This window comes from Antechinus flavipes, chromosome X (assembly GCF_016432865.1).
Source record: "Antechinus flavipes isolate AdamAnt ecotype Samford, QLD, Australia chromosome X, AdamAnt_v2, whole genome shotgun sequence".
NCBI lineage: Eukaryota > Metazoa > Chordata > Mammalia > Dasyuromorphia > Dasyuridae > Antechinus > Antechinus flavipes.
In genome coordinates, this window is record NC_067404.1 from 54329891 (window position 1) to 54401979 (window position 72089).

Here is a 72089-nt window from a genome sequence, read left to right on the forward strand (position 1 = left end):
TTGTTGGTGGAATTGTGAACTGATTCAACCATTTTGTAGAGCAATTCGGAACTGTGCCCAAAGGGCTATAAAACTCTTTGACCTGATAATAGCACTATTAGACGTGCATCCCCAAAGAGATTTTTTAAAAAGGGAAAAGAACCTATATGCACAAAAATATTTGTAGCCGTTCTTTTCTCAGGGCAAAGATTTGGAAATTGAAGAAATGCCCCTCAAGTGGAGAATGGCTGACTAAACTGTGGTACGTGATCATGATGGACTATTATGTGCTATAAGAATTGATGAGCAGGATGCTCTCAGAAAAACCCGGAAAGACTTCCATGAGCTAATGCAAAGTGAAATGTTCTATGTACAAAATAAAAGCAATGTTGTGGGATAATCAGCTGCGAACGGTTTTGATATTTTTAGCAATGCAATGATCCAAGACAACTTTGAAGGACTTAGGATGAAAAATGCTCTCTGTCCCCAGAGAAAGAACTGATTGTGTTTGAATACAGATTGAAGCATTAAAAAAAGACTGGAAGTCAGCAGAGTAGTTAGGTCTGGAGAAACAAATTGGAGAGAATCATCAGCTTAGAAATAAAAATCGAGTGTATGGGATTTGATGAGAACGCTTAGTGAAACCATATAGAGGGAGAAGAGCAAAGGGTCCTGTGTGACATCCACCATTAGTGGGCTTGAGCTGGACAAAGACACAGCAAAGGAGATTGAGGAGTGGTGAGATGAGGTGAAGGAAAACCAGGAGAAAGAGTTGTCGAGAAAACCTAGAAAGAAGAGAGGATCATGGATAAGAGCATCTTCAACAATATCAAAAGCTGTTGACAGGTCAAGGAAAATGAGGATCATTGGATTGAGCAGCTAAGGGATCAGTGGAACAATGAGGTCAGAAGCTAAAGTAGGGGATTAAGAGGAGAACAAAGAAGAGAAAGTACAGACACTGATTGCAGGGCCTTTTCGAATTTAGTCCTAAAGGGCAGAGGAGATATAGAATGATAATGAGCTTAGATGAATCAAGTGAGAGTTTTTTAAGGATGAGGAAAACTTAGGTAGGTTTGTAGATAGTAGGGAAGGAGCTGGTCCATAAGAAGAGACCGAAGAGAGGGTGATAGAGTAAAGATGACAGAAAGAAGGACACTGTTGGAGATGTGTAAGAGGGACTGCTTGTGCAATGTAGTGGGGTTTACCATACTGAGGAATGAAGCCCCTCTTCATGTTGAAGATGGTGACAGAAGGCATCTGGATAATGTGAGATGAGGAAGAGGGGAAAGGAGGACACTCATAGCGAATGGTCTCATTTTGGGGGGCAAAATATGAGGCAAAGATCTCAGAGAGATGGATAGGGGAGGCCACGGGAAGTTTGAGAAGACATGAAAAGGTTCGGAAGAGCTGCTGTGGAAAGTGTTTTAGTGGGTTGATAAGGGAGGTATAGATGGATTGCCTGGCAGCAGTGAGGGCCCAGCTGAGGTTGTGCAACATAAATTTGTGGTGGTTGTTCCTTTATTCTCATTCAGCAGCCTATGTGTAGGAGCAAAGGTGATGAGTGGTGTTAGTTGATCCAAGGCTGAGGCTTGGCAAGGCTCCACTGGTGATATGTTGGGAGGGCACTTGCCCTGTGTTAGTGGTGGGATTTGTGCCCATGTTTTCTCTTCTTGGTCTTGAGATCAGCTTTCTCTCTATCTACCTTGCCATGTCACGTTAGCTCTCTACTCTCGGAGAGGGTATGGTGGTAGGGTCGAAAGTGGTTCGGCACTTGACGCTATTTTGTGAGAAGATGCAACATCAGAGAAAACTTACCCTTTGTAGTGTCACAGATGCCAAAGTAGGCAGCTCTCTAGATGATAATAGCCAGGCAGGAAATCTTTCTGGAAGGACCCAAGGTGTCTTTCCAAGAGCCAAAGGTGGTGGTAGTGAATATAGGGATGAGTTCCCGAGGTTGCAGAAGGGTGGCACCTGAACCCTGGTGGTGGCAGCCAGTCACTGGCTTCACTTGACTTCCTTTCCCTGCCCCAATCAGGGCCACATCTTGTGTGTGAAAAACCATTGGCAAATTGTTGCTGGTTTCCAATTAAATATCTTTAGGGTATTGCTAAACACATTAAACTCCTTTGAATGATCACCTAAGAAATGTCTAATACTGTTTCCAGGATCTATGGAAATGAAGAAGTATAAAAGAGAGCCTTGCACATAGTAGTGATGAGCCTTACTGTCTCCCCCATAGGAAGAAGATTTTATCAGATAATTCCCAGACTATCCAGGAAGGAACTCTTTAGCAACTCCCATTGTCCATCCCCCAATATGAGTTTCTTCAAACAACCTTTTGAGGTATCGATTAGCATATCTTTAGACATGTCTGGGAGCCGATCTGCCAGCTGCATTCAATCAGCCTCCATTCCCCCACTTTAGAGCTCCCTGGAACTTTCTCTCCTCCATGATCTCCCCCTCCTTTATGAGTTCCAGCCTTTATAACTGAGAAGCCCCCAAGCTATATTTTCCTTATAAAAGATCTGTTTATTATGAAAATCTTTGCTAAGTTCTCTTCAGGACTAAGCCCACTCAGTATGAAGTTTCTCTCTCTCTCTCTCTCTCTCTCTCTCTCTCTCTCTCTCTCTCTCTCTCTCTCTCTCTCTCTCTCTCTCTCTCTCTCTCTCTCTGTCTCTGTCTCTCACATAGTGCCTTCCTTCTAATAGCACCATTTTCCTTACTCTGGTCAGTCTAATCTGCCAGACAAGTTTCTCCCACCTCCTGGAGTATTTCCTTTCTCCTGGTTAATTGTGTTCCGCTGGGGAACTTGTCTTTTTCCTTTATAACTATCTATTCTCCCAACTCTGGTTCATATTTGCCATTCTTCATGTCTATTGTATCCCTTCATTTTGTCTGTAACCCCTTCCCCTAAATAAATCTACCTATTATCCAAGAGAATGGCCATTGTGAATTTATCACGTTATTTTGAGCTAGGTTGTGCTCTCCCAGCCACATCAGTAAGAAGCCTTATGAATATACTGATATGCTTATTCAATGGAATTACACAATAGTAAAGCATCGAATCAATAATTTCTAGAACTAAGGGGGGGAATGCATACAATGCTCATGGCCTAACCCTAAATAAACATTTATCCAACACCTACTATGGACTCACTGGATAGAGCTGGGTCTGCAGTCGGAAAACCCAAGTTCAAATCTAGCTTCAGATTTCTACTAGCCATTGTGCCACTGGACAAGTCACTTCATCCTGCTTGTCTCAGTTTCCTCATCTATAAAATGAGCTGGAGAAAAAATGGCAAACCACTCCAGTATCTTTGCTGAGAAAACCCTAAATGGAGTCACAACTTAACAAGCCTGGCAGTTCACATCTATTGATGTCATTGTAATCTGTGGGCAAATCAAACTACCTCTGGTCCTCAGTTTTCTAATCTGTAAAATAGGAATAGGAACCAGACCTTTGATTTCATTGCTGTAAAGAACACCCAGTGAGGAAACAATCTCTATGAATGCAAGTCTGCAGTTTATAATCTTAGAGAAATCTATGGGGGGCAGAGGCACTGAGAAGTTAAATTACTTACCCGGTTGGTATCTATCAGAGGCAGGACTTGAACCCAGGTCTCCCTGACTTCAAAGACAGTTCTCTATCCACTGTCATTTTTGCCTCTCTAATCTATAAAATGGGCATAAAAATGCTGATGTCACCTATGGTACAGGGTTTCCCCGAGGATCTAATGAGACAAACTAGATAAAGTACTTTGTAAAACTTATAGCCTTAACTAAATTTCAGCTGATGAGCTAATGCCCTGGATGGGTAATAAACAAATAGAGCTGAACATTTTAACTCAAGACCTGAATATGAGCTCATTAATATCTCATCCATACTGAAGGAAGGGTATTACTCATCATTAGAATATGGTACCAGAAGTACAATATGCCACAGGAAAAGATGCAGGGCGGAGGCGGAGGGAGGGGAGCCTTTGGGTGGGGCCAAAAGGACAGAGAAACAAAATATTATTCTTGTGGATATTATGCTATGGACCAGGATGGCAAAGGGTATGGTCAATGTTTTCCTAATACATATAACAGAACTGACATGGAAATAGATATAGTTAAGAGTGTGTGTGTGTGTGTGTGTGTGTGTGTGTGTGTGTGAGAGAGAGAGAGAGAGAGAGAGAGAGAGAGAGAGAGAGAGAGAGAGAGAGAGAGAGGGAGACACACACACACACACACAGAGAGAGAGAGAGAGAGAGAGAGAGAGAGAGAGAGAGAGAGAGAGGGGTGACTTTAGGCATGTTTAGGAGTTCATTTTGCTAAGAGTGGAACATCTGATTAATCCTTGCCTTGCTAACAATTACTTTTTTTTTTCAGAAGGGAACTGCTGTTCTAGACTATATTCTAACCAACAAAATAAAAACTGCGGGTAAAGAGGGAGGATTGGAACTGTGAGAGAAAGTGACTATGTCATCTTAAAACTTTCAACAATAGGTAAAAAACTAACATAGTCTGATTTGTATACTAAGCTTTAGAGCTGATTTAAAGAGTTTAAAGACTTTCCTTTCCTTTCCTTTCCTTTTATAAGGAAAAAGAGGGCTAGGAGGCTCCCCTTCCATCCCTCTAGATTATCACCTGGCAATCATACCACTGGGCACATATGGCAAAGGTATCAAAGAGAGAAAGGGCCTACAGATCTCAGATTATTCCCAGAATCACTTCATGATAGCAATGGCAATGTCCTCGAGGACAGGCTTCTCTTTTGCCTTTCTTTGTATCCCTAGAGCTTAGCGCAGTGCCTGGCACATATATGTTTACTGATGCCGACTGGGGTCAGTTTCTAAAGAAATTTAATAAGGATGCCTCCAATGATTCTAAAGAACTCAATATGAGTTCTCTGATGAATTTGAATTTTTAAAGTACACATGTAAAAGATAGAAGGAAGGGTGGGGCAGCTAGGTGGTGCAGTGGATAGAGAACCAGCCCTGAAGTCAGGAAGACCTGAGTTCAAATCTCATCTCAGACACTTAGTAGCTGTGTGACTCTGGGCAAGTCACTTAACCCCAATTGCCTCAGCAAAAAAAAAGAAAAGAAAAAGATGGAAGGAAAAAACTCCAAGAAGAAATGAAGGAAAGAAGTGTAGACTTGTAAGAAAAGCAAGGTTAAACTCATAATGACGGAGACTTGTAAAAATGCTAAAGACAACAAAAAGAAGATGCTTAGCTATGTTCAAAGCTAGAAAGTCTATGAAAAGAGAAAACTTATTTGCCATTGTTGTCATTTTTCAGTCATGTCTGATTCTTTGTGACCCAATTTGGGTTTTTCTTGGCAGAGACACTGGAGTGGTTCGCCATCTCCTCCAGCTCTTTTTACAAATGAGGAAACTGAGGCAAACTGGGTTAAGTGACTTGCCCAGGGTCTCACAGCTAGGAAGTGTCTGAGGTGAGATTTGAACTGAGAAAGAGGATTCTTCCTGACTTCAGTCCTAGCTCTCTTTTTGCTGCAGCGCCACCTGCTGCCCTCTGTTTGCTGGGGATGATACCATATTAACAGACCTCAGAAAGCTAGGAGAATGAGCCTCCAACTAGACAAGCCAACAGAAACCTGGTTAAGAGGGGATTTAAGGTAAAGAGAGAATACCTTGTCACTTTCAACGAGTTCATGTCTCCAGGCCTTGATGGCTTGAGCTACTTGGAAGAAGTGCTCAAAAAACCTCTGGATGGACAACCTAGCTGCCCCATAGTATTAAACCAGAGGGCTTCCGATGGTGTGCAGCAGGGATCTAACTCTGGTTCCATTTTAAAAAAACACATTTATAAAGGACTTTGATAAAGTCATACATAGAATGCTTACCCCATTTGCTGATGACACAAATCTGGGAGGGAAATACACTATGTTAGGGGCCAGAACTGAGTCCTAAAAAGTTCTCAGCTGGTTGGAAGGATGAGCTGAATCAATTAATTTCATTTAATTTAGAATTTAATAAGAACTCACCTTTATATTATTTTAAGAGCAGTAAAGTCTGTTTCACAATCACCCTCTAAAGTAGGTAATTCAAATTTATTATGCCATTTTACAGAGGAGGAAACTGAGAGTAAAAGAGATGAAACGACTTGGTCATGATTCCAGAGCTTGCTCATTTCTCTCTTTTTTGAGAGGAAATTGGCCTTAAGTCACTTGGCCAGGATCGCTCAGCTACTTAAGTGTTAAATGTCTGAGGCTGGATTTGAACTTAGGTCTTTCTGACTCCAAGACTGGCGCTCCATCTATTGCACCAATAGTTGCCCCACGGGCTCATTTCTGAGGCAGGATTTGAAGTGGTTTTTTGATTCTAAGCACGACACTCTCTCCCTGTCACCCATATCTTAGGAATAAGAATAAAAGATTGCATCTGAATCAAGTGCAAGATGGAGACATGGTGGAAGACTTAAGGGTCTGAAGGTCTGCAAAGTCAGTGAGCCGAGAATCTAACACAGCACCCAAGCAGACTCAGAAGACATCACTTTCTTCCTGATTAAGTCTCATCTTGCTAGTATGTGCTTTTGAATTATGCTCTAGTTATCACACATTTCTCTTTCATTTTGTCACCTAAATTCCAAGTTCCTTAAGGACAGATATCATTTCTCCTACTTTTCTTTAAAAATTCTTTCCATAACTGAGTGACTGCCCATCAGTTGGGGAACGGCTGAGCAAGTTCTGGTATATGAATGTAATGGAATATTATTGTTCCATAAGAAAGGATTTCAGAAAACCCTGGAAAGACTTATTGAACCGATGCTGAGTGAAGTGATTAGAACCAAGAGAATATTGTACAAGGCAACAAGATGATGTGATGATCAACTGTGATGGACGTGGCTCTTTTCAACAATGAGGTGATTCAGGCCAGTTCCAATACACTTGGGATGGGGAAAGCCATCCACATTCAGAGAGAGGACTATGGGAACTGAATATGGATCACAATATTGTATTTTCACCTTTAAAAGAAAAGGAAGAGCTGAGTTTGATCCTGCGTCAGTCAAACTGAGTCTGAGTCTCTCAGACTCAGTTTCCTTATCTGCAAAATGGTAAATAATAAAGGATCCACCAATGGTATCTCTTTGGATACCATTAAATTAAAAATTAAACGCTTTGTAAACTACGAAAAGAATTCTTTCCCTATTGGAAAGTACACCTCTATTAGACACATAAGTGATTCTTGTTGAATAAATATGGTTATCAGGGATAAAGCAGAGAACTGGTGATTCCAGTAAAATAACATTAGTTGAACCCAATTCAAGATCCAAACTCAAGTTTCCATCTCACCTTCTCCAGTTGATTCCCCTTTATGAAATCTTACTCTACTCTCTTGCTCAGCTTTCATCTCTTCCAGTCTATTGGCTAATTTCCCATTTCTATAAGCATGCCCATGTCTTCCTCATTCTCAAAAATCCCTCATCTGATTCATTCATTGCTGCTAGCTATATTTCTCCAAATTTCTTGACTGATACCTCCATTTTCTTTTTTCTCATTCTCTTCTTAGTTGTCTGCAATCTGGTTTCCAACTTCATTCAATACTCTCTCCAGGCCAAATCCTATGACCTTTCTTAATCCTCATCCTTCTTGCCCTTTCTGAAGCCCTTGCCACAGTCGACCACCCTCTTCTCCTTGATACTCCTTTCTCTAGTGTTTTGGAATACCATTCCCTCCTGGCTCCTCTCCTATTTATCTGATTACTCCATCCTGGTCTGGATTTTCAGCCAGGTCACTAACAACTGCTAATGATTAATATCTCTCGGGTCTTGGGACCTCTTCTCTTCTTACTCTATATGATTTCTTTTGTTGTTTGTTTTTTCTTTTTTAAATACATGCAAAGATAGTTTTCAACATTCACCTTTGCAAATTTTTCTCCCTCTTTCCCCTCTTCCCTCTCCCCAAGACAGCACATGTACAATCCTTCTAAACATATTTTCATATTCATCGTGCAGCACAACCACCACAACAAAACAGATTAAAAAGAAGAAAAAAATCTAAAAAAGCAAACAAACAAGCCAAAAAAGTTGAAAACACTATGCTTTGATCCACATGCAGTTTCCATATTTCTCTCTCTGGATGCAGATGGCTCGTGCCATCCCAAGTCCTGAATCATCTCATCACTGAAAAGAGCTAAGTCCATCACAGTTGATCATCACATAATCTTGTTGTTACTATGTACAAGGTTCTCTTAGTTCTACTCACTTCACTTAGCATAAGCTCTTGTAAGTCCCTCCAGGCCTTTCTGAAATCATCTTGCTGATCATTTCTTATAGAACAATAATATTCCATAACCTTTGTATATCATTACTTATTCAGCCATTCCCCAACTACTAGGCATCCCCTCAGTTTCCCAGTTTCTAGCCACTACAAAAAGGGCTGCCACAAACATTTTTGCACATGTGGGTCTTTTTCCCTCTTTCAGGATCTCAGTAATCCCTCTATTACTTGGTGATCTCATGAGCTCCCATAGATACAATTCACATGTTTATGCTGATGATTCTCAGATCTACTTGTCCAGCTGTGAATTCTTTGCTGACTCCCATACTAGTATCTCCAACTGCGTTGCAGACACCTTGAACTGGATGTTCTATGGACATCTTAAATTCAACCTATCCAAAACTGAAGTCATTATCTTTACTCCACCCCTACTCCAAACTCTCCCATCTTGCCAACTTCCCTATTTTTGTCCAGGGTGCCTCCTGCCTCCCTCAGGCTCCCAACTAGGGATACACCTGAGTTCCTCACTCTGATTTCCATACCTAATCAATCTCCAAATCCTGCCCATTCTATCTTTGCAGTACCTCTCATACATACACACTTTTCTCTCTGACAGGGCTCCCACTAGTGCAGACTGTCATCATCTTATGCTTGGACTATTGCCATAGCTGTTGGTAGGTCTGCCTGTCTCTCCCTACTACAGTTCTTCCTCCACTCAGCCACCAGTGATGTTCCTAAAGCACTAGTCTGCCCATGGCAGCCCCCTATCCAATAAACTCCAATAGCTCTCTATTTCTTTCAGAATTAAATATCCAATCCATTGTTTGGCTGATAGATCCTGTCAGAAACCTGCTCCCCTTCCTACCTTTCCAGTCTTGCTATACTTTATTCTGCTCCATGTATTCTGCAGTTCAGTGAACTGGATCTTTTTGATGTTCCTTGCGTAAGACACATCTTCAAAGTCGGCATTTTCACATCTTGTCTCCTGTACGTGGAATTCTCTCTCCTCATCTCTTCCTTCTGGTTTCTCTCAAACCCCAGCTAACCCCCCACCTTCATGGTCGGGCCTTCCCTCTCTTACTTCCAATCTGGCCTGTCTATAGCATCTTTGCATGGAGTTGTCTGCATGTTTTCTCCCCCATTAGACCGTGAGCTCCTTGAGGGCGGGGATTTGGGGGCTTTCTTTGTATTCCTAACATTTAGCAAGGTACTTGGAACATAGTAGAAACTTAATCAGTTTCAATACTCAGAAAACATAAGATCAGTGAGAAGCGGTGTGGTGCTGAATTATGGGACTTGACTTGGGATCCTGGCTCTACAATTTTCTATTTATGTGATCTTGGGCAAGTTAATTCACTTGTCTGGGTCTCTTCTTCCTCATCTGTAAAATGAGGGCACTTGACCAGATGGCCTCTGAGGATCTTCCTAGCTTAAGATCTATAGCCTTTGTGTGACCCTAGATGAGTCCCTTCTCTTCCCTGGATCTGTTTCTTCCTGAGTAAACTGAGAGAGAGGGCTGGACTAGCTGGCCTCTGAGTTCCTTTCCAGTTCTAGATCTAGGAACTTATATTCCTTTTGTCCAGTTCAAGTAGCAGAAAAAGTTCCAACTGCAGCTCAGAAAACCCTCCCTTAGGGTATGATAAGTGAGATGATTCATTCTTGGTTACTAGGAAAATAGAACATGGAGGTAGAAAGTCAAGATGAGTCAAGATGTCGAGCTTGGCAAGGTTTCTCACTGCCACCTTTGAACGTGGCAGCTATGTTTGCCCTGAGAGAGAGGCTGAGAACCTTCTAGACCCTCACCCACCACAATAATCTGGGCCATGGATGAGGCCAGACATTAACAACCACTCTGCAGCCCAAATACAGTGAGGGTCTCAGTAGCTGAGTTAGTCTGGAGCAGATGGCTTTAAGAACTAAGAAAGTACATGGAAAGATAGTGGGCTAAAGAAGAAAGAACACTGGGCTTGAAGTCAGAGAACTGAGCTTTAAATTCTTGCTCTGTCACTTGCTGCCTGTGTGACCTGGACGCTGCTTCTAGCTCTAGTTCTAAGATCCTGTCATTTAATCACATTGGGTCTCAGTTTCCTCTTCTGTAAGTGAAGGGGCTAGACCCAATGGCCTCCGGGGCACATTCCAGCTCTAGATTTAGAATCCGATGTGGGAACTTGCACAAATTACTTCCCCTCCCTGGACCTCGGTTTCCTCTTCTGTAAAATGAGGATATTGGAATCCATGGTCCTTTCGGCTGGAGTCTAGGATCCTCTGGTAATATATAACCTCGGTGCCTTACCCCTTCGCTCGATAACCAATGATCCACGTTGTCTCACACATGAGATCACATAAAGAAACAAACAAAAAATAAATACGAGAAACCTAATGAGAAATTAATTTAATATACATACCTTCGAAATGCTGAAAAAAATAATCCAATCTCAAAGACATGGTTATTAATATGACAATTAGGCATTAGTGATTTTAAAGACTATATAAGTAAGAATTATCTGAAAGGTAAGATTCTATGGCCTTAGTGTAGATCCATGGTATTTTGCTCCTCAAAGGTGATTTCTTCAGCGGCTTGAAGAACCTCAAAGTATTTTTTCTGTTCCGATTTTTGTCTTCCTCCCCAAAGGCTCAAACTTGATGATCTTCTAAGACTAATCTAAGGCACTCTTACTTCCCTTCTTTGCAAGAAGGGCTGTAGTATAAAATGAATGAGGGCTATTGGAATTGCCAACTAATTCTTGGCTTTGCTGGGCAAGAGTAAAATTATTAAGGTCAAAGGCACTGGTGAGTCACTTTTATGAATCTGTCCACAGCAGGACAATTTAGAGGTCACCATAAAAATAGATAGGAACATTTTACCTAACAAACGACTTAGGCTTCCTAAACTTGAAAAGAGAGATTTGGAAATCGATTTTCATCCTTTTTTTTTCTTCAAAGGATTAGGGATGGAGCCATGAATTCTTACATTGAGAATGTCTAGACCAAACGAGTCAAACTGGAGCTGTGTTGGTTTGGGTGAATTTTGCAGTCACTGCTAGTTGCTACAAGCAGAGAATACTGGGAAGCAAGGCGGGGGAGTGTGATCTGGTCTACGAATGTACACGCCAACCTACGTTCCGCCTTTCTTTGAAGAACACAGTAAGCCTGTTTCTTTAGGTCTTTGCATCTCTTTTCGATGGATATGAGTTTTGTTCTTGCTTTGGTAAGCTGATCTTAGAAAGCTCTGAGCTGGGACCGACCGTTCGGTCACATCCTTGGGATGCTAGATATAATTCATGAGATAGTGATGGAGAACTCCAGGCACTTTAATCAAAGTAGACCCCCAACTCTGCAGTGGTGCAGTCATGAATAAGGCCTGAGGTCCACAGATCAGATGGTGAAAGAGTCAAGCTTCTCATTTTTTTTCAGCATGGTGGACAGAGGCAACCTCTTCCGACATCATAAGCTCATAAGGTGGTACATACGTGTGTGTTTTTAACACACCTTTCGGCCTTGTATAGTTTTACAGAGTGGCTTTTCTGGTCTCAAAATTGGCTGTTTTTGAAAAACTTCTGTAATTCCCGTAATTCTTGTGGCCGCAAACTCTGATCTACGCCTGGGGTAAGCTTAGCGCTCAAAGGGGACACGGTATAGCCGTTTTGATAAAGGCAGATTCTCTTGCAAAACTCAAAGGTGCTAAACATTACTCCAAAATATGGAACGATCTGTAAAAAACCAAGCAAATAAAAACATTAAAAATGAGGTTAAAATCCAGTTAAAGAACTAAAGATTGTAAAATAATGCTTTTCACAACCATAGGCTAATTTATATGTGGCAGTGGAGGCAAATGCAGGAGTTACTACAACATAATTAGAATGTCAGTTCCTTGAGAGCAGGGACTGGTTTATGTTTGTTTCTGTATCCCCAGAACCTGGCACACGATAGGTGCTTAAGAAATGTTTGTAGATCGAGTGATAGATTTTGTCTCTTCTCCCCCTACTCCAGGATGTAAGCTCCTTGAGGGCAAGGACTGGTTCATATTTGTCTGTGTATCCCCAGGGCCTAGCATCATGTCCAGTATTTAGTAAGTGCTTAATGAATGCTTATAGATTGGCTGACTTGGGAAAATGACATCATGGGATCTGTCACAGAATGGAAGGGGAGGAGAAAGAAACGATTTGTACTATACCACAGAAAGGAAACCAATGGCAGAAATCCCACGTCCGTTGCTAATCTGTTAGCAGTTGAGTCTCCCCTACAGTGGGTTTTGTTCAATTGACCATTTATTCACCAAGAGACTCTGACTTTAAATTTCTCAAATCTCTTGGAGTGCCATCAGGCCCAATAATGGTTCATGCTTGTACAGCACTCTAGCCTCCAAAGAACTTTCCTCCTAAGAGTCCCGTGGAGGGCAGGGATTTTTAACCCCTTTGTGGGTTAATGAGATGAGAAGATTGAGATCAACTGGTGTTAGGCGACTGTTTTGTTCACGCAACCAGGAAGGGTCAGAGTTGGGACTCAAACCTGGGCCTTCTAATTCCTAAATTCTCCACTACTCCATATTGTCCAAAATACTTGGTGACTGATGTGGGTATTTTTTCCTTCTGCAAGATTATAGTCTTTTCCCATAGTCCTCTTCATGCTTTGGGACCACTGTTCTTACTGGAGAGACTTGAGCACTCAAGGTAAGTGCTTCTATGAAGTCCCATTGTGGGGCCAAAAGTTAGAGGTTTGTTAAAGAGGGTAGGGGAGAGAGCCTCGTGAAAATAAGATGGGGTACCTAATCTTACCTTTAGCAAGTTGGCAGACAGTCCGTTCCAGAGGGCCAGCACACCCTGGGCCTTCACTACCTGGTGAAAGCAGGCCACTGCCCCTGAGAAATTGTTGTTTCCACTAGCACAAAAAGGGAGGCAGTGACTCTGGGCCTGGGAGGGAGAAGAGGGACAGTTAGGAACCATTAAGCAGAGAGGAGAGCTCACCTTAGAACATCTGAATGCTATATTTGTTGCCAAAATTACACGCATGAAAGGACCAACCAACAACGAGGTTTACCTGATACCACAGCATGTAGCAGCAGCATTTGCTGGTCCCCTTGAATTTACCAGGTGATCCATCCCAAAGGTACAAGCAAGATTACTCGCCCCCTTTCCCTTCCCAACACTCCCACACAAGGTAAGGAAGAAAAGCAATGATAAAGTCCTAGAAAGTATGCTTCAGTTTGGAGACCGGGTCAGGAGAGCCGAGAATCCAAACGGAAATTCAGGCCATGGACCCAAAACGGTATCTTTGATTTCCTGCTTCTTTGTTGGCTTGCATTCCCTGAGTCTTTTGCAGCAGATATTCAGGGCACAGGAATCACCCCATTTTATTAAGCATCAGCACGGGAAAGTGAAGTGCAAGCGTCACACAGCTAATCCCAGAAAGAAAGATAAAATAGTTCTTACTCTTCTCAGTCCAATGATTTTAAAGCTCCTAATTTGGCTTGCCATGATTCAGAGCCTGCTTCCTACTTCCTGCTTGGCTCCCAGATCATTAGCTTGGTTTAGGATATGGTAACCCCAATCAAATCATTAGAAGATCACCAATCTAGAGCTAGAAAGGATTTCAAAGAGTCGAACACTTTCATTTTACAAATGAAGAAGTCAAGGTCAGGGAGAAGTTAATTGCCCATGGTCCTCAGGAATTCAATTCAGCAAACATTTATTAAATGCCAACTGTATGCAAAGCACTGTCCTAGGTGCTAGAGAAACAGAACTCCTATGTCTAGTGTATTTCTACTATACCACAATACCCTTCCTCAGCCACAGTTCCTGTCATAACAACTAACAAACCATTCTTTCCTTAAACTGGACAAGCAGAATCTACATAATCAGGCAAGAACCATATCACGATTTTAAGAAACTGGGGTACAATACCAACCATGGCATTTTGTTATCTTTATAACAAAACGTTCCTTGAGTGGGGATGCCATGGAACACGCACAGATTATTAATTCTGTAAGATTAGAGTCCATCTAGGATGCGGTGTTCATCGTATGACTGACATAGAGCAAGTATAACATTGCATCTATGGGGCCATGTGTGCCAAATTACAAAGAGTGAACTTAGACAGAAATTACTGAAGGACGATCCATTCAGAACCTGGAGACAATTATTTGGCTCTTGGTTACGTGGGCCTAAGTTTCAAATATTGCACGGATTTGGGCCATTGTCCTAGGACTTTCTATTTCTATTTGGGTTGTCTCTTCCTAATAGAATGGAAGTCCCTTGAAGACAAGGATTATCTTGATTTTCTATTTTTATTACCAGCCCTTAGTATAGTGCTCAATCTATATCAGAGCTTAATAAGTACTTTTTTTTCCATCCATCCATTCAGATCTTGCTGAATTGTGAAGCAGGGGCTATTGAAAAAAAAATTAGGAACCGAGTTTCAACTTTGGTCTGTGATCTTGGACCAATGACTTCGGTTCTTTAGGTCTCATATCCTGCTCTGAAAAATGGTGAGGGGAAAGAAGGAGCCGCATGGCCCGCACAGTCCCGGAGGTTCCTTCCACTTCTGAGGTTCTGGGATTCTATCACCTAACTCCAGGAAAAATCTGATTCTCTCAGGATATTGCAATGGCATTACAAAGGCAGAAGAACAAGGCTGAGAAGCCAGTCAGTCAGCTATTACTGTGATAAAGCAGGGCAAGGATACCCAAATGGAGACAAATTTGTGGGACTTCATTCTTCCTCATGCAGGTCTCAAGGCAGCAATGACTCAGTCCACTTACTGAGTTTACCACAACAAATATAGACACATAGGGGCAGGGCCTGGACTGGTGATTTCCTTATTATAGGAAACTGTCATCTGGGGAATTTCCTTCTACCAAAGCAGATCGAAATTTTTGAGCAATTTAAGGTCTTAGAGAGTCGTCAGGAACCCTGAGAAGTTAAATGACTTTATCCAGGATCACACAGTTAATACCTTTCATACACAAAAGTTGAATTTAAGTTTTCTTCAGCTCCAAGGCTGGTTTCCTATCTCCTACCCCCCACCACCTCAGGGAAGGAGACATAGTAGGTAAATGTCAGCTCCTTTTAGGTAGGGATGGTTTCATTTTTTTTTGTACTGTATCCTCAACACATAGAACAATGCTTAGCACATAGTGTTTAATCAATGTCTGTTGAGCTTTCTATTTTATTTTTTCCCAATTACATGTAAAGACAATTTTAACACCATTAAAAACATTTTTGAGTTCCAAATTTTTCTCCCTCCCTTTTCTCCCCTCCCTAAAACAGTAAGCAATTTGATATAGATTTTGTATGTACAATGATATAAAATGTATTTCCATATAAAGAAGAAACAGACCAAAAGGAAAAACTCACTAAAAAAAAAACCAAAGTGAAAATAGTATGCTTCGATCTGCATTTAGACTCTATTCAGACTCCCTCTGGATATGGATAGCATTTTCCAACAGGAGTCCTTTGGAATTGTCTTGAATCATCATGTTGCCGAGAAGAACTAAGTCATAGTTGATCATTAAACAATGTTGTTGTCGCTGTATACAATGTTCTCCTGGTTCTGCTCATTTCACTTTGTATCAGTTCATGAAATTTTTCTGTTTCTCTGAAACACCAAAAAAGGGCATTCCCCTCACACACAGAACACAAAAATAGGATTCTTTACAAAACTGTGAATTTGCTTTTTTACAAAGAAATTTATACTAGATTCTACATATTAATTTCAAAACTGTCCTGTTTGTCTGTGCTTCCTGAACGTCTTTCTGTTCCCTTCTGTACATTTTTAGGAATGTTGTATTAGCCTTCTTTTTTCTGGCATCACAACTGGTAGTTCCTTTTTCTCCACCCTGACCATACCCCTCTCCCCATTTAAAAATTAAGAGAAAAAACCAGGAAAAAGACTCAGGAATCTTTCAAATCGTTTCTTTCATAATTTCTTATATTCACTTACATTCATATGCCAACTTTTCCCAGCTCATTCTCCAAACTTTTTTTTTTTTACATATTTGAATGATCATTTTCTCCCGTGCCCCAATTATGAGAAACAGCAAGCTCCACTCCCTTTTTCTTCTTTTCTACTCTAGTGTATTCCTCCTTTCATCCTTCCTGCTGTCTTCAAACTCTCAGAACAGAACAAATCTCTTCCTCCCTTGCCACCCCATCACTAGGACCTCTGTTTTTCTTAACTCCCTCAATACCTATACATGCTTCTTCTAATAAAATAAAATAAAATAAAATAAAAAATTTGGACCCGATTCTCTGTGACCCCATTTGGGGTTTGCTTGGCAAAAATACTGGAGTGATTTGCAATTTCCTTCTTTAGCTCATTTGACAGATGAGGAATTGAGGTAAACAAGGTTAAGTGACTTGCTTAGGGTCACACAGCTAGTAAGTGTCTAAGGCTGGATTTGAACTCAGTAGAATGAGTCTTTCCACTTCTGAGCCCATAGCACCATCTAACTGTCAATAGCACTACATTATCAGACTGCTCCTTCCAATTGCTCTATTCCATCTAAAATAATTTTTTCTCCTGTTAGGATTATACTCAGCTTTTCAGGGTAAGTTATTCTTGATTGTGAGCCTATCTCGTTTGCTTTTTGGAATATTGCATTCCAAGATCCCTTGTTTATAATAGAATCTGCCTTGTCTTGTATGATTCTGGCTGTAGTTCCTCGGTACTTGAATTGCTACTTTCCGGATGTTTGTCACATTTTTGTTTGATGTGGGAATTCTGGATTTGGGCTACAATATTCTGGGACTTTCCCTTTCAGGAGGCAATTGGTGGATTCTTTCTATCTTTGACCTTTGGTTCTAATTGATCTGAGCAGTTTTTATTATTTCTTAAAATATAGTTTAGATCAGTTATTCTTAAATTATCTCCCTCTGACTTGTTTTTGAGGGTAGTTGTTTTTTTTAAGAGATTAGTTGTTTTTGCTACCAGATTACATTTTCTACTATTTGATTTTTTTTTACTTCATTCTAAAATTTCTCACTGTTTCATGGAGTCATTGGTTTCTGTTTGGTCTAGTTTAATTCTCAGGGAGTCTATTTCTTGGGTAAGATTTAACATTTTCTTTCTTTTTAAAAATTTGTTATTTTATTTTTCCCCAGTTAGATGACATTTTTTCTTTTTTAAGCTATTCATTCTCCTTTCAATTCTTTTCTCAAGCATTTTTCTTTCATTGAAAAAAATCTCTCACTTTATTTCTTCTATATATTTAATGGGGTCAAAGAAAATTTCCTTTATGTTTCTACTTGCAGATTTGCAATAATTTTTGATACCATCGGTGTTTTCTTTGATTTACTCATCTCTTCAACCTTAGTTCTTTAGTTGGGGTTTTGTGCTGGGGCCAGGCTCTACCATCTGCACTTTTGGATGGGATGAACAGATCTTGGTCTTGCTGTGGGTCTCCTAGGTTCTTGACTGAACCTTTGCCTCGGGTCTTTGAGGTTCAGAGAGCTTGATCTATATGGCTAGTTGTTGTTCATTTCTGGAACTTTCTTGGAAAAGCCTTCCACTCCTACCATCTCCAGACTCAGGGTTCGACACATCTCGTTGATCTGGCTGGCAATTCATTTGCTGGAGGACTCCCTATTCCTATTGTCTATGGTCTCCTAGCAGTTTTTGGTGCAATTTAGGGGTGGAAAAACTAATTTACTATAGCTTCTTCCTGTATTTCTTGATCATTATTTGGGCTGCTGTGAACATTAGGTTTTTTTTGGAGGCACAGAATCTGCAACATCTCCCTCCCAGTTAAGTACTCATCTTGCCCAAAAGCCTCATGCGGGAGGGCAAATCTTGAAGACCAAGGCATCCTCTAGAATGGTAGCATCATATAGCATAGTGACATTAAAGAGAAATAGAAACAGATCTCTGTGGGCTGAATACTGAATTAGAAAATCACAAAATAGCGTTATCTATGTCGTATTTTATATTTATTCATTTTGTGAAATGTTTTCCAATTATATTTGAAACTGATTTGGGCCACATGTTTACTGGGATCTGCTGGCATTTCAGTTTTAGCGGTTAGAGTGCTGGATATTAGAGCGCTGGACCTGAACTCAGGAAGACCTGAGTTTGAAGCTTGTCTGAGCTATTAGCTGTATGACATCAGACAAGTCACTTCCCTTTTCTGGGCCTCAATTTCCCCCTCTGTAAAATGAGGGGATAGACTGCATGGACTTTGAGATTCCTTCCAGACGTAGCTCTAGAATCCTTCCCCCAGACCTCAATTTCCCCCTCTGTAAAATGAAAAGATTGAAATTGATAATCTCTAAGGTCTCTTTTAGCTCTAGGATTCCTTGGTGCTATTGGTCACCCATGGTTCAGATGCAGTCTGATTAGGCACATCCCAACAGCTCCCACGTATCACCACGGCTCCTTCTAGGACTGTGAGACAAAGAACACAATAATCTGTGAAGTGGCAATGGAAAGGCTTGCTTGTGTGTGTGTGTGTGTGTGTGTGTGTGTGTGTGTGTGTGTGTGAGAGAGAGAGAGAGAGAGAGAGAGAGACAGAGAGACAGAGAGACAGAGAGCAGATACAGAGTCAGAGAGACAGAGAGAGAAAGAGAGAAACAGAAACAGAGAGAGAGAAAAAAGGAAAGAGAGAAACTTATAGGCCCAGATTCATACCCTCATTTTACAGAAGGGGAAATTGATGACCAGGCAAGGGAAGCGATGTGTCCAAGGTCACACAGCTGAAACTTAGAAGCTATGAGATCTCTGAAGGAAAACATAGCAGAAGAAAAGTAGGTGACACATATGGCAAGGGATGATGGGTTAGTGGGCAGAATCGTCCATTCATACCCTCTACATGTCAGGGGAAAGTGAGGAAGGGGAGGTGGAGCCAAGATGGCAGAGTAAAGGCAAGAGAACGTGAGGAAGGCCTCCTGCATGTTGAACAAATGTTTCAGTATTTGCGGACAAGGGTGCTATAAAGGGGCAGTCCTGGATGACCTGCAGCCTGCATCTTTGGAGGGAACTTGGGATGCGGGAGAATGCGGCTTCACCGAATGTCTGACCGGTGGGTACGGACAGATGCACATGAAGAATTAAGGCTTTTCACTTGCAGGCAAATTCTCTAAAATTAAGCCCCCAAGACTAGCCCCCCTTACTAGCTGGGAGTAAAGGCGCCTTTCCCATGTCACGTGAAGCACACGGCCCCAGCTTTTTTTTTTTTTTTTTTTTTTTTTTTTGTTGTTGTTGGCTCCAATTAGGCCCCAAAGAATTATCTTGTTCTCAGCTGGCAAAAACATGTCTTGGAATGGAGCTGTTCGTAGCGCGTTGCTCTAAGGGAGCAGCTTTCCTCAGCAGGGGAGGCTCTTCACCAGCTGCGTGCTGCGCTTTCCAGAATTAGTCACACTCCAACAGCATCTAGGAGTGGCGAGGGGCCCCCGCGCCCCGTTACATCTCCTGCTCGGGACTGGGAGGGTTGGGATGGAAAGGGACTCTGGGTCATGTTCCACAGGCTCAAAAACCATTGAATACCAGCCTGGAGCTGGGCAGTGGAAGAAAGGAAAAGAGACTGAAGATTTCGTCCCTCCTCTCAGGGAGCCCAGCATCCAACAAAGCAAGGCGGTGTGGTGGAGTGGAAAGACCCGGATTCAAATCCCGACATTGACACATATTGGCTGTGGAACTATCGGCGAGTCGCTTAGCTGCCCGGACCTTCAGTTTTTTTCATCTGTATAAGGGGGATGATACTTGTGCTATCTGCCTCAGAGGGATGCTGTGAGGAAATCATTCAAAGTACACCAGCGATGTAGTAGTGCAAAACGGGATCAGAGCATTAATACAGAGGGATTCGAAAGGAGAGAAAGAAACCAGGGGGTGGGAAGCATTTGATAGCAATATATAGTGTAACAGAGCTAAATTTCAGAGTGCCTTAACATTTGCAAACTACTTTATGTATATTATTTCATTTGGCTTTCACAGTAGCCCTGGGACAGATGAGGAAACGGAGGCAAGTAGAGTTAAGTGACTTCCCCAAAGTAACATAGGTAGTGAGTCATAACCAAGTCTTTGTGATTCTAAACCAAGAACTTTTATCAGGGAGAAGGGACTTCCCCAAGGTCACACATCAGATTCTAGCCTCAGAGGCCAGGTAATTCATTTTACAGGAGGAAACCGAGGTCAAATGACCGTCAGAAGCCCCACTGGCCAGCCCGTTGGGACACTATCATGGATGTCAGCGGCCTGACGACCAGTCGATTCCATCAGCACAGCAATTCCCCAGGAAAAAGGGCCTTTGCTGCCACTGGCGTCTTTTCCGGCCACGGATAACCTAGGTCCAGATAAGACTCGCCGCCACCGATCCCATCCAAGCCCGAACGAACTCTGTCGTGTGCCCCTATGGCTACTCAATGATCTCAGAGTCCGAGTTGAGTGCCCACTTCCCTGCAAAGGAACTAAAAAAGCTTGAGCGTTTTCTTTCTGTCTCACGCTTTGAGATGGAGTTTCCAACTTTCTTTCTTCAGTAGGATGTTAATGAGTTAGGGTCACTATAGACCTTTTTCTTTAAACATCCCTATCTCTGAGTAACAGAACTGAAGGACATGGTACTGCCTCATTAGCCTCCCCCCGCTTTAGGCTCTAATGAAGGATCCAGATCTGCCTTTCCTAGTGCCAAAGATTCGACGGCAGCTGACGTCTCTAGGGCCCACAATACACCGAGAAAGTCATATGCATGGTAGAAAGGGCAGATGGCTTTGCACTGCCCCAGAATGGGAGGCTCCAACCCATCCCCAGTGGTGGGATGTTTTTCAAGGGGTCGGTCGACAGCAGTAACTCTGATTGGGCATCCTATGGTCCAAATGTTTCTTCCAGCTCCTTCCACCAACAGTCCTAGCCCCTCCCAGCCATTATATCCAGGGAAGCAACTCCTGTGGAAAAGAGGTGCCTTCTCCCTCCTGGCCGTGGCCTCTGAGGGCCCCTCGCTCCCTCCGAGGGTTGGGCCCAATGTGACTTCTGCAAAAAGGCCCGCCTTCCTTCACTCCCTTGGTTGTTCCTAGCTGCACGGTCACTTTGTACTGTTCTGTGTTTATTCGAACACAGCTCCCCTCGAACATAAACTTGTTGCGAGCACGGACTATTTTGGTTTTTGTCTTAATGTGCCCAGGGCCCAGCAGTGCCTGGCACAGAGCAGGTGCTTCATAAAATACCTACTGATTGACTGAATGCCAGGGTCCCAGCCTGTAAAGCATGAGATGGGTAGAGGCGAGCCCCCACCTGGTCACTGTTTGGACTCTGATTGGCTCAAAGTGAATGTAAATAGCAATGGTTTCTGGTTTTGCCGGGAAGCCTGAGGATCTTCCCCTACCAGATTGGTTTTTTTGGGAGGACTGAGTAAAAGAAGCCATTCTCTGCCTCCTTTCTTACCCAGCAGGGCCATCTCCAGTCGTCCTGATCGCTCTCTGGCCACTGGACCCAGATGGCTCTGGAGGGGAAATTGAGGTAGTGACCTTGCCCAGTCCTCCCTCACTCAAATCCAGTTCTCTTGCCCGGCACGCCAGCACCTCCCTCATGTCATGATCCCCTTCGGGGAAACAAAGAGCAAACAACTGATTGAGTGAAATGATTTCCCCTTGTTGAACTGAGTTTTGCTGGGGAAACAGAGACGGAATTACAGGCCCTCACATACACACAATGACCAAGACCAGAGGACTTTACCTCCCTCCTGGATTTCTGGCAGGTCTCCTCTGCCTCTACTCTACTGCCGGTGAGCTTCCTCAACTACTACTCTGACCTCTCTACTCAATCAACTGCAGTAGCTCCCCATTACCTCTAGGACCAAATATCAGCTCCTCCATTTAGCTTTGAAAAGCCTGGCCCCAGCCTACCTTCCCGGCCTCCCTAGACATTAGTCCCCTGACCCCAAGCCATACGCTAGGCTCCAGTCAGGTGGACCTTTTCTGTTTCTTACACTCCCATCTCCAGGCTTTCCTACGTCCCAGGAATCCTGGGAATATCAAGACAAAAACGAGAGCTTTCCAGCACTAATTCTATGATCCTCGGGCTGTGGGGAGGGAGGAATAGCTCGGCAGCAAAGGAGAGCCAGCCTGGAGCACCATTTATTTAGTTATTTCTCTTTTCTCTTGCTGATGAACAGACATCTTCTATGCGGCTCTGACTGTCCCAGAGTCACTGAGCCCGGCCTGGGAAAGTACTTCTCTGCACATGAAAGGAAGCCTGGACTTCCTTTTAGAAACTCAGCATTGGATTCGAAGTTGCCCTGGTTCTCCATTACCCTGATAGTCTTTCAGAGCAGTGGTGTTCAAATGTCAGGCCCCAGTTGTACCCAGGGTTGCGCTCTGTCTCTGTCCAGGTCTCTGTCCATGTCTCTGTCTTTCTGTGTCTCTCTGTCTTTATCTCTCTCTCTATGTCTATCTGTGTCTCTGTATCTCTGTCTCTGTTTCTCTCTCTCTTTCTATATCTCTCTGTGTGTCTGTCTCTATGTCTGTCTTTCTATGTCTCTGTCTCTGTTTCTATCTCTTTCTGTCTGCCTCTGTATCTCTTTTTGTCTCTTTCTCCTCTCTGCACCATTTGAAGCCACGGTTTCACTGCCACTTACAGAACAGAAGCTCCTTGATGTCAAATCTGAGCAAGAGGAGGGAGCCTGGATAATGAGGCAAGATTTCCCCCCTGTCCCATGGAATTATGGGAGCCTTTCGTAGAAGTTAGGCTAGGCATTATAAAAAGCCCACTGACTCAAAGAGGGGCCACATTAGTGTTGTTTCTATGGCACGTGGCGCTTACGTCTCGCTCGACGATCGTGTCGCTTACCGGGAGCCCGAACGTGAACGGAGGCAAAAATATCAGCAAGAAAACGAAGACGCCGCAGATGCTAACTTCCGTTCCCGAGCCGCGAGCGTTTGCGCAGCTGGGCCTCTCCTTGGCGGAGCTCATTTGCTGTACTAACTAGAGCCAAGTGGCCAACATGAAAGGCTGAATTTACATCTGCGGACTGTTTGACTCGGTCATCTATCAATGTGATCAATAGCCATTGCTGCTTTCACTGCTGAAAAGAATGAGAATGATTCAGCTGGGAAAAGCCAGTCCATTTGCTCCAAGCCTAGGGTTTTACTTGGGGTTTGTGTGAAAAGAAAATGTATTGACCCGCTTCTTTTTAGAGAAAGAAAAATAGTCTTTGGCCGCCCTGACATTTTGAGCTGAGCTGAAAAGTGGGGGCTCTGTTTAACCTACCCTGGCGAGCACGCTTCCAAATTGGAACCTGTTCCCATTCATTGGCTGGGCCTCCCCTGCAGGAGCTCTGGCAGACCAGGAAGGTCGTTCCCCCTCAGCCCCACTCCCGGCTTGTGCTGGCCCCGGGTTTCGGGGTGCTGAAAGGCAGCCGCCCGCGGTTCTGCGCTCCTCCTCCCATCCAGGGGGCCCCAGCCCGAAGCCGCCAACACAGGCTTCTACTGTGTGCTTGCCAACCCAGCGAGGGCTTCCCAGAACGGGCGGGTGCACTGTTCTAACTTGAGTTATATAGGTCTTTTTAACTATTTGCTATCCAAAAGCGGGCCCCTGCTTACAGAGGGATTTTATTTCCAAATCTGCCAGCACTTAGATGGCAGTGCCCATGATTCAGGCTTCCTTTCACCTGTATTCTCTGGAATGCCACGGGGCACCTCACCTCTGGAGACAAGAGAATTCGGCATCAGAGCTCACCTAGGACGCTCGCCGTCTGCATGACTTGACCGTGTGATTGCTCTGCCTCCCCAACCCCAGATTTCTCCTCTGTTAAGCAACGGGATGAGGTTAAATGGCCTCTGAGGTCCCTTTCGGTTCTATATTATATATCTTTGTCACCTTGGAGAAGTTCCTTTCCCTCCTTGAGGCCTCAGTTGCCCCCTCAGTAACAGGAAGGGCTTGGATTCGATGGCCTCTGGGGGCCCTGCCAGCTTTAAGCTTAGCTGCCTATGGGTGATCTCACATAAATCACTTCAACTCTCCGGCCCTCAGTTTCCCCCTCAGTAACAGGAGGGGATTGAACTCCGTGGCACTGGAGGCCCCGTCAACTCCAGATGGAGGCTTCTACGAACTTTCGGTCCGTTGCTCCTTTCCTCCCACCGATGTACTTTCCATTTCTGTGGTTAGCTCAGCGGGAGACGTCCCGTTGGCTAGTCTGGGCTCCGAGAGTAGGAGATGACAGACGTCACGGTAGCTTGCCAGTCATAACATTTTTACGAGATAAATGGAGCACAACTGGCCAATCTGAATCTCCGTGTTCTCTGACTGCAACCAGTCTGTAATGGTGCTAAATAAAGCATGTGCACAAACAAGTCTACTGTGTTACGGTAGATTGTGCTAAGTGACCCAAGAAAGGCTGCTTTTATGGGAATTCAAAGAAGGGCTGGTGGGGAAGAGACAAGGGTATTCCAGGAAGGCTTCCTGGAGTAAGAGATGGTCGGTAGAATTTCACTAAGCTAAGACGGGGGGTCTTCTAAGGAGGTGGATCAGATTGAGCAAAGGCACTAAGGTGGGCAAATAGGGGGCATGTGGGGGGAAGAGGGAACACCCTCTTATGCCTAGAGCACAGAATGTTGAACTGACAGAAGAAAAGAGTTCAAATGCAAGTCTTGTCACGGTGGGACCTCTACCAAGTTGACTTCTCTTGATCTCCGTCTGCTCATCTGTAAAGTGGGTACAATAATACTTGTCTTGCTGATGTCAAGTCAGTTTACTATGTCCAAAGCTCTCCGCTAAATTTTGAACAAATAAAAAAGACAGAAGATAGTTCTAACTCTTAAGGAGCTCACAATCTGTAGGGGGAGCTGAGCTATAGACAGAAAAATTGGACGTTGTGTAGGAAGAAAGGGACTAAGATTAAGGAAGGACCTGAAGAAAGTGGGATTCTGGTTGAGGCTTAAAGAAGAGGAGAAGTGAAGATGAGGAAAGAGAGTTCCAAGCACAGGAGCCAACCAAAACAAACACCCAGAGTCGGGAAATAGAGAATGTTGGATGAAGAAGAACAAGGAGTCCAGTGTCCCTGGATGTCCAAGTACGTGGAGGGAAGGAAGGTGAGAGAAGGCCGGGAAGGTTGAAGGTTATAAGGACTTTGTGGGCTATGTAGAAGATCTGACATTTATTTTGAAAGTGAGTGAGCCACTGGAGTTTATTGAAGGCAAAGAGAATGACATGGTCAGATCGGAGAGTTAGAAGCACAATTTGATGGCCAAGTGAAGGGTGGAGGAGAGGAGGGAGAGACTCGAGGAAACCATCTCTCTCTCCCTCCCACCATCCCCCAGCAGACTATTGCAATTGACGGGGTCACAGGTGATGGGCGTCTGGACCAGAGCAGGGGCAATGTGGGAGGACAGAAAGGGGTATATTTGAGAGATGTTGGGGAGGTAAAAAAAAAAAAAAGGCGGGAACTGACAAGTGAAGGGCTACACGGGGAGCCAAGGCTAACGATTGGGTTTCCAGCCTGCGTAACTGAAAGGCCCTCCGCAGTAATGAGGAAGGTAGGAAGAGGCGAGGCTCTGGGGGGAAGATGCTGTGATGGGGCTGCTGGGAGAATCAAATACAGGACTTTGCAAACTAGGGACATGATCTATGAAAAGTGGCCAAGTAAGCGCCATCTTGCATTGGAGAGGGATTTTCCTGCTTTCCTGAGATTGTCACATGACGATGAATTCACAGGTTTGTTCCCCAAAACTCTAAGGAAAAAAATCTAACCTTGGCCTAGCGGACAAAAAAAAGAAGAAAACTTTAACCCCGATTGCTGAAAAGGTGACAATCTTATAATCAGTGCTCAATCATATTCCTGGATGAATAAATGAATGAACAGATACCCTTTAGTAGCCTAATAAAGTCACTGCATGGATCTTGTTCTTTATGGGACTGGGAAAGGAAGAGACTGGTTTCAAATCCTGCCTTGGACACCAGCCATGTGACCCTGGACAGGCTTCTTCCCCTCTCTGGGTCTAGTTCCCCTCTCTGCAAAATGAGGAGGTTGGACTTGAGCTACACAACTGAGGTTTTTCTGAGCTTGAGATCTAGGATTGTCTGATCCTCTGACTCTTTCGGCTCCTTTCCAGCTCTAGTAGATCTAGATCCTGGTTGGGTCACTACCACTCCCCTGAGCCTCAGTTTCCTCCTCTGGACTAGATGGCTTCGAAGATACCTTCCGGTTCTAGATCTAGGATCCAAAACATGTGGCCTCGGACCTCAGTTTCCTCCTCTGTTGTAAAGGGGTTGAACCGTATCTAAGGCTGTTGAGCTTTCTGTCAGATTGAAATCTAGGATCCTGATCCTCTTAATCTGGTCAATCACGCAGTACAGCTGCAAAGGAACGGAAGGCGGGGAAACCAGCTTCATATAGTCAGGTGCCACACGGCAGAGCTCGGGGTGTGGTGGGTGTGAGAGGGTTCTAAATGTGGGTGACTGGGACCGTGGCATTGCTATGAACAGAATTAGGAAAGTCAATCAGTCAGCGATCATTCATTAAGTGCTTACTGCCAGCAGGCACTGGGGCTCCAAAGATAAAGCCTCTGGAGCTGATCTTAAGAACTTCAAGATAAGGAAGGAGTTGTAGTGCAAGTACTATGGGTCACCTGAGTGACATTCAACAGGAAGTCACAGAGGGTGGAGAGAAGCTCCAAGGCTGGTAAAAACAGGCCGAGGAAGACCTTGCCTTTACAGAGCATGACGGTCGAGGGTGGGGCAGGCCGAGCCCTCTGAGAGGATGAGAACTGAGGCTGATGTAGGATCTAGAGGGAGAGGGGCAGGCTGGGAACGAGGCTGTGATCCCATCGCCGGTTCACCAGGGGCATCCGGGCTCACACGTCTAGGTGCCTCCTCATCTGTAAACGAGGGAGAAGAGTCCCTCCCCTACGTACCTCATGGGATTTTGGCAAGGCTAAAAATGAGACAGTGTGTGAGAAGCATTTTGTAGATGGCAAGACACTATACCCCAAAGAGAGGGATTATTATTCCTTCAGCAAGATGAGCCAGGAGCCGCATCCAGTCTACACTGGGCCAGGCCGGGCATCCCCATTCATAACACACTAGGCCCTTTGTTCACTTCTGATTCACAAAGAATTGGCTTTGTATCCAGTCAGTGGCACCCCTTGGACCACTGCCTTCAGGCCTTGGGTTTTTGTCCTCAGTTCAAACACTGGAGTTTGACTGCATTTAGCCCGTGAATCTTAATGGAAGCAGGCAGTGTGGTATAATGGATAGAGCAGTGGGCTTGCAGCCAGGAAAGCCTGGATTCAAATCTGACCTCAGATACTTACTATTTGAGTCTGAGCAAGTCACTTTAAAAAAAACCACCTCTGCCTCAGTTTCCCCATTTGTAAAATGTGGGGCTTCTAACTCCAGATCTCAGATCGTCTACAACAGTGAAGCAATGAGATGCTGTCTGTTTCTCTTCTATTGTACGAAACTGTGACCTAATACCGGTGACCACAGCTGATCTTAGACAAGCGAAGAGCAAGCCAAGTCTGGCCCTAGCACACTGCAGCCACTGTTTTCAACACCTCTCGCTGCCTCCCATGATTCTTAGCACTCTGTGACCGAGTGCCAACTCCCAGGAATACCTACTTTGGCATTCTACTGGGGCCAGGATGGTGTTTTAGAACCTCTATTAACCCCCTTCGGACTTCCCTTTCCCCACCAAAAAAACTCCCCAGCCCCTCACTAACTGATCCTGTATCTTAACCCCAAGATTTAAAGCTGGAAAGGAAGGCGGAGGCCATTTATTACAACCTTTGATTTAACAGATGAGGAAAAGGGAGGTAAAGCAGTTTGCCAAGGTCACACAGCTAGGCTGAGAGGCAGCATGACTTAATGGATCTGGCAGTTGACCAGAAGTGACAGGGACCTGAGTTCAAATCCTAGCTCAGATACTTATTAGCTATGTGACCCTGTGAAAGGCAACTTGCCTCAGTTTTCTCTTTTGTAACATATGGAGATGAGGTGAATCGGCTTCTGAGGTCCCTTATAGCTTTAGATCCAGTGTGTGACCCTAGGCAAGTCACTTCTGTGCCTCAGTTTCCTTATTCATCAAACCAGGAAGACGGATCAGCCCCCCTTCCCAGTTCTAGATCTAGAATCCCGTGAATTTAGGCTTTCCTGATTCCACAATCTCAAAGCTGTGTCTTTGAACTTTGATTCCCACCAGGAATCAATTGGTTCTCTCAGGGGTTAAATATTTTGATTTGAAATGCCCTTTAATGGAGGGATCCCGGGCACTGGCGGGAAGCCCATGAGAGGTTGGTTTTGATTGGTGGAGGACTTTTCAGGGAGCCTCATACGACACCATTCAAGTGATGCTTCTTCCTCCTCCTTTCTCCCCGGGCCCACCCTGAGCAACTATGGTGTATAGAGCAAGCTTCCCCAGCTTCCGGAGTGGCTGCCAGAAGCAGGAGCACACGCATGCGCCCTCTGAAGCTCGGCTCTCCAGCGGAGGCTGCTGGGGAGGGGCCGAGAGGAAGACAAAGGGAAGCTTGGGATCACAAAAGCCAGGCCCGGGGTTATTGTCCTGAGAGCTGGGAACCTCTCCAGCTGGGTTTGGTGTGCCCTGGGCCAGCTTTCCTCTTCCCTCCCTTTCTGCTGCTGCTTAAAGACCATGTCTGGAAACAGAAACGGCCTGAGGCACGGGCCAAGATGGAGGGAATTCCCATTACAGAAGATACCCCAGACACTTAGTGCTTCACAATTAAGATGGAGGCTCTCGGGAACTGGACTTTGAAGGGCACTCCCTGCCCCTCTCCTGGATTATGTGCTCTGAAAACTGCACACCCTGAAAAACCGACCGAATGACATTGTCCCAGAGCAGAACACTAGGGTGCAGCGCACAGGATCCAAAGCTTGAAAGGACTCTAGAGGCTATCCGATGCAGCAGGATAAACTGAGGCCCAGGGAGGAGAAATGACCTGCTAGGGTTAGCGCAGATCTAGAGCCGAAAGGACGCTCAGAGTTCCTCTAATCCACCTCCCTTCATTTTACAGCAGGATAAACTGAGGCTCAGGGAGGAGAAATGACTTGCTCAATGTCACACAGGTAGTAAGTGGCAGAGGTGGGCCTTGGACTCAGGGCCTGCGATTCCCAATGCCGTGCTCATCCCACTGAACCACAATTCTTTCTAAGCTCTTTTTTTTAGAGCCAAAAGATTCACAGAGTTCACACAACCTTATTCTTTCATAGTTTTTTCATACAGCTGGGGGAGAGCTCAGAGAAAACCCTGTCTTTTTACAGCTAAGGAAACTGGGGCCCAAAAAAGACAAGGTCACACAGGTGGCGACAGAAGAACCAAGCTTCTTCTTCCTAGATCATCGGATCCAGAACTCTCTATCCTCCTCACCCTCTCCTCCGCTGAAAGCTCAAACAGGTTATGTGAGATTTGGCACATAATCCGTGTTTCATAAAAGCTTGTTGCTTTATTGGATAGTTAGAGGGCCCATCCCAAGTTGAGAACTTTCTAGAAAAAATCACATTTCAACCACATGACTTCTTATGCATTTACATCAGTGCCACCTAGTGACCAAAAAGAGTAATGCTTCACTCGAATTTAAAAACACTTTTTCTCTTCAAAATGGTTCTTCTCATAGGCTCATAGATTTCAAATTTTTGTTCTGAAATGATTTTACAAGTTCTTACTTGGAGATATATTATATATGCTTGCTGAAATGTGGGTTCCCTGAATACAGCAGGTGATTAATTAGTGTTGACTTGTTAGCATATCACACAGATAGTGATAGGGCCTAGATTTGACTCCAAACCTTAAGCTGCTACACAATGCCTTAAATTCATTAACCACAGAGAACAAGGCCTTGACTAAAGTTCTAAGAATACACCGTTTGTACAAAAGACATTTCCATTTATTGTAATAAAAACCATTTTTTTCTAGCCTGGGAACTCCTTCCATCAAGGCCGGTTGGTATTTTTTCTGCGGCTTCCGGTCTCGGTGGCCTAGAGCAGATACATCGAACTCACGGCCTCCGAACACTCCCAAGTGCGTCCAGAACCAGATTAAAAGGTAGCTGGCAAATATTTCTCCGAATAAATAAAAATACAAGTAAACATAATATTCATATGTAGTCTTCTAAGTCAATAGGTGCTCCAAAGGGATCCTTAGCTACAGCTCAGGTACACTTGTTTCTATTTGAGTCGGAAGCCACTGGTCTGGGGCACTAAGAGATGAGGTGACTTGTACAAGGTCACAGAGGCAATATTTTTCAGAATTGGGATTCGAATCCGGGTATTCCCAAGATTAAGAAGTAATCACAGGATCTATTTTGTCGGTATTCATGTTTGAGGAGGTCGTATTCCGTGGGTACGGTGGAATTCTCCCCTGGACATAAATAAACTGGAATAGGGAGATTTAAAGCACTCTCATAATTTGGCATTTATTTGAATGTTTCTGTTTAAAGGTCTTTGTGTTGTTTATGTTCTTTAACAAAACTTTCCCCCAGGAGTGAGGAAATACTACTAATTATAGTAAAACTTATAGTAGCTAGCATTATATAGGAGCTTAAGATTTATAAAGCCTTTTATAAATATTCTTTCATTTTATTCTCACAACAGCTCTGAGAGTTAAGTGTTATTACTATCCCCATTTTACAGATGAGGAAAGTTAGGCAAACAGAGACTAAGGGACTTGCTCAAGATCAACACAGTTATTAAGTGTCTGAGGCAAGATCTGAAGTCAGATCTCCCTTATTGCACGGTACCTCCTGGAACTTTATTCCAATTATAGGACAGTGTATCTAAATAATGATAGTAACCCAGGGGATGCAAAGACTAACTTTTTTGGGGGGAAATGGTTAAATAAATTGCGATCCATGATTGTAATCAACTATTACTGTGCTCTAAAAACCCATGACTATAAAGACTAGAGAAGTATTGAAAGATTTATATGAATGGATACAGAGTGAAGTCAGTAGGACCCGAAAAGCAACATACACAATAATTATGAGAATGTTAATAGAAAGGACAAAACCAAACCATTGAAACTGAATGCTGGGAAACCGTGTTGATTAAATTTGGCCCCCAAAAGGCATATGGGAAGCTCCTGTCTCCCTTCTTTGCAGAGGCGAGGTGCTACGGATAAGGAACACGGTAGAGATTTTTGATGTGTTGATTGAGTTTTATTCAACTGTTTTCCCCCCTCTTTTTTTATTCTTTGCTTTAAAGGGTGGTTCTCTGTGAGGGAAAAGAAAGAGGACTATCCCATAAAATAAATCCTTGTCATCTCCCTGTAACTCCCTAGAAAGCTTCAGCTCTGCTTTGCCACCGGATGGAGCTGCATGGATCTGAACACCAAAGCCCTCTTTGGTTAGCGAAATCCTGGTACGCCCAAAATGGCAAAAGCAGGAAACTCTGAGGAGGGGAAAGGGGGATGATCTCTCCGGATCACTCAATCGATAGACACTGACTAAGTGTCAGGTGCTGTGTTAAGTTCTGGGAACACAAAAGGAGGCAAGAGCTAGCCCCTGCCCTTGTGGACCTCATAATCCCATGGAGCTAACAAAACAAGCTATCTACAAGATGGATGGGAAGTAATTAGCAGAGGGGGAGGCTCTGGAATGAAGAGGGATTGGGGAAGGCTTCCAGTAAGAGGGATTTTAGTTAGGAATGAAAACAAGGAAAAAAGGGTTAAATCCCTCAGCAAGACTATGGATAAATCCAATTTTCTCCCCATTTTACAAGCATTTACTGAGAGCTAACGCCCACACTCGCAAATAACACGACTGTTTGGACCAGAATTGACAAGACTGAATAAATACCGTAATAACATAACAATCCACTCTACCTTTGTTCTAAATAAATAAACATATAAGGCGACAGGCTGGTCTCAAGGCTGCCGCTTGCAGCTCTGGCCTAAGAGAAGTACCTTCCAGGTTACTTCTCTTGGGCCAGGTTTTCCAGGAAGCCAACAGCTGGACCATGTCAGAGCAGTAAGACAGTATACTCCAGCAGGTGTGATCTTCCATAGACCATGGCTCTACAGATCCTGCAGGGCATTCTCTGGCTGCCCAGAGCCTCTGAGGAAACTCAGCAGGTAGTAGTAGTGGGTGGGAGAGGGGAGGATGGAAATGGCCATGTGGAAAATGACTCCCAGATGACCTTGTGGTATCTGGAAGCAGAGAGGACATCTTTGGGATTCCCACTGGCTCCTTTCTTTTCCCTACTAGCTGCTCTACTGGGTGGGAGACAGTCCGACCTCAGTTGGGATTTCAGAAAATGTAGTCCAGATGTGTCCTGTCCAGCTCTGAAGAGACTTACCTGGAGCCCTGGTATTGTAGCCTTTCTAAAAACAAGCAAATAAACAAATGAAATATTATTGAGATGATCAAAGAATAATTGCTTTGTCAAGTGGATTTTTTTTTCCTTTTTTTGCTGAGGCAATCGGGGTTAAGTGACTTGCCCGGGGTCACAATGTTAATATTTTCACTTTTTTTTTTTTTTTGCTGGGGCAACTGAGCTTAAGTGACTTGTCTGGGGTCACACAGCTAGGAAGCTGTGAAGCTAGATTTGAACTCTGGTCCTCCTGGCCCAAATTTAATCTCATATCCTCCTGACTTCAGGGCCAGTGCGCTATCTACTACACCACCTAGCTGTCCCTGTTTCTTTAAATACCATGAGAAGTAGCAAGGTCGTGAACATTTATGTGTCAGGAACTATACTAAGTGCCAGAGATGCAAAGAAAGGCAAAAGACCGTCTCCGTCCTTGAGCTCACATACATATACATGCATATACACACAAATACATACATACATGTATGTATAATATACATCTAGGATAAACTGGAGATGATCAATAGAAGGAAGGCAATAAAACCAAGCGGGATTGGGGAAGGCTTCCTGCAGAACGTAAGAATTTAGGAAGGAAGCCAGGAAATTGAGGAGGAGGATGAGGAGGAGCAAGAGTATTCCAAGGATGGGGGTGCAGCCGGTGAAAAGGTCCAGCCAGGAGAAGGCCGGTGTGAGGAATGGTACCGAAGCCAGTGTCTCTGAATGGAAAAGTTCTGGCAAGGGAGTAAAATGCACTCAGGTGGGAGCAGTGGTAGAGAAAAGAAAGGCACATATTGGAAAGATATTGTGAAAGTGGAATTGGTAGGATTTGGTAACAGATCGGCCACGGGGGTGAGAGAGAGTGAGGAGTCAGGAATGATACCGTGTTTGGGAGCCTGTGGTATCTGGGAAATAATAGGGAAGTAGGAGAGGCCGGAAGGCGGGATAATGAGTCTGGTTTTGGGTGTTTTAAGATGTCTATGGACCATCTGATCTGAGATCACCACTAGGCAGTTGGAGATTCGGAACGGAGGTTAGCAGAGTAAGTAGATGTGAGAACTACCTTCATAGAGATGATCATTGGAAACATCACCAGGAGAAATGGTATAAAGGAAGAGGAGGCCAGAGCCCTGGGGGCCACTCCCTATTACTGGGATCCAGATGGAGATCCAGCAAAGGAGATGAAGGAAGGAGATAGGAAGAGAACCAGAAAAAGCAGTGACACAGAAAGGTAGAGAGAAGAAAGTATCACATTGAAGAGGGCAGTCAGCGGTGAATAAGGTTGCAGGGAGGTCAAAAAGGATGAAGACTGGGAAAAGGCCATTGGATTTGCCAATGAAGGGGTCATTGGTAACTTCGGAGAGGGCAGTGTTGATTGAATGATGACGTAGGAAGTTGGCCCATAAAGTAAGAAAAGACTGAGGAAAATAAGGGAGAGGCCATCTCAGGAACCACAAAGCCCTGCTGTATATTACTCCCCAGTGTCCTGGGAAAACTCTTTTACGATCCAAGGCTGCATTGATACAGGATGTCTCCTCACCCAAGTTTTCCCCATTTCATAAAATCACAAGAGTCTCACCCCAAATAACAACGGTTCTCGTTTGGCTAATTTAGCTCAATCTCAGAATAATTTTTTCCCTGAAGCAATTAGGTTAAGCGACTGCCCAGGGTCACCCAGCCAGGAAGCGTTAAGTGTCTGAGGTCACATTTGAACTCAGGTCCTCCTGACTTCAGGGCTGATGCTCTATCCACGGCACAACCTAGCCGCCCCCTCAACCTCAGAATCTTGAAGAAAACCTCAACAATGGGAAACTGAGGCAAAATCTCTGTAACTGGGGCAGGGCTTTTCCATGACCCATTTCCCTGTGCTTAATGACGCCACCAATCTGCAAATGGAGTAGTCTGTTTCTGCCAATGAAGAAACTCAAGCTTTCAAAACAGATATATTAGGAAATGATTTATATTCCCCAAGGCTTCTCCTTTTACGAAAGGACTCAAGGGAGGACCCCTCTACACAGGGCAGATTGTCCTACTGCACTGAAAGTGCGATTGGATGCCGGCTTTTCGGGGACCTCCCCCCTAGTCCTCCTCTGCTTTTTCCAAGGCTACACGAAGACAGTGCCAGCTATGCCAGGTCTTGCCAAGCTGGGATGGCCGGAGACTCGGAGCTGAAAAGAACCTTGAAGGCGGCCTAAGCCAGCCTCCTGGCCGTACGGAATAGGAAGCTGAGGCCCAGGAAAGGGCCCAGAGGATCCTGGAGCTGGAGGGGCCCTCAGAGGCCGGTGAGCCCACCCCTCTCATTTTACAGAGTAGAAAAAATGGTAGCAATATGACAGAGCCCTGGGGGATGGTAACAATAATAAAGATGATGGTAATAATAATAACAATAATGCTTAGCGTTTCTAATAGAGCTTTATGGCTTGCAAAGTACTTCCTGTGGTATTTCCTTTGATCCTCAAGAACAATCCCATAAGGCAGGATCTATTGTTATGACGATGATCTCCATTTTACAGATGGGAAACCTGAGAGAAGTTAAGAAACTTGCTGAGGTTCACACAGCGACTAAGTGTCTGAGGGAGGATCTGAACTCAGGACTTCCTGCCTCGGGGTCCAACAATCTATTCCATCTGGCTGCTCAGGGGAAGAAGGTGACTTGTCCAAGGTCACACACACAGCGATTTAAAGCTGGAAGATACTCCTTCTCAGGGAGAGGAAGTACTTTACCAAATAATAACACATAGGATCCTAGCTCTAGAGATGAAAGGCCCTTGGAGGCCAATGAAGCCAACCCTTTCCTTTTCCTGAAGCCAGTAAAGATCTTTGCCTAAGGTCTCACAGAGCAGGGCTTCAAATTCAGGTCCTGATTTCAAATCTAGTCCTTTATCCACCGCACCCTTGGGTGTGGGCTGACGACGGCCTCTATGTCTGTGGCCTAAGGCCCGGCCCGGCTACGTGATGAGAGGGGCTCACCACCAGAAAGCCGACAGCGGGCTGATGAATTTGGGGACGCCACAGTGATCTAAGGCAAGGAAGTAACTGGGCAGGGCCACCAGTGCAAGACTTTTAAGGCCGGCTGTTGCATTCTGGAGGGGCACATGTTGCCCAGCTGGTGGCAGCAGCAGCCCTGTACCCTCAGTGGCTTTCTCCCCCCACTGCAGCCTAGAGACCTGAGGTCTGGAAGTCCGATTCCTCCTGTCACCCGGCGGCCCCAGCCACACTGTGAAGTAGGCAGACGGTTTTGACCCGTCCGGGTCTCTTTGATCTTGGCCCAGTGATGCCATCAAAAACCCTTCTTGCCAGTCTATCGCTTACAGATCTGGAAGTCTCTGAGTTCCCTTTCTATGCCCTGGCCCCTCCGGCAAAGCTCCCAGAATCCTCCCCAAGAGTGTTTTTAAAGGCTTCTGAAGGAAACAATCAGATTGAAGAACAGACTAGAACTGCGTTTGTGTTCAATCTGGCAGCGGGTCCAATGACTGTTCACATTTGAAAGCAACTCTAAATTTCAGTTTGAGATGAATGAAAATAAAGCTGGCGTTCCCCCCCTCCACCACCACCCAAGTTAAGCAGACCCCCAAGTCTATCCAAAGATACCAGAGGAAGAGACTTTCTGCTGGGGAGAACATGTCCAAAATGCAAGGAGGACCTCGCTAATTGGATTCATTGCTTTGCATTCATTGGGAATGGACGCCAGGTCCTTTTGCTAATGGAAACCTGAGCTTGGGAGCCAGCATCTTCAGGAGGCCGGAACCCATGGACCAAGGCCGCCCAAAGAGACACCCCCTCGTCCCTTTACCTGCATCTTCCTCTTCATGGTGTCGAAAGGGTAGGAGATCGTCTGGGCGACCCCAGCAGCAAGGCAGCTGTTGGCAAAGTTCTGGAGTGGGGAAAACCGATCTTGGCGCCCATTCCAGATGCGATTAAGGTTCACGTAAACTAGGAAAGAGCCGGCAGAGAATGGCAGAGCACCTGGATGGTAAAGTCAGGGAGAAAGGCACAGTGAGCTCAGGGACAAACAAAATCCGGTTAAAGATAAAAAACCACCTAGAGGAAGCCAGGTAGAGGAACAGGACTCTGGGGGATGAAGGCAGAGGGCAATTCATATTAGATTCCTAAAAACTTCAGTGGGAAGCAAGTGATGTACTCTAGCTAAGGAAGGAGTATGGAAAACAAGTCACATCTGGGGTTCCAAGCCTCTTCAAGTGAGGAGGTGGACCCGTGCTTCCACAGTGGCTCAGGGGAGTCTCAATGTTGGACATTAAAACATAGCGGAGGTTCATCTAGAGCTAGAAGGGACCTCAAGTACCATTCAGGCCATCTCGCTCATTTTACAGAGGGGGAAACTAAGGGCCCAGAGCTGAAGTAACTCAGTAATAGCTCATGTTTCTATGCGGCTTTAAGATTTATCAAGCGTTGCACATATGTGTGTTTATTTGGCCCTTACAACAATCCTCTGAGGAGGCCGCTATTATTGGTTCCATTTTGCCCAGAAGGGAACCGAGGCTGAGAGAGCGGATCATCGTGACAGAGCTGGTCAGCGCGAGGCTGGATTCGAATGATGGTTTTCCTGATTCTAAGCCCAGTGCTCTATCCACTGTATCACCGATGGGCCATCCAAGATCCTAGATTGAGAAGGAACCTCGGAGGCCAGTGGATCCAAGGCCCTCATTTTACAAATGAGGAAACTGAGACCTTGGGAGGTTAAATGATTTAGCTGAGGTCACAAAAGCGGTGTGACCCCGAGACCCCCAATTCCAGAGACAGTGGTTTTTCCCATGGCACCACGGTACCTCCCCAATGTCACGGAATGACAAAGTTAGAAGGTGCCTTACAAATCCTTTAGACATTTTTATAGTTTATGGGAAACTGAGGCCCGGTGAGGGAAATAGCCTGTCCCAGGTCACGGAATCAATTAACGGCAGAGCTAGGATTAGAATACAATGCTCCTGTGTTCTCTCCTCTATAAAATACGATTTCCTGGTGGGCCTTCTGCATGGTAAGATAGGATCCGAGAGTTTCTTTTCCCGCTTACCTAGAACGGTGAGGGAAACTCCTCGGTAAAGTGCCAGAAAGCCTTCCTGCTGATAAATAGTACAGAAAGCGTGGCAGATTCCCTTGTAAGATGGCTTCAGCAAGTTCTGCATAATCAACCGAGTTTTGATGACGTCACTTGGGTAGGTGACGATGGTGGCCACCATGCCGGCGAGACTTCCAGCCATGATTGCGCTCCACTGGGAAACGTAACCCAGATCATCCATGAACACCAGTATGAACCTGTGAAGGCAACACAAACAATGGCCAAGAACTCCACTCTACCTTGGGTACCTCATCCCGGCGGTGGAAAAGACTGGGAAAAACCAAGAGGGCCACCCAAACATAAGCCGGTATTAGGAATGCCATTACTGATGAGTCACAGATCTAGAGCTGGAAGGGATCTCACAGGCCGCCTGCTCCGAGCCCCTCATTTTACAAAAAGAGAAACTGAGGCCCAGGAGGGGAAGGGACTAGTCCATGGTCCCGTATAGATCTAGATCTAAGAGGGACAGTAGAAGTCATAAAGTCTGACTTTACAGATTAGGAAACTGAGGCCCATGCAGAAGGGCACACAGGTTACTGCCATAATAATCGACTATTTTTTATGCCAAATAATAGCATGGAGATGAAATTCTGGGTTCAGGAAGGTTGTGAAAGCAGAGGACAAGTTGGCTCAGTTTCTCCCAAGCCAGGAAGGCTTGGAGTCCATCTTGACCCATACTGTCCTAGGAGAGCAGCCAAGCTTCCAGAACACAGAGGTTCACTGACAGGTGGCCCGCAGGGTGCCAGGTTTCTTGTCCCAGCAAGACCTTCTCCTAAGGAAAAGGGGGGTGAGCTCCAGAGAGAGAAGGACCACATTACCGATATTTGAAGTACTGAAAAAAGAGCCTCTCCTTCTCCCTGCATTTTACAGAGAGGGAAACTGAGTAGCAGGGAGGGGAAGGGACTTGGCTAAGGTCACTTGGAGGATCCCGGATCTAGAGCTAGAAGGGCCCCCAGAGGCTAGAACTAGTCCAACTCCCTCACTTTACAGAAGAGCAAAGTAAGGCCCAGGGTGGAGAATGGATTTGCTCAAGATTATACTGCTAGCATCAGAGGCGGAATTTGAACCCGAGTTGTCCATTCCAGGGGGCTCTCTACCTACCATGATCCCACTTTGATTTTCAAATGATCCTTTAAGTCTAAAGCCTCTTCTGCCGTGACTTTCAGCCCTTTCTCACCGACTGGCAGTCTTGGAATGGGGATGAGAGAGGAAGGACTGGTTCGGGAGCCAAAAGGCCTCCCTGGATCAAGTCCCAGCTTTGCCTTTGAGCTGTGTGACCTTCAAAAAGTCATTTTCCCTCTCTTGCCTCAATTGGAAAATGAGAAGAATGAGAATACCCATACTCCCCCAGCCCTGGAGGATGGGAGAAGGGGAAAGGGCCAAGGGGAAATAGCCCTGGATTTGTAATCATAAAATGTGCCTGTGAATTTCAGCATTATGGGATCCTCTGTGTATCCTCTGGAAATCTAATCTTTATGGCTCTCAGTTTCCTTGACTGTTCAAATGAGGGATTGGACTAGCTGGCCTCTGAAGTCTGGCCTAGTTTGAGGCCTAGGCCTAGACTTCGGAATATGTGGGACTTTGGCAAGTTATTTCCTTCCCTGGGCCCCACAGGGAAGTTACAGAGTTACCTCCTCTCTAAAAGGAGGCTGTTGAACTAGAGGGCCTTGGAGGTCCCTTCCACATCTAGGATGCTCTAGGTTTAGAGCGAGGATCCTATCAATATAAATAGGAACTCTTCTCATCCACTGACAAAAGGTCCCTTCTCTTCGCTTCTCCTGCTCCCTGACTAGTGAGTTGACTTGAAATGTAATCAAATACCCCCCAACTTTTTTTTAATGATAGCTTTTGGCTATTTTTATTACTATTATTATTGTTGTTGTTGTTATTTTGCTTTAAGGAAGTTCCCCTTGGGCAAATAATAAATGTCACAGAGTTCCTCATTTTGGATGGAGCATAAACTCCATCATCAGGGGCTTCCAGGAGAAAAGGAGGAATATTTACTGAGAACTTCCATGGGAGGCCTTCCCCTGCCAAGAAACCTGGGGGGAAATCACTGTGCAAACAAAGCGAGAAAACACATGAAATGGGTCTAAGGTAGCAAGAGCCATCCCAGTATTTTCTGCCATTTGAAAAAGAGGCAATTACCTTGATGGAAATCCATTTAATTTAATTTTCAAAAAGAAAAAGAGGGAGAAAGACAAGAGCAGAGTAATTTATTGGAAACTGGAGATGGCTGACCCCTTTCCACTCTCTCAAATAAAGGTTTTTTGGCTCTTAAGCCTCTTTACCTTTCTGCTAATTAGTGTATTCTTCTCTCTTCCCTCCTTTCTAAATTTACCAGGACCACCTTACAATAGAGACATGTGGGGCAGGGCAATCTCAAGGAACCTTTATAATTCTTAAAGAGCCAAATAACTTCTTAATCCCTCCATCATTTTCTCACAGGGCTGGAAATGGGTTACTTTTGTGGGTATCAAATCCTACCAATTACAGAATTGGCTCTTTTAAAAGGTAACCACCCTTTCCCTCATTCACACCTAAAGATTTAATCAGATTGCTTTCAACAGAATTCACAGGAGACCCAGGAGCGGGGAATGAATGAGGGCTTAGGCTGAAAGGTAGGCTCATTCTGCTTTGGGTTTCGGGAGAAGGGAGGGGTGGTTTTTGGAGCCTGGGGCACAGTTTGGGGAAAGCTGGCCTGCTGGGTGAGGCTTAGGGTAGAACCACACAATCAAGGGCTCAAGATTTCACCCAGGTGGGAACTTCCCCCCCACCCCCATCTAATAGAATAGATGGAAAATCTGACAGAATAGAACCTATAATTTGTTGCCCGAGTCACAAAGAAGTCAAGTGACTTGACTTGCCCGTGGTCACACAGCTAAATGGCAGAGAGGGAACTGGAAGTCACATCTTTCTAATTTCAAGACCAGAAATCCATCTGTTCTACTCCAATGCCCAGTGTGAAGATATTACAATAAATCCAAGGGAGATTTATTATATTCTAAATATAATGTGAGTAATCAATTGACCCCCTCGCTTTCCAATTACAGGACTTCTGCTAAGTCCTTTCATATAAGAAGCTCAGTGCTGAAGGACTTTAGAGAAGGGGAGCAATCAGCCAATTGAGAAGCATTTTATAAAGTATGTACCATGTGGCAGGCACAGTGCCAGGCACTGTGGGTAGAGAGAAGAAATAAAACAAATGCAAAATGACACATACAGCAGACCAAGAGAGGGTTCCTCTAGATCAGTGGTCCTCAAACTTTTCTTCTCAATATCTTTATCCTATTCAAAATGATTGAGGATCTGTCCAAAGAGTGTTTGTTTATGTGGTTTATAGTTATAGATATTGATCACATTAAAAAGAAAAACTAATTATGAATTTGTAGACTTTCTGAAAGGATTTCAGAGATTCCCAGGATGCTCTGGACTAGACTTTGAGAACCACTGCTCTAGGAGGTGGTGCAACAATTAAATCTTTAAGGTCAGGAGGGCAGTTCCTTCTTTCCTTCCTGCCTGCCTGCCTTCTTTCCTTCCATCTTTCTTTCTTTCTTCCTTCCTTCCTTTCTCCTTCCTTCCTTCCTTCTTTCCTTCCCTTTTCTTTCTTTCTTTCTTTCTTTCAATAGCATTTTGTTTTTTCCCAAATACATGCAAAAATCATTTCCAACCTTGTCCTTTGCCAAACCTTGTGTTCCAAACTTTTTCCCTTCCTTTCTCTCACCCCCTCCCATAGACAGCAAGCAAGCCAATATGGGTTAAACATGTGCAATACTTCTAAACATATTTCCATATTATGCTATAGAAGAAAAATCAGATCAAAAGGGGAAAAACATAAGAAAGAAAAAAAAAACCCAAGTAAACAAACAACCACCACAAAAGGTGAAGATACTATACTTTGATCCACATTTGGTTTCCCTAGTTCCCTCTATGGATTCGGATGGCAAGTCTATTGGAATTGCCTTGAATCAGTAGATAACCTTTTCTTCCACACACACAGCTTTGGTCACAATATGCCCCCAGTGCTCTTGCCTAAATCACCAGACATTTCAATTTAACCATCTCATTAAGCCCAACAAAACCCACCGAGGTCCCTGAAGAACTCAGGAAACTGAGGCACATGGGTCAAGAAATCTCTCTGAGCTTTGCACACCTCCGTGGCTGTTTATGTAGGGAGGGGAACAGGCGTCCGGACATAGAGAGCGGGTGAGAAGGGAAAGGCAAGGAAAGTTTTAGTATTCGCAAACTAGAATTCACCTTCCTGTCTTTTCTAATAATCACAAAGCAAAAACAAAAATGGAAACCCCCAAACTCCCCGGTTTTCCAAAGAATAAGCCCCCCCCCCCGTTGTCCAGGAAGCCTATCTGATCATTCCAGCTGGAAATGTCTCTCGCTCCTTGGAACTCATATTGAGTTTTGTTTGTTCCCCTCCTTGGGCGTCACTCTAACTGGTACCACTTGTGCTTATGATCGTATTAGCCTCGTCACTCCTGTGCCAGGGCTTGAGTCCCATTTGATTTTGCATCCTCTGCTGCTATTTATGAGGTCTTGTGCGTAACAGGGGCTCAATAAAACTTCAAGCTGACAGAAACTTCAAACAAGTAAAATTCTCCCCCATGGTCCCGACAGAGAGGATCCTGAGACCCCAACTCATTGTAGAAAATTAAGTGACGTACGCTAGAGTGTCAACGTTAATTGCGTTAACTTTAATATTTAGGTTCGCAGACATGATGCTGGAAGGGAGACCTGAGAAGTCCATCTAGCTCCTTCTTGTCATTTTGTATAATGACACATTTGCTCTGATTGCATCCTGATTTTTTCCAGTTCTAGTTCATATAGAAAGTTCAACACATCTGTGCCCCACACATTTGGATCGTAGAGAAAAAACTCCCATGTAACTATTGGCACCTGCTATTGTTGAGTTGCGTCTGACTCTCCGTGACCCCGTTTGGGGTTTTCGTGGCAAAGATACTGGAGTGGGTTGCCATTTTTTTCTCCAGCTCGTTTGACTGATGAGGAAACTGAGGCAAACGGGTTGGAGTGAGTTGCCTGGGGTCACACAGCTGGTGAGTCTCTGAGACTGTATTTGAACCTCTATCTTCCTGACTCCAGGCCTAGCATTCATAGTAGCACCACCAGGCCACCACAGGCTGCCAGATATAGCATGGGAAGGAGCTGAAGCTATCTAGCCACATCTTGCTTTTACAGAGGAGGAAACTGAGGCCCAGGGAAGGGAAGAGACTTGACCAATGTCACACATAGTATCTTCCTATAGAGCTGGAAGAGGAGCCTCAGAGACCAGTCCAATTCTCTCATTTTAAAAAGAACCAGAATCCAAACACTCTGGATTTTGCCGAGGAAACGAGAGTTCCAAAGAATGAAACGGACTCATCCAGTGTTGGCTCAGCAAGGAACTGAATCCCAGAGTTCCCAATGCCAAACCAAAGCTGTTTCCACCACACTAGAGGGCTCCCCACTCTCATTATCCTGTAGCATCCCCTAAGCCCAGGAGGGAAGGCCTTATTCCACTAGGGGCTCCTGGCGTGGAGTAGGTGCTATTACCAATTACAAATAGAAACAGGGCCACTAAACTCCACATAAGGCTCTCTGCAGGCCACATATCCACTTGGAAAACCACGTTATGAAGAATATGGAAATATGTTTAGAAGAACTACTGCACATGTTTAACCTGTCCTGGGGAGGGGCGGAGGGAAGAGAGGGGGGAAATGGGAACACAAGGTTTTGCAAAGGCGAATGGTGAATCTTTGCATGGATTTTGAAAAAAAAAAAAAGCTATAAAATTTCAAAAAGAAAATCACGTTAAAATGATCTATATTGTATTTTTCTTTATTTTGTTCAATATTTCCCAATGACATTTCCATCTGGTTCATGCCTTTGCTGTTCTGACACCTCGGCTCTGGCCTATGTCACGCGGTGATCTCCATTTCCATGGATTCAATTATCTCTCTGATAGGGGCAGCTAGACGGCACAGTGGATAGAGTGCCGGACCTGAGTTCAAATTTGACCTCAGACACTTAATGTTTCCTAGCTGTGTGACTCTGGGCAAGTCACTTAACCCCAATTGCCTTAGGAAAAAAAAAAGCAAGAAATGAAGTTGTGTCGGTTTTCCCTACGTCATCACCCTTGTTCAGACCTGTATTACCACTCTATCCTAATAGCTTTGTTTACTGGACTATTTGGTCAGATTACCAATTTAAAATGACCATTTTTGTATTTTCCACTAGGGGGCACCACATATACACAAAGCACCGGGCCTAGAGTCTGGAATATTAGAGAACAAACCCAGACTCAGACACTGACTAAACTCTATGACTGTGGGCAAGTCGTTTTTCCCAGTTGCCTCAACTATATACCATGGAAACAAATTATAACAGCACCTATCTCCTAGAGTTGTGAATATCGGATGAGATAATATATGTAAAGTGCTTAGCACGGGGCCTAGCACGGAGTAAGCAACTGAGAACTACTTATTCCTTTTTCCCTATTCTCCTCAACCTAACATTCAAGGCCTGCCATAATGAGGGCTTTAATTTTCAGCCTTATTGTCCCATTTCTCCTCCATACTTTCAGTCTCCTGGATACCTCTTTTACTTTCCTACCTCTTCCTCTTTGGTCAGGTCCCTATATTCCCTGTGGTTAAATGTGGAGAGCCACATCTAAAATTGGATCCAAACAGGGCCCAGCCATCCCTAGTGATACCGGATGTAATTCTTTGACTCCTCTGAAATCCCGGATGGACTTTTTTGAGCCCCTCTTCTGACAGTCCTCTTAATATTAATTGTGTATACTTGTCAGTATCCTTGATTATTAGTAGGTTTTAAAATGTTTCGTGAAGCTGAAAGCAATACATACTAGTAGAAGCAGCAGCTGCAGCAGTAGTAGCAAGTACTAGTACTAGTAGTACTTCGGGGCAGCTAGGTGGCTCAGTGGATAGAGCCCCAGCCCTAAAATCAGGAGGATCTGAGTTCAAATTTGCCCTCAAACACTTAACGCTTCCTAGCTGTGTGACCCTGGGCAAATCACTTAACCCCAATCGCCTCAGCCAAAAAAAAAAAATTAGTGTCCTAATATCTATCCTGTGCATAATTAGGCCGAGGGAGGATGGCCCGGATCTGTAACTTCCTAGATGTAAGGAATCCCCTCTCTCAGTGCTTCCTCACCTGGGCTGTTACTTTAAGACACTGAGAAATTCTGTCATGCAGCCAGTGGATGTCAGAGCGCAGAAAAGCGCTCAATGAAGAATTCCATTCAGTTCTGAGCAATCATGACGTTTCTACCACGTGCCGTTGGGCAGGGATAAAAGAACAGCCGGCTTTTATTTACTGCTTCTTTAAGGTTTACATTGTTACTTTATGATGACCTCTTGGATCTCCCAGCATTCCCGGGTGGTGCTCCTGCCACCCCCGATTTATAGATGACTAAAACTGAGCCTGAGGGGATAAGTGAGGGACTAGTGTCTGAGGGCATCTCTGGACTCAGATTTTCTCCACTCCAGGTCCAATTCCTACTCTATCCACTGAGTCACACGCTCGCCTCTCTATCAGTAACATCCTCTTACTAGCTTAGACCCAGTTTTTTTGGGGAGGCAATCAGGGTTTTATGATGTCATGGTCCTCTCAGAGAATGAAGGAGGAACAATCACCCCCGTGAGTGGGAACTGCCCGACTGAGGATAGGCAACAGCTAGCTTCCTTCCTTCCTTGCTATTTTGGGGTTCACTGGCTAGCTGGCTTTCTTAAGGACCGTGCCTTAAACTCAAATCCCGCTGGCTTTCTGCCTTGGTCAACAACAAAAGGTCCCAGGCCAACCCCGCTTGGGCTTTGTTTTGGCCTAGAGCTCCTCAGAGTGAAAGTAAATAGCAATTATTGTGGTTTGGGGCAGAAACCCTGAGGGTTTTTTATTTATTTACTTACTTTCTAGTTTATTTAACAAGCAATTGCCTCAGTCAAACAGATCTGGGGAAGACTTTAGTTAAACCCCATCTGATCATTATCAGGGTCCTAATTCACTCAGAAGGAATAGAAATGGAAATCATTTCCGCTTTGGCCAGAAACCCTGAGGGTCTCCCCCTCTCAGATTCACTGATTTCGATTTTCTTTCCGGATTAGGTGAGAGATTCTTTGCCTCCCCGGCTTTAATCACTGAATGGGTGTTGCCTCAATCAAACTGAGACCTCAGCTTAAAAAGGCCAAGGTCTTCCATTTCATCCAAGGCCATCTTGATCTAGATCTGGCCACCGGACCCAGAAGGCTTTGCGGGGGGACCCTGCACAGCCCTCCCTCACGTAAATCCAACTCGCTTGCATCACCTCCCTGATGAGAATGAATCTGCCTCTACAAAAAGGAGCTTATATCCTAACTGAGGAATACTGCCCTGTCCGGGAGCGGAGTAGCTAATCATTTGCCAAATACTGCTGCTTCTGCCTTCTGTTTGGTAACTTCTATTCTCCCCCTGTTCAGGCCCTAATCACCTCATAGATGAAGCACTGAGACAGCTTCCTAAGTAGTCCCCCTGCCTCAAGTCTCTCCCCACTCCTTATCCTTTTTCCAAAAGAGCTTTTTTTGGGGGGGAGAGAGGGGAGCAGCTAGATGGCTCACTGGATAGAGCTCCTTAAGTCAGAAGGACCTGAGTTCAAATTTGAACTCAGATACTTAAAACACTTACTATCTATGTGACCCTGGGCAAATCATTTAACCCTGATTGCCTCACTAAAAATGTATGTGTGTGTGTGTGTGTGTGTGTGTGTGTGTGTGTGTGTGTATTTAGTTTCCCCCTTGAAGGGCAGGTCTGACCTTGTCATTCTCTTCCTACTTCAACAAACTCCCCTACTTCCTTATTGTATCCAGGATCAAATAGAAACTCTTTGAGTACTTACTTGAGTACTTTGTGGCTTATTCTACATGAATGGCCTTCTAGCAGCTCCTGTCCCTTGATACTCCACCTCCCATTCCCTTTATCCCGGGAATGGAGTCTCTCCTCACCTCCGCCTGAGGGAATCCCTCACTTCCTACAAGACTCAGGTTGTCTTGAAATTTCTCTTCCTAAACTACTGCATATGGCTTCGATTTTTCAAATGAATCTGTATCTTTGGCCATATGCGCATCTGCTCAAGAGAATTTTCAAGAGAAAATTCAGGGAAGGCTTGATATTTGTTGCTATTCGGGCTTGTCAGACTCTCAGTGACTCCGTGTGGGGCTTTCTTGCCAAAGATACTGGAGTGGTTGGCCATTTCCTTCTCCAGCTCATTTTACAGTTGAGGAAACTGAGACAAGCAGGGGGAGGTGACTGGCCCAGAGTCACCCAGCTAGGAAGTATCTGAGGCTGGATTTGAATTCAGATCTTCCTGACTTCAGGTCCGAGTCATCTAACTGCCCTAGGGCTAATAGATTACTTTTTTTTTTTTTTTTAAGTTTGGGGTTTTTGTCAATGTTTTCATCCACTGGAAAATTCAAACAGATCCACAAAGACGATAATTCTTTAAATCAAACCCTTGATTGTTTTGTGAACGCCTCGGGTGAGTCTGTGCCTGTAGCGAAAAGACAAAATATAAAACTTGGAAAAACTCAGGAAAATCGGATCCACAGACCAGGTTTAGGGGATGGCCCGGAAAGAGTGCTCACACTCTCTTTGAGGGAGCTGAGATCCACTGTGAGCCCTGGGAGGGGGCGTGAGGATCCCACCTCCAAGGCTCATCAGCTATGTCACCCCGGGCCGGCGATTTCAGCACCGTGGACCTCGACTTCCCCTTTTGTCAAGGAGGGGGTGGATCCGCAGGATCCTTGTGGGCGAGGGTTCCGTGGGAAACTGCCCAAGTCATCACTCGCCCCTCCCCTGGGCTTCGGCTTCCCAAGGTGTCGGGAGATTAAAGTGGAAGTCCTCCGCGTCCCTCCCAGATCGAAATCCACGAGCCGACCGAGGTGCGCGGAGAGGGCTCTGGCAGAAGGATCCGAGGGCCGGCCCGCCCCGCCCCGCCTCCCCGGGGGTCCCGGCCTCTGCCCTTCCCCCAACTCCGCCCGGCTCGGGCCCGCTCCGGCCTCCCTTACTTGCGGTAGGCAGCCAGCTGCAGCACGCTGTAGGGGAAGAGGCGCAGGCACGCCACGCCGTTGCCCTTCCACAGGGCCCGGGGCCCTTCGGTGCGCCAGACGCTCCGGCAGGCGGCCCACGGGCCCCGCGGCTGGCCCGGGCCCGCGCCCACCTGGGCCCGGACGGTGGCGAGTTCCAGCGGGGCCGTGAGGCTGAGGCTGAGCGCCCCGGCTAGGCCGGCGCACACCAGCCGTTGGCCGCCCGTGAGCCGCCCGTCTCGTCGCCAAGTGACCATCGCGGTGGCTCGCGGCCGCGGGCCCGGGCCCGGTTCCGGCCCGCCGCGGGCTCCGGCAGCGGGGACCCCCGCCCCCGCCCCCCCCGGGCCCTGGAGCACACCCTGCGCAGCGAGTCGGCCGGCAGCAGGGAAGGCGAAGGGGAAGGCCCGGGGCGGGGCTGCAGCCGGGGTGGTGGCCGGGGACCGGGGGCGCGGCCCTCCTTCCCTTCGGGCTGGCCGGACTCCATCCTACCGTCCCTCTGCCCACACAGACTGACGCCCCCCACCCCCGTCCCTAACCCGGACCCCGGCGTTCTGGCCGGACGAGAAAAAAAGCCAAGCTCGCCGAAATCCCTCTTTCTCCTCCCGGTCTTCCATCGGTGAGAAATTTCTTTCCTTTTAAACAAAATGGTTTTTTATCCATCAACAAACATCCATTAAGCATGAAAACCATCCATCCGATCTACATTTTTTTTATTTTTTATTATTATTTTTATTTTTATTATTATTATTGTTATTATTATTATTATTTTTTTTTTTTTGCGGAGGCATTTGTGGTTGTGACGTGCCCAGGGTCCCACAGCTAGGAAGCGAGATTTGAACTCAGAACTGGTGCTCTCTCCACGACACCGACTAGCTGCTCCCGACAGCCATTTTTTTTTTTTAAAAAAAACACTGCAGGATCCATTGTGAAACGGTCAGATTCTGCTGGTTACGTTTCCATTTTAAAAAAGCTTATATCAAATTTAAAAGGACAGGGCCCCAGGGAGGCCCCTACTGAACTTGGTGTTCTTCGGTGTCTTTTGGAGATTTTTATCGCTCTCTCTTCTTTTTCTTTTTTTTTTTCCCCTTTGTCTCTTTCTCCCAGGCTCAGGGATCAACTCCCTCCCTCCCCGCCCTCCATTTTTTTTTTTTCAAAGATCTTCCTTTGGGGAAAAAAATAGTCAAGCAAAATAACCCCATACCTTGGCGGTTTCTGAAGCTTTATCTTAATGGCACACCTTTGTCCATTGTCTCTGGGCCAGTCGGAGACGGCGCTCCGTCCCACAGAAGAGATTTTAAATTGATTTTCTTTTTGTTTGTATTTTTTACTAAGGCCCTTGGAGTTAAGTGACTTGACCAACGTCATACAGCTAGTAATTATTGAGTGTCCGAGGCTGGATTTGAACTCATGTCTTCCTGACTTCAAGGCCAGGTCTCTATCCCCTGAGACATCTAGCTGCCCCCTAAATTGATTTTCTTATGACTCTAACAAGCATCGACAAACATAAACCCACCAGAATGCTAAAAACAAAATAGGCTGATGATAGATCATAACCAGAACTCGTCATCTATTATTTTCTTTTTGAAAAGTATATTCAATTTCACCCAAACGATTTTCATTTGTATATTTGCATTCGCATTTGCATGATTTCACATGTATTACTGATAGAATGTTTGCCTTCTCACTGGGTTGGGGAGGATCTGGAGGGAGGGAGGGAGGGAGGGAGGGAGACAACTTGGAATTCAAAATCAAAGAAAAAGAATGTTAAAAATAAATGTAACCCCCCCAAATTATATTAAGCATGAAAAGCATATTAAGCTGAAGGATGGAATAGTCCCCCTCTTTGTTCCCTCTTCCGAGCCTCTTTTTGCCTAGAATCTCAGCTGGAAAGAACTTCGACCAACCTCTTCATTTTACAGAGAAGAAGACAGGTCCAGGAAAAAAGACTTATCCAAAGTCACATGAGGGATCTTTGGAAGAGATTCCCAGAAGCCTCTAGTCCAATTCCCTGTCCCCTCCACATTCACATCATCTTATTCCACATGAATTAGGTAGGAAACCTGTCAAACGCAGCTAATCAATCCATTGATCAATAAATATTTATTAATAAATATCTCTTTTTGTGCCGTACACAGTGGGGAGAAAAAATTAGTTCCTGCCCTCAAGGAGTTCCAATTTGAGTCAATTAATGAGGTGCATTTAAGGGTAAACGAAAAAGGGAATGCATTAATAGGGTGGGAGGGGCCCAGGAAAGACCCCCCCTCCCCAGCAATGGGTTTTGATCTGAGTGAGTCTTAGAAGAAACCAGAGAAATTGAAGAGGTGAAGGTGGAGGGGGCAGGCAGGGGCCAGGCTGGGGGGCACGAGGAGGGGGGGAGGAAGGAAGGGGGTGGAGCGTCCTAGGCCTGGGGAGGGCCTATATAAAGGCGATGAGGAGGGCTTTGTCTCTGCCTCGATCTCTGTCACTGTGTCTGTGTCTGTGTCTGTGTCTCTCTGTGTCCCTCTCCCTCCCTCCCTCCCCAATCTCTCTCACACACACAAACCAGGAATCACAGCCCAGGCAGGATGGATGCTGGAGTGTGATGGAATAAGGTATCATGAGAAGACAGAAGGGTAAGCCTATTGCTGATGGCAGGATTCAAACACAAGACTTCTGGCATATAATCAGTGTTCTTGATTACTCTGCAGCTTTATTTAGCACGGACTTAGTAGCCAGTGGGGAAAAAAGGGACAAAGAAGGGCTTAAAGGGATTGGCAAAGACTTCTGGGTAGGCCCAGGGTAGGGCTGCTAAAGAACCCAGAGGCAAGTGAGAGCTGGAGCACATTGGCTCCTTTCTGCTGCAGAGTGGTCCAATATTCTTGCAGTGTGTGTTGTGTGTTTTTTTTTTTTTTTGGGGGGGGGGGAAGAGGGTCAGAGTTTTGCCAGTACTTTGGTGAAGCTGAATCTTAAATGAATCACATTGAAAGAGCTCTTTGAGTGACTGGGGCTAAAACCCATTCATCCTGGAGTGTTTGGGAGAGGAGTGAGTCACATCCAGAGTCCTGGGTCTGGGAGATCTGGGGAAACTTGCACCAAGCTACTTCTGGGAGTCATCGGGACTGGAATCCACCACCACCTCTAAGGGTCCAGAGCAAGCCTCGGGCTCACCCACCCCCTTAGCACCTTACCTTCTTCTGGGTAAAATAAGTCCAGATGGTCTCTAACTCCTTCCTGCTCCCTGAGAATTCAATTTGCTCGCCTTGCTAATAGAACTAAGTAGGTTAAAGGTTCTGCCTGGGATTTCCAGCAAACCCTTTTAGATTGACTTACATACCCCAGGGGCTCACTGCCAGGATGTTTCATTGTTTGGTGCTGTTTTCTTAACAAATGGAGATTAAGGGTAGGGGCCCCAGGAAGGGAGAGGGCTTAATTATTGAAAAGAGTAGACTGCTCTTGAGTTAGGAGGTGCCTGTCTGTTATTTAATGTTGGGAGCTCTGCTACTCATCCCAAGGCCCTATGCAGCTAGGCCATTTCTCTGGTTACAGGTTTCAGGGGATCCTGAATGATTTCCACTTCTGCATCAGACACCTTATTTCTGTCTTTTCTGAAACTTCCACATTTAGTACAATGTTTGGTAAATAGTAGGCCCTGAAGGGAGCAATGAATGAAGGACTGGAGGGAAGAGCTTGTGAAGAGCTTACTGTAGGCCAAAAGAAGAAAAAAAAGGTTTTGAGAGCATCTGTAGCTAAGGGTATGAGACCTTCTTTGGACAGAGGAAGGGAGAGAGGGAGGGGAAAAGAAAGGGAGGAAGGGTAAGAAGAAGGGAAGATGAGAGGAGGGAAGGGAGGGAGGGAGGAAAGAAAGGAGGGAGGAAGAAAGAAAAAGAAAGAGAAAGAAAGGAAGAAGGGAAGAAAGAAAGAAAGAAAGAAAGAAAAAGAAAATTTCTCAGCTGACCAGTTTGGGGCAGCTCTTACCGAGGTTATTGTTTGTCCTTCATTCTGGAAGAGATCTCATCAGGGACGTGATATCATGACTTGCAAATAAATTCTATTTAAGTGGGGGAGAACTGTGCAAGATCACCTGCCTCCCTTTTCCCCCCTGAGCCATTTAGGTCCAGTGGCCAGATATGGATCAGTATGACTGAGACAACTGTAGACCAGTCCCTCTACTAAGTGTGTGTGTAATACACAAGCAGTTGCTGCTCAGCCTGGGGCCCTTTCATTCTGAAACAGGAAGACAACAGAGGGGAAACTAAAGTTGAAAAGAGGTGGCTTGGGAAAAGGGTTATAGCTTTGTTTGGAGATGGCCAGGAAGTCTCATTGCAATTATATATGATTATAAACTTTTGGTCCTGGGTAAGAGATAGGTACTGGACTTAAGATTTCACTGTTATAGGGAAATCCCAGGTAACCTCTCTACCAAAAGCAGATGAGCATCTTCTGAGCCATTTATGGGAGGGGGGGGGAGAAAGAAGTTCTGAGAGGTTATGCTGTTTGCTCAGAGGTCACACAGGAAGTAGGTCTTGAATCTAGGTCTTGGTTCCCAGGCCTCTATTTACAAAACCTCTCGGGTTTCATAGCTCTTGTGAAAGCCAGGGTGGATCATTCTTATCCAAAATTTTATATAGCTGGTGCAGTTATTTATAACTGATTTTTCAGTAGTTGCTTTTATTTTTTTCCTTGGTACTTGGAGATTTAAAAAATATTTTTAATTTTATTATTTTTATTAGAGCTTTTTATTTTCAAAACATATGCATGGATAATTTTTTAACACCGACCCTTGCATATTCCTTGTATTCCTTGTATTCCAAAATTTTCCCTCCCTGTCCCTCCCTCCCCTAGATGACAATTAATCCAATATATGTTAAACATGTTTAAAATATATGTTAAATCCAATATATGTATACATATTTTTTCCCACATCCCCTCCAGTCTTCGTCATTATCTTTTCCTGCCATCTTAGCCAATCTGAGAGATGTGTAGTAGTACCTCAGGGTTGTCTTAATTTGTAAATTGATTTGGAGAACCTTTTCATATGCCTAGAAAATGGTTTCAATTTCATCATTTGAAAATTGTCTGTTTATAGCCTTTGACCATTTATCAGTTGGAGAATAGCTTAACTTCTTATACACTTGAGTCAATTCTCTATATATGAGGCCTTTATCAGAACCCTTGAATGTAAAAATGTTTTCCCAATTTATTGCTTCTCTTCTAATCTTGTCTGCAGTAGTTTTGTTTGTACAAAAACTTTTTAACTTAATGTAATGAAAATTTTCTATTTTTTATTCAACAATGATCTCTAGTCCTTCTTGGGTCACAAATTCCTTCCTCTTTCACATATTTGAGAGGTAAACTATCCTCTGTTCTTCTAATTTGTTTATAATATCACCCTGTATGTCTAAATCATGAACCCATTTTGACCGTATCTTGGTATATGTTGTTAGGTGTGGGTCCATGTCTAGTGTCTGCCATAATAATTTCCAATTTTCTCTGAAGTTTTTGTGAAATAGTGAATTCTCATCTCAAAAGCTGGGGCTTTGGGGTTTGTCAAACATTAGATTGCTATAGTCATTGACTATTTTATTCTGCAAACCTAACCTATTCCACTGATCAACTGTTTTATTTCTTAGCCAGTACCAAATGGTTTTGATGACCACTGCTTTATAATATAGTTTTAGATCTGGTACAGCTAGGCCACATTCATTTGCATTTTTCATTAATTTTCCTGACATTCTTGACCTTTTGTTCTTCCAGATGAACTTTGTTATTATTTTTTTCTAGATCTGCAAAATAATTTCTTGGGAGTTTGATTAGTATGGCACTGAATAAGTAGATTAATTTAGGTAGTATCGTCATTTTTATTATATTAGCTCAGCCTACCCATGAGCACTTGATGTTTTTTCCAAGAGATTAGATCTGGCTTTATTTGTGGGTAAAATGTTCTGTAGTTGTGTTCTTATAGTTCCTGACTTTCCCTTGGGAGATAGACTCCCAAATATTTTATATCATCAGAAGTTATATTAAATGGAATTTCTCTTTGTATCTCTTGCTGTTGGACTTTGTTGGTAACATATAAAAATGATTATGATTTATGTGGAATTATTTTGTATCCTGCAACTTTGTTGAAGTTGTGAATTGTTTCTAGTAGTGTCTAGTTGATTGTCTAGGGTTCTCTTAAGTATACCATCATATGATCTGCAAAGAGTGATAACATTGCTTCCTCATGAGCTACTCTAATTTCTTTAATCTTTTTTCTTCACTTATTGATAAATCTAATATTTCTAATACAATAGTGAATAATAATGGTGATAGTGGGTAACCTTGTTTCATCCCTGATCGTACTGGAAATGGTTCTAGTTTGTTCCCATTACATATGATGCTTGCTGCTGGTTTTAAATAGACGCTACTGATCATTTTAAGGAAACATCCATTTATTCCTATACTCTCTAATGTTTTTAATAGGAATGGGTGTTGGATTTTATCAAATGCTTTTTCTGCCTCTATTGAGATAATAATATGATTTCTGTGAGTTTTGTTATTCATATAGTAGATTATGCTAATAGTTTTCCTAATATTGAACCAGCCCTGCATTCCTGGTATAAATCCTACTTGGTCATGTTGTATTATCCTGGGGATGATTTTCTGTAATCTCTTTGCTAATATTTTATTTAAGATTTTGGCATCAACATTCATTAAAGAAATGTTTTCTTTGTTTTGACCTTACCTTGTTTCAGTATCAGCACTATATCTGTGTCATAAAAGGAATTTGGTAGGATTCCTTCTTTCCCTATTTTTTCAAATACTTTGCATAATATTGGAATTAATCATTCTTTAAATGTTTGGTAGAATTCACATGTAAATCCATCTGGCCCTAGAGATTTTTTCTTAGGGAGTTGATTAATAGCTTGTTCAATTTCTTTTTTCTAAAATGGGACTATTTAATTTATTTCCTCTTCTGTTAGTCTGGGCAAGCTATATTTTTGTAGGTGTTCCTCCATTTCACTTAGATTATCAGATTTATTGACATAGAGTTGGGCAAAATAGCTCCTAGTTATTGCTTTAATTTCCTCTTCATTGGTGGCAAGTTCTCCCTTTTCACTTTTGAGACTCACAATTTGATTTTCTTCTTTCCTTTTTCTAATCAAATTAATTTAAGATTTATCTATTTTGTTGGTTTTTTCATAGAAACAACTCTTAGTTTTATTTATTAATTCAATAGTTTTCTTACTTTCAATTTTATTAATCTATTTTAATTTCAGAATTTCAAATTTGGTATTTAATTGGAGGTTTTTAATTTGTTCTTTTTCTAGCTTTTTTAGTTGCAAGCCCAATTCATTGATCTTCTCTTTTCTCTATTTTATGCAAATAAGCATCCAGAGACATAAAATCTCCCCTAATAACGGCTTTGGCTGCATCCCACTAATTTTGGTATGTTGTCTCATTCTCTTGGATGAAATTATTGATTGTGTCTATGATTTGTTGTTTCACCCACTCATTCTTTAGGATTAGATTATTTAGTTTCCAATTAATTTTTTATCTATTTTCCCCTGGTCTTTTATTGCATCTAATTTTTATTGTGTCATCATCTGAAAAAAATGCATTTACTATTTCTGCCTTTCTGCATTTGATTTTGAGGGTTTTATGCCCTAATATAGGTTCCATGTTCTGCCAAGAAAAAGTATATTTCTTTGTTTCCATTCAGTTTTTGATTTCATACCTAACTTTTCTAGAATTCTATTTACTTCCTTAACTTCTTTCTTATTTATTACGTGGTTCAATTTATCTAGTTCTGAGAGAGCAAGTTTGAGATCCCCACTAGTATAGTTTTGCTCTTTTAATTCTTCTTGCAGCTCTCTTAACTTCTCCTCTAGGGATTTGGATGCTATATCACTTGGTGCATATATGTTTAGTATTGATATTATTTCATTATCTATGGTACCTTTTACTAGGATGTAGTTTCCTTCCTTATCTCTTTTAATTAGCTCTATTTTTGCATTTTTAAAAATGGCATCTGGGATTTCATTGGTAGAGGATATTTCCCCAGGAAGTAAGTTCTTCTATCAAGGCAGATTGGCATCTGTTCTGAAATGTATAATGCTAAAGAATTGGCTAGGACATATAACAAAAATAATATTAATTATATATAATTTCATACATTTATTTTACATATAGATATCTGTATGACTATTCATTTTGTTATACCATTCCACCTCTCCCTTTCCCTTTCTCCCAGCACATCCTTCTCTCATCCCTTAATTTTATTTTTTAAGATATTATCCTGAAGATGTCTCTTTATCTTGGACTTCCTAATCCTCTGTGATGTGTATACTTTCACTGGAGGGTTTATTGGCTCGATTCACTCAATTACCATTGACCCAGTTATGGGTATTTTAAAGCTATTTATTTTGGAGGCCTATAGGAGCAACCAAACAGTATTTTGAAATGACTGTCGTCGAAATTCCAAAAAGTATCTTTACTGTCAGGCTGCCTGTAGTGGGATTCCAAATCTAGAATCCATTTTCACTGTATCTTTGGTCAGATGAAATTGTTTCTGAATTGGGGATGGAGATTAAAGAGAAGGAAAGGGAACAAGGTGCTCTGATCCATCTATGAGAGTTTCTGACAATCTGTGAATTCAGAGGGCAGGCTAGGCTCTGTAATGGGATTATTGGCTGCCCTTTTTATTGGTCAGACTGTTAAAACTTGGCAGGTTTGCTGATTTTTCATCTCCAAAATGAGGTGGTAGAACTAGCTGGCCTCTGAAGGCCCTTCCAGCTCTAGTCTGAACTTGGGTACTTCACTTCTCCTCCTTGGGCCTCAGTTTCCACTTCTGTAACATGAAGGCCTCCGAGTCCCCTTTCCACTCTAAAATCGACAAACTCTTTTGCTCCAGTTTTATTTAGGACTTGGCTTTAAAAAATCTTTTGTCTTTTAGAATTTGGAGGGTTTTAGGCTTCAGAGGCAAACGGGAGCAATTCCCTGCAATATTTTCCTGGCAGAGCTGAAATTAATTACAGCTCCATTTCCATGCATAGGAGCACAAGAATGCCATCACTGTTTTCAGAGCCAACAGACTTCTTTAATCTACTTGAAGTGTGGGGCCTCAACCATGGAACGGTGTAATTTTTAAGTACCAGTATCTTAACACTCAAGAAGTCTTAAAGCAATCAACCCTTCAGGATATTTATGATTTCAGTGATGTGCCTATTCCTTTCCATTATGAAGAATGAAACCTGTCCCCTACCTCCTCAGCCTGGGAAGTGTTCTTCCACAAATCCTCCATCAAAGATCTACCCAAAGCGTTTGAGTCTTTTTCTGTTGACAGTATCCCAGTTTTAAAAAAATAATGATGTGAGCCCTAGGACAATATTTAGTTTGCCAGTTCTCTTGCTTGACCTGACTGGCCCATCTCTTTTTCCGATCATAAACCGCCTGGGTGAAACATTTTACATTAATTCTTTTGTACAAGTCATTATTGCTAAGAAGGGCTGTACCCAAAATTATTAAAGCTTGACTATAGTAAGACTTTGGAACACTCTATATGTGGCAGTCTACTTATTATATCTGTTATACATCTCTGGGCTCTTTGGGTCAGCTGTAATATTTTTTCAAGAAATTAAGTTCTACTATGCCCAAAGGGCTATCAAACTGTGTGTCTCTACTGGGCCTGTATCCCAAAGAACTCATCAAAAAGGGAAAAGGACCCACATGTGCAAAAATGTTTATGGTGGCCCTTTTTGGAGGGACAAGGAACTAGAATCCATCAGTTGGAGAATGGCTGAATAAGTTATGGTACATGAATGTAATGGAATAATATTGCTCTATAAGAAACAATCAGCAGGCTGATTTCAGAAAGGTCTGCAGAGACTTACATGAACTGATGTTAAGTGAAATGAGCAGAACCAGGGGATCATTGTACACGGCAACAAGAAGTTTATATGATGATCAATTCTGATGGACATGGTTCTTTTCAACAATGAGATGATTCAAACCAGTTCCAATTGTTCAGTGATGAAGAGAGCCATCTACACCCAGAGAGAGAACTGTGGGAAGTGAGTCTGGATTACAAAATAGAATTTTCACTTTTTTGGGTATTTGCTTGCTTTTTGTTTTCTCTCTCATTTGTTTCCTTTTTGAGCTGATTTTTCTTGTGCAGCATAATAATTATGGAAATTTGTATAGAAGAAGTGCACATGTTTAACATGTATTGAATTATTTTCCATCTTGGGGGGTGGGAGAAGAGAGGGAAAAAATTTGGAACACAAGGTTTTGCAAGGGTGAATGTTGAAAATTACCTATGCATATGTTTTAAAAATAAAAAGCTTTAATAATAATAATAAAATGAAATTAAGTTTTATAGCAAGCATCCCCCAAAGCTTTGTTAGACCCCCTTCTCTTTTCACTCTGGGCTATCTTATTTGATTGTTGCATTAACTCCAAGTGCTTCAGTGATTATCTCTATGCAAATTATTTCCAGACTTATACCTGTATTGAGATTGATATTGAAATCAAAGTAGATATCTGCTCCTGATCTCTTTCCTAAGCTTCAATCACACATCTTCTGTTGCTTGTTAGACATTTCAAATTATATATCCTGTTCTCTAGGCATTTCAAAATCAACATGTCCCAAAGAGAACTCATTATCTTTTCCCAAAACCAATTCCCCTTCCAAATTTCCCTATCACCATCAGGGATGAATATAATGGTTAGCTTCTCACTCTCACTGTTCATCTAGAGGGTCTTCTTCTTCTTTTTTTTTTTGTTATTGTTATCAGTAGTATTTTTTTTCTAGATACATAAAAAGACAGTTTTTAACATGTGAGATTTTATGTTCTAAATTTCTCTCCCTTCCTCTCATACCTCCCCCCTCCTCAAGATAGCAAGCAATCTGATATAAGTTAAATATTTGTAATCCTTTTAAATATTTCCCTATTTGTCATGTTGTACAAGAAAAACAAAACGAGAAGGAAAAAACACGAGAAAGAAAAAAAAAGGTAAAAATACAGTGCTTTGATTCACATTCAGTCTCCATAATTCTCTCTCTGGATGCAATTGGCATTTACCATCCCAAGTCTATTGGAATTACTTTAAAACATTGCATTATTGAGAAGATCAATTGATCACATAATCTTTTTTAAATTTTATTTTATTTTAGGTGGTACTTTTTTATTAAAGCTTTTTATTTTCAAAACATTTAGATGGATAATTTTTTTAACACTGACCCTCGAAAAATGTTGTGTTCTTAAAGTTCCCCCCCCATCCCTTCCCCTAGATGGCAAGTAATCCAATATATGTTAAACATGTACAATCCTTCTGTACATATTTATACAGTGCTCTTGCTGCACAAAAAAATCAGATCAAAAAGGGAAAAAATGAATAAGAAAACAAAATGCAAGCCAACAACATCAAAAAGAGTGAAAATGCTATGTTGTGATCCACCCTCAGTTCCCACTGTCTCTCTCTGGGCGTAGATGGTTCTCTCCATCCCAAGTCCATCGGAACTGGCCTCAATCCTGTCATTATTAGAAAGAGCCAGTTCCATCAGAATTCATCATCACATAATCTTGCTGTTGCCATGTACAATGTTCTCTTGATTCTACTCACTTCACTCAGCATCAGTTCATGCAGGTCTCTCCAAGCCTTTCTGACATTATCCTTCTGATCATTTCTTATGGAACAATAATATTCCATAACATTCATATACCATAACTTATTCAGCAATTCTCCAGCTGATGGGCATCCACACAGTTTCCAGTTTCTTGCCACTGCAAAAAGGGCTGCCACAAATATTTTTGCACATGTGGGTCTTTTCTTCTCTTTTATTTTTTCTTATTTTTCTTATTTCTTTTTTTTGGTAACAAGATTGCTGGAATTAATGTTTTATTGCCCTTTGAGCATTGTTCCAAATTCTAGTTTCCTCTTTTGCCATCCTGATCTCACATCATCCAAATGCTTTGTGCCACTCTCTCTCTTTATCCCATCTTACATCAGGAGGTGACTCCTCTCCTTGCCAAGGCTTCTACATGCACCCTTCTGCTCGTGGGGGATCCCATTCCATCCCATCTTCTCCAACAGAGTGCCTTTATCTTAACTCTCACTTTTCTTTGATCTCTCCTTGTCTATTGGCTGCTTTCCCTACTGCCTACAAATACAGCCATGTCTCTCCCAAGCTCAAAAAAAAAGCTCATTTAATCCATCCATTCCCACTATCATCCTTTATGTTTCCTGCCTTTTGTGGCCAAACATCTTGGGGTCATCTAAATTGTAGATGCTTTCACTTTCTCTCCTCTTCTTCACTCTATCATTAACTCTAACATCTAACACCTTCCAGACTCCCTTCTCTCTTGGTCTCCCCCCACCCATCTGATCTTTTCTTCTCAGTCTTTGCTCCACCTTTGTCCTACTAAGGAATGGTGCTCCCTAGGACTCTGTTATGGAACTTTTCTTTTTCCTCTATTCTGTTTTCACTTGGTTATCTCAGCAGCTTCAGTTATCATCGCTGTATTGCTGATTCTGACATCTACTTATCCAGTCCCAATCTCTGTGCTGATTTCTAGTCAGGATGTCTCAAACTGGATATCCTGTAGACATCTTAAACTCAACAGGTCCCAAACTAAAGTCCTTACGTTTTCCCTTTCATTTGATTAATTTCCCCATTACTGTTGAAGTAGTATTATTTTCTTTTTCTTTTTCTTTTTTTAAGTTTAAACTCTTAATTTCTTTTTTTTCTTATTAAAGCTTTTTATCTTTAAAACATATGCATGAATACTTCAACATTGACTCTTGCAAAACCTTGTGTTCCAACTTTCCCTCCTTCTTCCCTCCATTTACCCTAGATGGCAAATAATCCAATATACGGTAAACATGTTAAAATATATATTAAACCTAATATATGTATACATATTTCTACAATTATCGGGTAGCATTATTTTCTTAGTCACCCAGGCTCACATCCTGGATGGCTCACAAGCCAAACTTGACTCCTCATTCTCTCCCCCTCATATCCAATCTATTGCTGAAGCCTGTTGATTTCACCGTAATTTTTTCTGATATGTGCTTCCTTCTCTGCCCTCACAATGTCACCCCTATGGTGTAGACCCTCCTCATCCCATGCTTGGACTATTATTGCTCTAGCCTGTTTGTTGACCAGCCTCTTACCTACTTCAATCCGTTCTCCATTCAGCTCCCAAAATGATCTTCCCTTAAGGGCAGGGCTGACTCTCACCTTACTATATAAACTCCAGTGGCTCCCTATCACCTACAGGATCAAATATAAAATCCTTGCTTGGCATTCCATGCCCTTCAAAATGCACCCCCCACCCCAATCTTCTTTCATCTCATTCTGCCCATGTTCTCTCTGAGCTGGTGATACTGGTCTCCTTATTGTTCCTCACTCAAAACACTCCATCTCTCAATTCTGGGGAATTTTCACTGGCATAAAAAAAGGTGTAAATGGTTTTAGTCAAAAATACATTCATCCCTAAATAGAAAAGTGGTCAAATTTACATAGGGCATTTGATTTGCAAAATGCATATATATTATATATAATCTCATTTGATCCTCATTCTAACCCTGGGAAGTAGATGCTATTATTATGAGAACAATGAGGAAGACCAAAAAAAGCTAATAAATAACTGAGTTGGCATTTGAAAGAGATCTTCCTGACTCCAAGTCCAGCACTCTATCCACTCCACCGCCTGGCGTCCTTATGATAAATAGCTCTCAGAAGATTTATAAAACTATTAACAATCCCATGAAAGAATGCTCCAAATCACCAATGAAAAGAGAAAGGTAAATCGAAACAATACTGAGGTTTCAATTCACATTCAGCAAATTGGTAAAGATGGCATAGGACAGACAGTCATTGTTGAAGTTATGGAAAGATGGGCGCACTAATGCATTGTTGGTGAAGCTGGAAATTAGTATAATCATTCTGGAAAGCAAGATGAAATTTCACAGCTAGAGTGGCTAAAAAGTCCATATTCTTTGACTCAGAGATTCCATTGCTAATCAATCACACACTCCGAGGAGGTGATTGAGGAAATAGCAAATCTCCATATACACTAAAATAGAGCAGTACTTTTTATGATAACTAGAAAGGATGGGGAAAGCTAAACAAATTGTGATACATGAATACAATCAAATGCTACTTCACTATAAGGAAGGCTATGATGCAGAGACATATGGAAAGATTTACATGAGCTGATGCGAAGGGAAGTGGAGCCTAGAAAACTGACTACACCAATGTAAATGAGAAGGAGAAGAAAACGAACTTGTATGCTATAAAATTATAATGACCAAGCTTGGCCCCAAAGGAATGATATGAAAACATCCCTACCACCATCCCCTTGCTTAATTGAAACCTGAATATCAGAGACTGCATGTGATATCAACCCCTTTTTTGATAAGTTGCTTAGTTAATTTTATGAAAATTTTAATTTTTTCTTCTGGCAAGCTAAGGATTTTTAAAATTTTTTAAATAAAATTTTCCTCTATCTTAAAATGTAAAAACAATTCTTATCTCCCCTAGGTTGTATTAAAAAATATGCACTGGGCTGCTGGCAGGAATTTGCCATTTTCAGTTATAAAGGATAACTTTCTTAGAGAAGTGAGGAGAGCAATACAGAGGAAATATGGACGATGCAAAAGATATAAATAAAATTTTATTTTAACAATAATGATCTCATAGAAAAGATAATGAAACCTGTCTTTTGTCTTTTCATTTCAGAAGTGAGGGACAATGAGGGCAAAAGTCATTATACATTGTCCAATCTGGTTACCTGTATCAGTTGTTTTAGCTTACCATTTTCTTTGTTATAATTTTAAAAATTTATTCTGAACTTAAAACACCAAAAAAGGGATTTTCATACATATGGAAGAACTCATTGTATGAAATCATGAATTTTCATTTCATATCCCTGGTTTTTAAAAAATATTTTAAAAATCCCAGTCATTACTTTCCAAATTGTCCTGCCTGTCTCAACTTCTCTCTGACCTTCTGCTTTCTTTTATGCATTTTTAAAAGTATTAAAATGATCTCTTTTTTTGAATGCCACGATGGCTGCCTGCCTTTCCCCGCTTTCATCAAAATCAGAGAAAAAGAAAAATCTTGTAATAAATAGCAGAGTCAAGAAAAACAAATCCTCACAGTAATCATGTCCATAAATGTCTGTTTTTTGTTTTTTTTTTTCTGTATCTTCTGCCCATGATCTATCAGGAGGTGGGCAGCCTTCTTTCTCACTGGTTCTCTGGAATCTTGATTGGTCATTGCCTTGATGAGAGTTCTCAAGTTTCTCAAAGTTGTTTGTCCTAATGTTGTTGATCTCGTATGAAATATTTCCTGCTTCTTCTTACTTCATTCTGTATCAGTTTGTACAACCTAGGATTTTCTGAAATTCTAGACTTTTTCATAATTTTTTAATAGCACAATAAAATATTCCATCACATTTTAAAAGTTGAGTTTTGTGAGCTAAATTCTTAGAACTTAACCCACTTCACTTGGAGTTGCTATTATGATAAACTTTGCCCCTTGACTTGGAGATGGGTCCAAGCCTGTAAATTCTTTTGAGACACCTCACGACTGGTCTGGAACCCCAACCTTTTGGGGGTCTCCTTTGAACTCCCCAAATTTGGTGGCCCTGTAAGGGGAGAGTCTACTCTCTTCTGGCTTCACCCTCTCCTTGTCAAGATAAGCCCCCATTTTTTTCTCCCTCTGTCTTATAGCTGGGTCGCCCTCAAGCACCTAGGAAAAGTTAAGTTTTGTGTCAGGAAATAAGTTGTAATTGTTGAAAATGGATTATAATTTTTTTACATGCCGTCATCCTGTCAGCTCATTTCTTCCTCTTTAATTCTCATCTCAGCTAGTTATCAATGTTTTCAGCCTATGAGGCAGAGCAAAATTATTGCCAACTTTCCCATGAAAACAATGAATCTCTATCCCTGATGCATCCCCTTATTACTCTTCTCTGTATAATTGAAATCTCTTTACAAAGGAAGGGCACAGCAAGGGTGAAGCTTTCCTTTAAGGAAGGACAATTGGTGCAAAGTATGCTGGGACACTATCCTAGCATTTCCTACCTGATGCATCTTCATTAGTTTCTAGTTTTTAGTTAGTCGACTAAGAATAACAAATTTAGAAAGGGAGAGGATTTTGGAGAAAAGACAAATGAGGTCAGCCTAACGTAAATTGTGCCTGTCATGTTTTTATGTTGATCTGGGGAGAAAGAGCCTGAGAAAAGAGTGAAAGCTCACAGTGGGTGAGCAGCTTTACAATGGGACAGAGGGGGTGAGATCTTGATGCTAGTGTTCCTATTGAGCTGCCCTCGTTTCTCTCTATAGGCTAAGATTTTGAACTACTCAGTTGCCTTGAAGTCAAGGGGGACAAGCTGCTGTAAATAGAGTGAGGGCAGGGCCCCCCATGAGATGGGATCTCCCAGTAGAACAGATGGTTTTTTAAAATAGTATTTTCTTTTCCAAATGCATGCAAAAATAGTTTTCATCATTCACCTTTGCAAAGCCTTGTGTTCCAAATTTTTCTCCCTTTCTCCTCCTGCCCCCACACAACAAGCAATCTGATATAAGTTAAACATGTGCAACTGTTTGAAACATATTTTCATGTCATGCTGCACAAGAAAAATCAGATCAAAAGGGAAAAAAACAATACGAGAAAGAAAAAAATAAGCTAACTGAAAACAAAAAGGTGAAAATACTATACGTTGATCCACATTCAGTTCCCATAGTCCTCTGGGGGTGCAGATGGCTCTCTGCACCACAAATCTTTTGGAATTGCCCTGAATCATGTCATTGTTGAATAGAACCAAGACCGTCACAGTTTGGGAAATACATATTCAATAGCATTCACCACCTTGAAACTGTTTTAGAGAAGCTGATGTCTAAAAAAGACAAGAATCTGTGATAGAGTCACAGGACAGATACAAGTCCTTTTTTTGCCCTCAGCAAGACTCAAGAACTGCATCTCCCCCTTCCTGTGAAAGTGCTACCTCTTATTCATAGGATGATTTGAGACTTTACCACATATACTTTTAGAAAAAAATAAAATCCTCCCTGGGGGACTTTCTTTTCTATTTAATAATATATGCCTTTATCAAATGCTCCTCTCTCTCCCCTCTCTACCATGTTGCATTTTAGGCAGCTGCATGACTTGCCTGGCCCAATCATGGGCTGGATTTTAAACATCATCTATCTTTTTACCTGTCCAGGCTTATTAAACATAGCACCTCTTCATGTACTTTATGGTTCAGCTACATTGACCTTCTTGCTGTTTCCCACAAAGGACTCTCCATCTCTGGGCTTTTGCACTGGTTGTGCCCCATGCCTAGGACGCCCTCCTTCCTTACCTGTGTCTCTTAGAATTCCTGGTTTCCTTTCCTGGTCCTCCCGGTTTCTAGTGCCTTTCCCTTTAAAGCTACCCAAGTCTCCTCTCTATATCTTATATGTTGTAACCCCTGTTACAATGTAATGACTACAGAGATTCTTTGTATCACCACAAACCTGGCACATAGAGGATGCTTAATGTGTAAGTCATTTTATTGCTTAGTGTTGTTTACTCCTGGTAGAATGTTTGTTCTTTGAAGGTGGGGACGATGTTGGGTGTTTTTTGTCTCAGTATTCTCAGCATCTGACTCCGTGCTGGTACCTAGTAGGTGCTTAATGAATGCTTGACATCTAGCCAACCCACGTGTAAGGTCAATTTTGTTTGCTGTATGTTGTTAATATTGCTTAAAAATAATGTGTATGCAGGGCAGCTAGATGGTGCACCGGCTCTGAAGTCAGGAGGACCTGAGTTCAAATGTGACCTCAGACACTTAACACTTCCTAACTGGGAGACCCTGGGCAAGTCACTTAGCCTCAATTGCCTCAGCAAAAAAAATAAAGATAAAAAATAATAAGCATGTAATAAAAAGGTGAAGAGCAAAGAGACAAAATATAGGATGTAGATGGGATAAAATCTCTGCGTGTGAAGCTGCTACTTCTCCAGGAGCTGTCATTTGGTATTAGAGGCACTCTCAAACCTCTCAGGCACGAATCTGGCTAGTCTGGAGCCAGTTCTCACTGGGACCCTGATATCCTAACCAGTTCACACACACACACACACACACACACACACACACACACACACACGACTTCCCTTTTCCCAATCAAAACTTGTTCCTATAACCTATCTAAACCCATAGACAGACTGATAGAGTCCTGCCATGGATATACACACTTCTGAAAATAGGTTTTTTCCCCGCCAACACACATGGCAGTTCCTAAGATCCAGCTCCTTGGATTTCCATCTTCTTTGGACAAATCCCTGAAGTGCTGACTTAGTTAATAAGTGCTTACTGTGTACTAGGTGCTAGGGACACTCGTAAGAAGCTCTCTGACCACTCTCTTCCAGGGAGGGCTGGCTACGTCTCCCCCTGAGAGTTCTAGGGGGTAACTCCTGAGAGGGCAACATCTCTCTCTTTTTATATATATTTTTACAATTTTATTTTATTTTTAGTTACAGATTTTCTTCCTCTGCCCAACCTACCGAGAAAGCAAGAAACACACTATCCATTACAAATATGGAGTCATGCAAAAAATTCTGCATTAGTTATGGGGGGTGATCTCTTTTTTCCAATGCTAAGGGCTCGAGCCCCTCTTCTGGTCCAGTTCCACTATTAGTCACTAGTGATCAATTCCCCAGTTCTATTTAACCCATGAACGTGAATTCCAGGTCGTTTTTTGTTTGTTTTTGTTTTTATTTTTTTACAAATAGAAATCTATTTTAAAGGGAGCAAAAGAATAGAAGTATAATCATCTCCCCCCCCCCCCAATCACCTAGGGAGCACACTCTGTTCTATACTGTCTCAGCCCCTGGAGAGAATGGGCTCAGGCTTAAGGCAGTTTCTACCTAGCATTTACCCCCAACAAGTCCACTTCCAAATCATGGCTGGATGAATCTGTCATATGGGTCTCAAAGGAGATCTTTTCCACCTTAGGGTATCATTACTGAAATAGCTTTCTCAAAAGCTGTCATGGATGCCAGGGTACAACACTTTGCCTAAAAACAAGAATAAATATAAAGACATAAAGGGGGAAAAGCGTTGTATTCCTAGACCCCGTCAGCTTCAGATGTCATTGTTGTCGAGTCCAACTCTCTGTGAACCCAATTTGGGGTTTTCTTGGTAAAGAGGCTGGAGTGGTCCGCCATTTTCTTCTCCAGCCCATTTTACAGATAAGGAAACCGAGGCAAACAGGCTAAGTGAATTGCCCAGGGTCACATAGGAAGTGTCTGACTTGAGATTTTAACTCAGTTCTTCCAGATCCCAGGCTCAGTTGTGTATGCAACACCCAGCTTCCCCGGGAAGATGGGAATCAAAAATAAAGGGCTGGTTATGGTAAACCAGGGAGTGCCTTTTGAATGCTGCACCGTGGTGGCCACATGGTTAAAGAGCTCCCCTCCACCGTGGAGTTAGCAGACCGGATCCAGTTAGAGAATGTCTGCTTGTGCTCTGGCCCTCCCCAAGGCGTTTCCATCAAACATTCTCATGCCTTTCTAGGAGCAGGCTCCTCAGCCTCTTCTCCCGGGGATATTGCATCAGCAGAGGATGCTGATGTCTGCTTCCCAGCCCCCACCTTAAACAAAGGCAAATCCAGTCTCTGCCTTTAAGGAGTTCCAATCTTCAATGAATTCAAAAGGAAACACATCCTCTCAGGAAAGAGTAGGTCTGAACCAACTAGCAGAAGCTGGGAGGGCCGAGTTCCCCAGGATGAAGGAATGAATTCATTTAAATACATGCTTTGAAGTGCTCAGCATACAAATAGGAAAGCAGAGCAGTTGCTTCTCCCAGGCTCCTAAGGGCGCCAACCCACATAGGAGAGAGCAGCGAGCAGGGCCCCATGGTCCTTGGGATGAAGCCCCCAATAGGAATCAATCTTCTCGAATGTCACATGCACTGATAAAGTGTTTTTAAAGTCAAACCACATTGCCAAGGACTTTGAGGTTAGGAACTTTCTTTTCCAGATCATTAGAGATCACACATAAGCTTCCAAAGAGAGTCCCCAGCCTGCACTTCTTGGCAGTTGGGGATAACCGTGACCCCTGGGAAGACATGAGTTGGAATCCTGACTCAGACAAGGGGCGAGGTGCTTAAGCTCTGTTTATCTCTGTTTCCTCATTTGTTAAAGGAGTATAATAATAGTACCCAGGTAGTGTGTATTTATATTTTTATTTCATTCCCACAAAAAGACATCTATTTTTGGAAACTTTAAAATTCTATGTGTGTTAATAATACTAATAATATGTTATTATTTTTAATAATATTCACATTTATATAGTTCCTTAAGGTTTGCAAAGTGCTTTACAAGTATCTTCCCATTTGATTCTCACAGTAACCCTGGGAGGTGGCTGCTGTTATACCCACTGAGACAGAGGTTAAGGGACTTGCTCAGGACCACATGCTTAGTAAATCTGGGAGGCAGGATTCGAATTCAGGACTTTCCCTGATTCCAATTCCTCCACATTATCCACATTGCCCCTCCTTCACCCCCTTGTCCACCAAGATTTGAGTTTCACTGTTTTTCTGATTCAGATTATATTACACAACATCTGGGAGTTTAGTCTACACTGGCAAATGCTGGGAAGAGAGGGGCAGGGATAACCTGAAAACTAGGTCACTAACCCTTCTGCTTGGTCTCTGTAATCACATACTATGGCACCATGCCTTTCTTGGGGCTGGCCCACTACACAGCAAGCCCTCTAGAGTGGGGATCCTGGCTTCGGCACTCAGCTACTCAGCCCATTTCCCAAACGCACTGCCTTGGGCTTAATCTCTCTCTGTCTCAAGCAGCCGTCCACAACACATCCCCTCTGCTCTTGCTGCCAAGCTCTTCTAATGCTCCCTTTTGGGTTCTCAAACTCCCTACAGCCCCTTTCAAGGAATTGCAGCTTCCCTATTTTTTGTCTGCAGGCCACCTTGGCTAACTTCCATCTGCCTCAAGGCCACAAGTGATAGTCCTTTGGTTATTTCTTCCCAGTCAATTGCCTTGAGATATCTCTAGAAGATAGATTGTAATCTCTCCCTCCCCTTTTTGGCCACAATGGAATAACAAGAAGGATTGTGGGTTATCCAATCCAATCTTTAAAGGATTTTGCAGATAGGGAAACTAAGGCACATTAAAAGACTTGTCTGGGGTCACAGCTAGTGTTTGAGGGGATATTCCAACACCAGGTCTATACTTTCAGTGTCAACAGTTTCATCCCTTCCCTCCCACTTGAACCCTATGGTGTCCCACTCTATTGACACCCAGCAAAGTTGGGAAGACAGTCTAATAGCTCTGCTGCTTCCCGAGGTGGCCAGAGCTGAAGTTTGTTTAGGGAGAGGGATGGTGGAAGCTGAATCTTGTTCACCACAGGAACTCAGAACCTAGAGTAATTGGAACCAGGACATCTCCTCTTCTCAAGGGTGGTGAAGCTTCGACACTCTGGGTGTCTCCCACGAAAGTCATCCAGAAAATGGGTCTTGAAAATGGGGCCTTAGTAGCTAGGAACTGGGAACTCACCCTACGGTTCAGACCACAGGAGAGGGGAGGGCATCAAGATGAAAGGACCTAAACTACTACAGGCTAGATCTGTATGCTAAAGGGATGGGGTAGTGGGCAGCTCCTCTTTAAGGGAGATTGACTATCATTGTAAACTGCCTCTGGAGAATCTTAGTTTTTTCTACCAGGAACCTGTCTCCCTAAGATATGGAAGAGGAAATGGGTTCATACCTAGACATTGGAGGGGGATCACATATCACTATGAGAATACACTCCTGTCTGCCATCGCCTCCCTTCTCACATCCATGGGTTTGGTGTTGAGTAATCTCTTACTCCTTACCACCTACCACTATCAGAAAGTCCTGGTTTTTATGGCCCTGGCCTGGAATCAGACCTTCTTTAGGCAGCTAGATAGTACAATGCAGAGGACCTGGAATCAGGAAAATCTCAGATCAAATATGGCCTTAGATATCCCAGGCAAGTTACCTGTCTGCCTCAGTTTAAGGAGGATAATAATTATATCTTCCTGTCAGGGATGAGAAGATCACACAAGATAAGATTTATAAAGTGCTTTGCATAGTGCCTCGTATGTAGTAGTGCTTAAAACATGCTTACTCCCTTGACAAGAATAATGGTGATAGAGAAGAGAAAGACAAAGATAGAGAAGGATGGGGGCCATTCTCTCTTTCACAGTGTGACCTGACTAATATCTAGTTAGCCTTAATAATTAACCAAAAGGACGCCTTCTAGCCCATTCCATAGCCAAACTCAGAGAAAATACCAGTCTGGTAGTCACCGCCGCCACTTCCTATTCTTCTCACTTCTCAACTCTTTATCATCTGGCTTCCAACATCATCATGCCATTGAAAGTGATATTCTTAAGATGACCAAGTATTTCTTAGTCACTCAATCCAACGATCTTTTTTCGATTCTCATCCTTCTTCACTTCTCTGAATATTTCGACATTCTTGACCAGCTCCCTCTTCTGATATATTTTTTTCTTTCTTCAGTTTTTGTGACATTGTTCCCTCCCGGTTCACCTTTCACCTGTCACCTGTTCAGTCTCACTCACTGGATCATTATCCTTGTTCTAGCTGGTTATCTGGATTTCCCCCAAGGCTTTGCCCTAGTCCTTCTCTTCTCTCTATAGACATACCCTGTCTCAAGGTGATCTTACCACCTCTTATGGGTTTGCTTCACATTGCAGTGACTCTCAGAGGTATAAATCCAGTTTTGTTCCTCTCCTGAGCTCCACTCCCATGTGGGTAATTGCCTATTGTCGGATCTGCATATCTGCATGTTTCACATGCATCTTAAGTCTAACATGTCCAAAATGAAACTCTTTATCTTCCTCCTTCACCATCTTCCTTACCACCCCTTCTCCTATCTTTCAGTTTCCCCACAGGACATCATAGGTCTTCACTCTTTATAGCCCATTAAGTCTTGTAATTTCTACCTCTTTGTTATCTGTCCTCTTTTTCTCCTCTCTTCACTCACATGACTACCACTCTAATTTGGACCCTTATCACCTTTTGCCTGGGCTGTTGCAACAGCTTCCTAATCGGAGTCCCAATTTCTCCTCTTTCCCATGATACTCCACACAGCTGGCAAATGGATGTTCTTAAAACTTAAATTGGACCATGTCACTCCCATGCTCAAAAAGTTTTAATGGCTCCCTATTGCTTTTAGGCCTCAGCTTGGCATTTAAGCCTGTTTTGAAGAAACCAGAGAGGCTCCAGCACGAGGCAGACTCCAAGCATTGAGATGGAACTTCTTTTTTTTTAGCTAAAGCTTTTCATTTTCAAAACATATGCATAGATAATTTTCAACTTCACCCTTGAAAAATCTTGTATTCCAATTTTTTCTCCCTCCCTTTCCCCTACTCTCTCCTCTAGATGGCAAGTAATCCAATACACTTTTAAAACGTGCAATTCTTTTATACATATTCCCACAATTTCCACAATTATCATGGTGCACAAGAAAAATCAGGTCAAAAAGGAAAAAAATGAGAAAGAAAACAAAACACAACAACAAAAAAGTTAAAATGCTATGTTGTGAACCACACTCAGTTCCCACAGGTCTTTGGGTGTAAATGGCTCTCTTCATCACAAGATCATTTGAACTGCTCTGAATCATCTCATTGTTGGAAAGAGTCACGCCCATCAGAATTGATCATCGTATAATCTTGTTGTTGAAGTGTACAATGATCTCCTGGTTCTGCTCATTTCACTCAGCACCAGTTCATGTAAATCTCTCCAGGCCTCTCTGAAATCATTTATCTGCTGATCATTTATTATAGAACAATAATATTCCACAGCATTCATATACCACAATTTATTCAGCCATTCCCAGCTGATGGGTATCCATTCAGTTTCCAGTTTCTGGCCACTACAGAGGGCTGCCACAAATATTTTACACATGTGGGTCCCTTTCCCTCCTTTAAGATCTCTTTGGGATACAGGCCCAGTAGTAACACTGCTGGATCAAAGCACAGGGTATGCACAGTTGATAGCCCTTTGGGCATAGTGTAACTTCTACAGATCACATCAAGCCTACCATTGCAGGTTTATTCTGTTTGATCCCCTTCTATTTATTCAGTTTTGTAGCTGAACCGGCCTTTTTAGTAGTTTGATGCATCATCTCTGACCTCTGTGTCTTTGCTCTGGCTGTTCCCCATGCCTGGAATATAATTGCTCCTCATTCTATTCTTCTTAGAATTCTTGGCTCTCTTAAAAACTAGCTTATGCACCACCTCCCACCAGAGCCTTTGCTTATCATTCAAATTATGCTTTCTCTCTCTCTCTCTCTCTCTCTCTCTCTCTCTCTCTCTCTCTCTCTCTCATAACCATGTATGTCCTTACCTATTTATGTATGATATCCCCCTAGTAGAATGGAAGTTTTTCCTTTTGTAATTATTCCCCTAATGCCTTGCACATATTAGGAGTCTAATTCATGATTCCTGGTTTATATTGGAAGTGACTTGATGCTCT

General features: G+C 43.2%; 1 protein-coding gene across 1 annotated transcript; it reads right to left on the reverse strand.

The window, feature by feature from the left end:
- Positions 1 to 10579: 10579 nt before the first annotated feature.
- On the reverse strand, positions 10580 to 47899 carry SLC25A43 (solute carrier family 25 member 43). Its single transcript, XM_051969005.1, has 5 exons — positions 47572 to 47899; positions 37463 to 37704; positions 36227 to 36399; positions 12978 to 13112; positions 10580 to 11912 (listed from the first exon to the last, which is right to left on the reverse strand). Exons 1-5 carry the CDS (start codon positions 47844 to 47846, stop codon positions 11733 to 11735), a joined length of 1005 nt encoding a protein of 334 aa, XP_051824965.1. The 5' UTR covers positions 47847 to 47899; the 3' UTR covers positions 10580 to 11732.
- Between the last annotated feature and the right edge of the window lie 24190 nt (positions 47900 to 72089).

Coding starts and splice junctions, on each gene's coding strand:
- SLC25A43 (XM_051969005.1), bottom strand. CDS start 47,846: ATGGTCACTTGGCGACGAGACGGGCGGCTCACGGGCGGCCAACGGCTG. Junction 37,705..47,571: donor CAGCTGGCTGCCTACCGCAA/GTAAGGGAGGCC, acceptor TTGCCTTCACAG/GTTCATACTGGTGTTCATGG. Junction 36,400..37,462: donor AGTTTCCCTCACCGTTCTAG/GTAAGCGGGAAA, acceptor TTTACCATCCAG/GTGCTCTGCCATTCTCTGCC.